The sequence below is a fragment of the Dipodomys merriami genome, unplaced genomic scaffold (assembly GCF_024711535.1).
Source record: "Dipodomys merriami isolate MVZ:Mamm:240054 unplaced genomic scaffold, mDipMer1.0.p SCAF_1, whole genome shotgun sequence".
NCBI classification, from domain to species: Eukaryota; Metazoa; Chordata; class Mammalia; order Rodentia; family Heteromyidae; genus Dipodomys; species Dipodomys merriami.
In genome coordinates, this window is record NW_027202270.1 from 83,376,806 (window position 1) to 83,437,753 (window position 60,948).

At 37.9% G+C, this 60,948-nt stretch overlaps 1 long non-coding RNA gene and 1 pseudogene across 1 annotated transcript; one reads left to right on the forward strand and one right to left on the reverse strand.

The window, feature by feature from the left end:
- Positions 1 to 17,082: 17,082 nt before the first annotated feature.
- Positions 17,083 to 60,691, reverse strand: LOC138839274 (uncharacterized). The gene is made up of 5 exons (XR_011375938.1): positions 60,568 to 60,691; positions 54,330 to 54,396; positions 52,843 to 52,904; positions 50,726 to 50,920; positions 17,083 to 18,059 (listed from the first exon to the last, which is right to left on the reverse strand). It is a non-coding gene; the product is annotated as an uncharacterized lncRNA (long non-coding RNA).
- On the forward strand, positions 40,427 to 40,993 carry LOC138839091 (large ribosomal subunit protein eL13 pseudogene; annotated as a pseudogene).
- Positions 60,692 to 60,948: the final 257 nt, after the last annotated feature.

Here is a 60,948-nt window from a genome sequence, read left to right on the forward strand (position 1 = left end):
TTAATGTACTTATTATGCACTATGTGATTCTTTCATTTCTTTTGTAAGTTCTTCCCCCACGGTATAATCCCTCTTTTCACTGTATTTGATTCCGGTGATCTGCATCTTGTATGTACATTTTTTTGTAATTTGGGGAGGAGAAGGGGTATAGCAGAATGCTTAAATGGGCATGCAGGTTGACCTATTGTGATGATGAGATATACAAGACACTATTTTGAAAAGGAACTTTACAATGTTGGGAAGGGAATGGGGGAAGTGGAGAGAAGTGATGGTGGGGAAAAATCAAAAGAAGTAACAACGCTCGATAGGAAATGTACTTATTACCCTACTCATGTAACTGTACCACCTCTGTACAGTATCTTTACAATAAAAAAATTAAAAATTTAAAAAGCCTTTGTACTTCAAAAGAAAAGGTACTCACTTAAAAGAAGTTATTTACTTGACATTGCTTTTGGAACATCTGCAAAACCTTGAATCAGTACTTTGTTATTTTAATCATCAAATAGAACTAAAATCAGCATTGACAATGTAATTAGAAGAATCCAATTCAGTTTGTTAAATAGTATTTTTAATATTACTGTGAACGAAGTCTTGAATCTGGGTTAACCAAATAAATAAGGAAGTCCATGAAGATGCCTGTCGTCAATAAAAATGTAGTGATTATGTATTTTTAAATGTTTATGTAAGGGCTGGGAAGGTGGCTCATTAGTAGAGTGCTTGCCTTCCTTGCATGCATGAGGCCCTAGGTTTGATTCCTCAGCATCACATAAACAGAAAAAGCTGGAAGTGGTGCTGTGGCTCAAGTGGTAGAGCACTAGCCTAGAGTGAAAGAGCTGAGGGACAATGTCCAGACACAGAGTACAGGTTCCATTTCTTTTTTTTTTTCAGGTAAGGGGTAGGTTTATTCATCGTTCTGGCTGACACCAGGCCATGTTGGCCCTCCACGCAGCTGGGAAAGTCCTGGGAAAGAGAAGAGAGCTGGGAAAAAGAGCTTCTAGGCCTGGGCTAGGCTTTTTCTAGGGTATGGGTGTGGCCACATCAAATTCAGATATGACTTCAGCAGATGCAGATGTGACCTCTTCCAGGTGTGCCATTTGCCTAGGTAACTCAGGTACTGGGTGGAGACTTTACTGGGAGGAGGGTGGAGTCTGCTCACCATCTAGGAGAGGGCCTTACATTCCAGCCTTTTAATAATCATGAAATAGGGTGCAGATTCTCACTGGCTACTTCCTGCTGACAAGGGGCATTGACATTAGGGGTAAAAGGCTGAAATTTGGTCCCCTCCCAGAGAAGGCAGTGAGCAGCAGCTGTTCCTTGGTGGCATGAGTCCTTAGATGAAGTCTGGAGAAGCCTTATGAGGCATTGAGGGGGCTGAAAAAAAATACTAGAGAGCAAATAAATGGCAAGAGGAAGGACTTGAGGCTGAAAATGTTGGTAGAAATGTCCCTAGCTACTTCTGACATCTGGCAACTAGGTAGAGAAGTCAGGTAACAAAGGCAAGAATATAAATTCCTGCTCAGTTAATAGGTAGATAGGTATAGACATTAGATGGGCAGGCTTCTTACTTCTACTGACCTCCCGGCTCTGGTTAATTTTGAAAGGGCAGGCACAAAGTAGCTGATGTGACATCATCTCCTCTTACTCCTCTCCATGTTCCCTTGTTCCCCAGACTGGCTGCCTAGGTGCTCGTTGCTGGGATGGCTTGTCCCAGTTGGTATTCAAGGAGGTTTGAACTCAAGGCTTGGGCACTGTCCCTGAGCACTTCTTTTTTTTTGGGGGGGGGGTCTGGTCGTGGGGTCTGAACACTGGGCCTGGGCACTGTCCCTCAGCTCTTCAGCTCAAGGCTAGCGCTCTACCACTTGAGCCACAGCACCACTTCGGCTTTTTTCTTTTTGCTTATGTGGTGCTGAGGAATCGAACCCAGGGCCTTGAGCATGCAAGGCAAGCGCTCTATCACTGAGCCACCTTCCCAGCCCTCCCTGAGCACTTCTGCTCAAGGCCAGCACTGAACCACTTGCAGTGTTTGCTGGTTAGAGATAAGAGTCTTGAGCCATGCTTCCAGCCTAGCTCTTTGCAGGTTAGTTGAGAGATGGAATCTTAGGGATTTCTCAGTCTGGGCTGGCTTTGAACTGCAATCTTTGCCACAAAAGCCCTTTATTATTTCCAATTAAAGCAACCAGGAGATCAAATAGAATAGAGCTTACCTGGTTCTTATCAAGAATTGACCAACAAATATTCTGCAATGACAAAACTCATTAGATGTGATGAGAATTTTAGCACAGATATGCCCAGTATTTTAGAACCACATAGTAAGTAGTAGAATACACAACACAAAACAAAAAAAAGGCAAAACTCAAAAACCTAAAATTTTGACAACAATGTTTAGACATCTTTGCTAACAAAGCACATCAGATGGTTGGGCCTCAGTTACCATGGCCTGTGAAAAGAGCAACTTGTTGGCAAAGCACTTTAGAATAGATGGATGGAGTAGTAAGCTTAATGGAAGGTTAAGGGTCAGATGGGGCCAAACCCTTAACCCACCATGTGGCACCAAGATGGCAAACTCAAGATGGCGAATTTCTGAAAAAATGCAAAGAAACCCTGAACAAATAGATCAAACCTAGATTGGCTAGCCTTTGAGAGGGAACCTAGAGGAGGGTTCCCAGGACCCAGCCTGCATTGCCCTGTTCAGGGCATAAGCCAAAATGCTGTAGAAGAGAAAGGGAGAAATAGGGAAAGCTGGACATGAATGGCAGAGAGAGAGAGAGAGAACAAAGTTAACAGACTTCTGACCATTTACCATTGCATTGGCAAAAACTGTCTACATCTGCAAATGGCATAAAAATGGTGCTTTGGCTTTCCAGTGAGCACAGGAGGCATTTCAAAGGGGTTTCACCGCTCGAGCGTGATTAGCAGCACCCCATTAAAGGCGTAGGAGAGTCAGTCTGGTGAGTGAAGGAGAGCAGCGTCCCGACTTCCCCCCAAGCCCTCTAGAGAGAAATGGCCAAGCCCCCCAAACCAAGCGTCCTCGGCTTCAGAGGTGACCAGCCTTTCAGCTAAAGGTCGTAGGCGCTCTCTGGCATGGCACCACATCTGGACAGAACTAAGCAACAGAGAACCGGAGAGAGTAGTTTCACTCACCAGAGTAGAGAAGTGGTGTGGACATGGATGTGAAGGCCAGCAATGGTATCGATGCACTGTGTCCGCAGCAGACAGATGGGTTCACAAAAGGCCGTCAGAACTGTGGGTATTCCTCAGAGCACAAAGGGGGAAAAAGCAAAAAAGAAAAAAAAAAACGGAGAGGAATCCCACCTATCCTGACTTTAAGCCCTTTATCCGAGTCATGGCACCATTTATGTTAAGTTTTTAAAGAGAGGTTGCCGAGTAAGAACAGCACCACACAAATGGTATTCAGGTAAGGTGTAGGTTTACTCATCATTCTGGCTGGCACCAGGCCATGTTGGCCCTCCACACAGCTGGGAAAGGCCCGGGAAAGAGAGCTGGGAAAGAGAGAGAGCTGGGAAAGAGAAGAGAAGGAAAGAGCTGAGAAAAAGCATCTGGGAAAGAGAGCTGGGAAAGTTAAGGTTCCATTTCTGACAAAAAAAAAGAAAAAAGAAAAAAAATGTTTATATATCTTTACAAAAAGGAAGATAGCTTCCAGGTTATACAAGGAGAAAAAAGGGGAAAAAATGATAATTAAAGATAATTAAGTCATTCTTACAAGCCCGGGAAAAAAATGTATTTGAGTGATTGTCATGTATCAAAAACAGCTTGCCTACAACCCCATAGCAGGGCAAGGACCTGGATACCACCATCAATTCTACAAAACTGAACCTCAGAGAGCTTCAAGGTTGTCCTTGTCTCACAGCCAAGGCATTTCAGAACCTGTGCTCACCCTACACCATGAGCTCTTATCATGAGAGGCATTAAAGAGGTTTTATATGATCAAGCTAGATATATAAGGTTATATCCTAGAAATTGTCATTCTGTAATTTGTATTCAATGAATATTTATATTCTATAAACATTGTTAAAGTCAACAAACATATTTGATAGCAAGCAACATATTAGAAATTATTTATATTATGGTATTGCTATGGAGTTTTAGCTACACTAAATTAATTTAAATATGATGATTTTAAGTTGACTCTGTTAAATCTAATATAGACTTGAAGACTTGATTTTATGAATGAGCACCTCTATACATGCAAAAATGTACATAGACATGATTACACACTGTGTTGACTATTTAATGTGGAAGTTAGAAAATTAATTATAGGCCAGCTACAGTAGTGAGGCCTATAATACTATCTACGTGGGGGACAGAAGTAGGAGGATCATATTCTGAGGTTAGCCTTAGACAAAATAAAAATAAAAGTGAAAAAAACCCTATCTAAAAAAATTAATTGAAACTAAGCAAGTGTTGAGGGCCTGGCTCAAGTACTAGCGTGCCTGCCTGTCCTGAGTCCAAACACCAGTACTGTAAAAGTAAATGAAGAAGAAGAGGAGGAGGAGGAGGAGGAGGAGGAGGAGGAGGAGAAGAAGAAGAAGAAATTAATTATAATTATAATGTAGGCATATTAAGTTAATTGCTATTGTAAGGATATAAACATTTTATCTTTATGGGAGAGTTGGGGTAATGGTATTTAGAAAATTACTTAAGTAAAAATAGTTGAAAATGACAGAAATAAAGGTCATGATTTATATGTTGGGTGATTTTGATTACTCTGGAATAAGGATATAACCTAGGCTGCAAAGAGCATCCAAGACTCCAAGGAGTATATTATCTTCAGACATGAGAACCTCAGTAAGCATTCTATCATCTTTGAGGTCAAAGATATCACTTTGTTTTCACTGTGATAAGAAATTTTTGATAGGAGCAAGGACTTTGATGTATACACATAAGTTCGGAATGTGGGACATAATTATTAGTAGAATAATCATTCAATTCTTTTCATTTTGTAAAGTGTTTCCAAGTATGTTATTTTCTACCTTTCTTCTCCAATGCTTCTAAGCAAAATGAGAATTATGTTTTTTTCTTTTTTTAAATAGATAAGTGAATTGAATATAAAAGAATCAGCTACTCGCCAGAGTTGATGTGGTTAGTACATAAGGAGGTCAAGGCTTAACTTCATATCATTCCATTTAGATGGAGGGAAACAGGTGGAAACATAGAATTTCAGTGTTAAACAATTTTAGACAGTCTTCAAGAGAAAAGGTTTGAACAGAGTGGGCTCATTTGTAATAGTCTTATAAATAGTATTTAAACTCCTTTTTCTCCTTATAAGTCCTAGAGTATGTATATGCTTATGTTTGTGTATTTACCTTCTCAATTCCATAATTTATAGACATGCATAAATCTGAAAGTATTCAGGATGGGCTCAGGAGGCTCACGTCTGTAATTCTAGCTCATTAGGAAGTTGACATATGGAAAATCATGGTTTGAAACTAGCCCATTCAAGAAATTTCAAGAGATTTTATGCCAGCATAAAATAATTTGGGGAGGGGAAAGGAAAAAAACAAATTGTTTAAATAGGGATACAGGTGGACCCATTGCAACAATGAGATGTACCAGTCATTATGTCAAAAAATGAACTTTACAACTTTGGCAGGGAAAGGGGGGAGTGTGTTCATGGAGATGGGAGGGCAGGGATGGTAGGGGAAAAACAAAGGAGGAGGCAACAATGCTTAATAAGAAATGTACTCATTACCTTGCTCATGTAATTGTAACCCCTCTGTACGGTATTTTCACATAAAAAAAACTTACTAAAAAAAAAAGCTGGGCTTCACTCTAGTTTGGCTCAAATAGTAAAGTGCCAGTGAACAAGCAGCTGAACGAGCACAAGGCCCTGAGTTTAAACCCTGATACCAACCAAGTGAAAAGAGTATTTAGTAGATTAGCCATTGTCATCTCTCAGAGTTATTTTGTCCAACTGAATTTAAGTGTATTATTCTGAGACAACCTATTCTAATCATACCATTGATGTTTTCCTGATAACAAATCTGAGTTATAAACAATCTTTGTTTTCCCAAAACATTTTTGTTTTATATTTTAGTTATTACAGTTACAAAGCAAATGTCTCCCTCAAGCTTACACATCCACAAATTCTTTAACACTTTCTATATCCTTTATTTCTTTTACACACTACCTAACTGTTCTGAGTTTGTGTCGTAGCTCAGAACTAACATTCTATTCTCAGCTTCTTCCTCTTGCTAGTGAAGACAACATTTTTAGCAAATATTTGTCATTATATAACATAGGCAACCTTGCCTCTAGCCTTTCATATCCATTTCTTTACCCTCTGCCTAATTACCTCTAGGAAAAAGGGAACTAAATTCAATTACAGTTGTTGATGAGGATTTTTTTTGTTTGTATTTGATTGGTTGAATTTGGTGGTAGTTGAATTCACTTTAAGAACTAACTTCTAAAGCAATCAGAGAAAATAGGTTATGTTCTTGTTAACAACACAATTTTAGACACTAAAAAGCATATTTCTTGCAAATACTTTTGTGTTGCTGTTGTTTGGCTATGGGCTCTGGTTCACCCTCCTAGCTGAAGCCAGGTAAGTTAAGGTGAACCTGCCTCAAGCACAGACACTTGCATTTACAGACAAAAAATAAATACAAATGAGAAAGTAGCAAACTATGAATTTACTCTCAACCCCTCATTGTGGATTTAATTGTTCAAAACAAACCAGATACAAATAAAACCAAAGAAGTGAAGATATAAGATCTGAAAATCTAAGTATGTTCCCAAACAGGACAAATAGATATAGTCAGTTAATAGAATGGATGACCACACCCTTCCTAAACTCAAATAAAATCACTGTTCAATTTGGATATGCTATGAGAGTTTTTAGTTCATCACTGTAGACTAGAAATACATTTTCCTTTTTAATAGACAAAACTCTTTGAAGATTTCCACAAAGGAACTTATTAAGTAAGTCTCAGAACCTAATCCTCAATAAATTACACCGAGTAGTTTGTTGTAACAGAAAGAATCTTGGGTTTACTTTCACAATAAACTGAGTTTCAGTCTCAACTAGACAACAATATTTCTGAGTTAATCAGCTTTTCTTTGTGTAAAAATACCATACAGAGGGGTTACAATTACATGGGCATGGTAATGAGTACATTTCTTATCAAGTATTGCTGCCTCCTCCTTTGTTTCCCCTTCCCATCCCTTCCCATCTCCCCCCTATCCCCTTACCCCCCACCACCTCCACTACCCCCCCAGCCAAAGTTGTAAAGTTCATTTTTCTACATGACATGCACATCTCATTGTTGCGATGGGTCCACCTGTATAGAATAACATTGCCCCATTTATTAAGAAATGGAAAGACTCGGAAAAAATTATATTAAGTGAAGTAAGCCAGGCCCAAAGAAACATAGGTCCCATGGTTTCCCTTATTTGCAATAATGAGTATATGTCTGAGTCAAGCAGAAAAGGTCAGATAAGTTGATATTAGGTGAAATGAACCCCAAGATAAATATTCAAATGTTTTTCCTTTCTTGCGATCGTTTCTTACACATTTATAAGATTATTTCTTTGTTGCTTTGTATGTCCCTCCCCCACAGTATAATCCCTGCTTTCACTGTATTTGATGTCGGTATAATTTGTGGAGGAGAAGGGAAAAAACAAATTATCAATCAGCTTTAATTAGGTTTCCATTCTGACTTTCATATTCTTTCTTTGCCAAATAGAATAATACAACTGACTTCCTACATAACTTGTAAAAACTCAAAAATTTTTATTGGCAACAATTCAACAATGCTATCATTAAACCGAGTATAGCGGCCCATGCTTGTAATCCTGTGTATTCTAAAGGTTGAGATCAGGAGGACTGTGGTTCAAGATTAGCTTGAGAAAAAGCAAGACCTTCTAGATGCAGGGCATCGGTGTCTCAGGCCTGTAATCCTAGATACTCAGTAGGCTGAGATCTGAGGATCACAGTTCAAAGCCAGTCTGAGCATGAAAGGCTGTGAGACTCTCATCACCAGAAAACTGGAAGTGGCACTGTGGTTCAAGTGGTAGAGCGCTAGCCTTGAGCCAAAGACCTGAAAGACAGTGCCCAAGCCCAGAGTTCAAGCCTCATGCCCCCCATCAAAAAGGTCTGGAAGCATGACTCAAGTGGCAGAATGTCTGCCTAGCAAGTATGAAGCACTGAGTTCAAACCCAGTACTACTCCCAAAAGATTTTATTGTTAGATTGACATTTATTGCGGGAATGTGTAACACATCCTTTAATAATTCTATTGTTGAGTTCAAACCCAGTACTACTCTCAAAAGATTTTACTGTTAGATTGACATTTATTGCTGGAATGTGTAATAATTCTATTCTTAGTTTGGAGACTATTGCTATAGTGCATTATTTTGGTAAGACAAATCTTGTCGTTAGTTGAGCTTGCAGTTTCCAGAAACTCCTAAGGAAAAGGTGACTGCTCTTGTGGTGTGTGTTTCAGAAATCTCACTAGTTAGAAGTAACAGAACTGTCTGATGAGAGGATATATTTAATTCAGTAGCCAAGCAACAATGCAGTCTTTAAGGGATCCACTGTAATGACTCAGTGTGCAATCAAACATTTGCTTGAGGAGAAAATCCAGAGAATAAGATTCTACTTGGCGAAAGAGGAGTTTACACAACCATGTTGATAATCTCTAAAAACACCTTCTCCAACACACAGCCTTGGTTGTATCTGAGGGGTATTGACCATGCTAATTCTTCAGAGTTGATAGAATACCTGGACTTGATTGGTGAAAACCAGATGCAATGATTCTGTGCCAATCCCTCTTTGATTCTCTACTCTTATGCATTTGAGCTCTTTTTATTCTATATGTGAGTATAGCATATTTCACTGTGCATAATGTCTTTCAGACTGATCTACATTCTGGCAAACAACAGAACCTCTCTTTTTAAAGACTTTTTTTAAGTAATGCTTTGTATATATGCCATATTTTTGTAAGTTCCATGTCTGTTGATAAGCATTTGGATTGTGTTGTTCTCTTGGCTATTTTGCATAATGCTTCAGTAAACATGGGAATGCAGACATCTTTATGAGGTAGGAATTAAATTTTTTCCAGTTTACATACTGAAGAAAGATTGCTATGTCTCATGATAGTCCTAGTTTAAGTCTCTTCCTTTTTCTGCTTTGAACTCAGGACCCCATGCTTGCTCTGCTTGCTAGCCACACCTCCACCCATGTTTAATTCTGGTTATACTGGAGATGGAGCCCCTTGGGCTTTTCTGCCCAGGGCTTCAAATCTTGATCCTCTGGATGTATTTCCTGAAAAACTAGGATTACAAAAAAAAAAAAAAAACTAGGATTACAGGCATGATATACCACTGTTTCCTTTCTTGTTTGATTTCCTTCAGTAGACCCAGAGAACATTCCATTACTGAAAGTCTGTCGAAGGAAACGCTCAGTTGTTTCCAAGAATATCTGCATATTTCACTTTCCTCAAATAGTTTATTTAAACATAAAATTCTAGATTGACAATGTAGCTCCTCAAGCTTTATTTTTTTCCTTGATTGCTGCTTCTGAAGTTTGCTATAATTTTGGTTATTTTTATATTATAGGTAATCAGTCATTTCCTTCTAACAGCTTTTTTTTGGTCTTTAGTTTTTTTTTTAGTTGACCAATGGATGCACAATGAATTGATTGTTGCTAACATTTCCTAAGCATAATATAACCATGCCCATTTTTTCCAAAAACTTTCAGCACTAAGCCAATGAATATATACTTGTACTTTTCATCTCATCCACATATTTTTCTTCTTATACTTTCCATCCTTTGACTCGCCACACTACAGTCTCAATTTTTACAGATTTACCCTGTAGTTTGTTGCTCTTTCCTCTAGTTATAATCTGGCCTACGAGGTTTTACTATAACTTCTATCTATGAATTTTCCAAATTTGCACATACTTGTTCCTTTCTGGTCTTTTCTCTTGTATGTTTTGTCTCTAAAACATATCTACTTAACATGCTTCATGGTTATCTATTATCTCAATTTCCTAGGCTCTAATTGTATGCTTTGCTTTACAAATTCACATGTGCAGGCATCAGCTGATGCCCAGAGAGGTGTGCATGGCAGCGCACTCCTTTTTTTTGTAGTTGGTTGTGGGTTTGAACTCTGGGCCTGGGCGCTGTCCTTCAGCTCTTCAGTTCAAGTCTAGCACTCCACCATTTGAGCCACCATGACACTTCTGGTTTTCTGGTAGTTAATTGGAGATAAGAGTCTCACAGCCTTTCCTGCATGGGCTGGCTTTGAATTGCTGCCCTTAAAACTCAGCCTCCTGAGTAGCTAGGATTACAGGCATGACCCACCAGGGCCCAGTGGTAATGACTTTTAAAATAATGGATTTTTCTTAACTTTTTTATTTAGCTCTTCTCCCAATAATCAAAACAAATTTCTAGACAATCAGTTCATTATCTAATTATTACAATTTGGAAAGTCCTTTCCTATTATGCCATGGAAAAGTATAAATGAAAATGATTCTAGGTACTAATGTGTGTGGTCAAGGTGATATCTGATAAGGGAAGGATACCAGTGGAATGATCCTGGATCTGAATATTATATTGTTTAAAAATCCCTAAAAATACATTAATTAATTTTTTCAGATGAAAACAAACACAAATATAGCAACAATTTCTAATTTCATTCAATATATACCCTTCTGTGAGCATTATTTATTTTAGGTCTCACGGTTAATTCAGTGTAGGAAAAACAGCTGAATCGATTTATCTTCTCTGTTTTTCCCTTAGCACTCCAAAGATACTTCCTATTATTCTCTAGACAAAAGCCTAGCTACTATTCTTCTCAACATACTTATCTGTCAGCTGTGAGCTTTGATTTCTATGGTGGTGATCTTCAGCACAGACCCAGGTGGAGTTTTCTTTACAAAACAGAAGTGCATGGTAGTGAACTGTAGCTGCCACGGCTTCTGCTCATTTTCTGTAAAAGCAAAAATGTGCCTACCTACTCTGACTTACTCAGACTCACTCTCAGCAAAGCCTTGTGATTTCAAGATGCATAATATCATTCTACATTACCAGAAGCCTGTTTGGAGAAAAACAGACATGTTGAACTTGCTAACTCCTTCTCAGCCCCATGCAGTTTTCTCCACTGAGCCTCTGCAGGGCTCCCAATCACCAGCCTGCCTAAGTCAGTGCCCAAGGACCTCTCTGGAAACCTGAAGCCAGCTGAGCTGGCTTTATCTCAGTGAAGCCAGCTAATAATGGTGTTTTGATAGTTAGCTTTTAGTAAGAAGTCTGAAATGCCATGGGAACTCATGTTGCCTCACAATAGGAAACCAGATGGGTGAGAGTATGTGTTCAAAGGTAAAATTCAAGAATATGGTGAAGGTGTTGAATGTTAGAACAAACCTCTCCCCCCACTCCCTCCTTCCCTCCCTCTTCTCTCTCTCCCTCACTCCTCTCTCTCTCTCTCTCCCTCTCTCTCTCTCTCTCTCTCTCTCTCTCTCTCTCTCTCTCTCTCTCTCTCTCTCTCTCTCTCTCTCTCTCTCTCTCTCTCTCTCTCTGTAACACACAGACATACACACATACTCAAATACAACTATGCCAAGAATAGATTAGAACATCCCTCAAAATTCTGGGTCTTCTTCCACGCAGAAGAGGTAAACTGGTTAAAAATATTTATCTTCTCTGCCTTAAGTGCCTCTGAATCTCTGAGCCCAGCAATTTATACAAGTTCCTCCATTTCCTCTGCCTACTCCATCTACCTAAACTTTTGATTCCTATCATTAACCAAATGTCTTCCCCATGACCAAATCAACAACAATCTCTGCTGACACCACCTTTGAGTAGTGTTATGAGTATCTGTGTGTTTGGGAATTTTGTAGGTGTGAAGTTATGTAGGATATCCCTCTTCTCATTATTATCTAAATTTACTGAGACAATTATGAGCGATGGCATGAACTAATCCTTATGACATAATCCTTAGCAAGGGACCTCTATTATGAGGAAATTGAGGCTCAACATTTTAAGGAACATATAAGCTATTTTTGGGGGGGTCCAGTTGTGAGCCTGAACTCTGGGCCTGGGCGCTGTCCCTCAGCTCTTCAGCTCAAGGCTGGCGCTCTACCACTTGAGCCACAGTGCCACTTCTGGCTTTTTTTCTGCTTATGTGGTGCTGAGGAATGGAACCCAGGGCCTCATGCATGCAAGGCAAGAGCTCTACCACTGACCCACCTTCCCAGCCCACATATAAGCTATTTAAGGCAAAATCTGAGTTGAAATTTGCTGGTTCAAAATATTTGCTTCTACAATTTACCGTACTGTTCTCAACAAATGTGTACACAAAATTAAATAATAGGGAGAGCTGAATGCCACAGTTCAAGAACAGAGTGTTGTTCTTAAGCCTTCTTGTGTATACTTGCACAGAAGAGGATTCGCTTAGGCAATGGCTTTCTCTTGCTTTCTCCCCCTCCCCTACCCCTCTCTCTCCACCCCCTTTCACACACACACACACACACACACACACACACACACACACACACACACACACACACGTTCAGTCTTTATACTGGCTGCCACTGCTTCAGCAGAGATGAGCATGGTGGACAAACAGAGTTATCTTAGAGGAAAGAAGCACAGAAAACTTTGCTTAAACAGAGGTCACTAGAACATCAGCTGCAAGTTTTTAATGTGTCATGCCCAAGTTAAATCTGCAGACTTGGTAGCATATAGGATAAGATGATTTTCCGCAAGGAGAATTGTCATTGAGGGAAAAACAGATCTTTAGATGTGTCACACATACTCTACTAGCAATTCAAAATAAGAAATATCTCTGGGTATTGGTGGCTCATGCATGTAATCCCAGCTACTCAGGAAGCTGAAATCTGAGGATTTCAGTTTGAAGCCAGGTCCAGCAGGAAAGTCTTAGAGACTCACATCCAATTGCCAGAAATAGAGCTGTAGCCCAAGTGGTAGAGCTAGACTAACCTTGAGCAAGCTCAGGGACAACACCCAGGCCCTGAGTACAAGACCCAGGATGGCACAAAAAGACATTAAAATACATTAAATAGAATTCTTAATACAAATTCAAGAACATGAGGACATTGCAATACATGTAATTTTTCTGTTCAACAGAATTGGTGAATTCGCAGATGAAGACTCAGGGATGCACTAGGATAGGGAAAACAGTACAGGGAGGAAATTGGGGAAGGACTTTGTCATGTCTAGATTAAATTTCTTGAATAATTCTCAAGGAAGTTGAATAAAACCATTTGAAACTGTATCACTTAATGATACACCAGCCAAAGCAACAGATAATGTGGAAGGATAAATATGTGTCCCAGAAAATGCCACATCTTAATCTGTTATGACTGTCATCATACATGCCAAACTGAACCTTGCAGATGTGACTAAGGTCAAGGGACTTGAAATAGGATTGCACATCAGTCTGCATGGCTCTTATAACAAGATACCACAAACTGATTGTTTCAAACAACCAACATTGATTTCTCATGCTTCTGGAAGCTGGAATTCAAGATGAATATTCTGCAGAGGCTGGGGTCTGGTAAGACTTCATTTTCTCTTTTGTACATAGCCACCTTCTCATTGCACCCTCGCATGGCTTTTCTTCAGTGAATGCCACACACACACACACACACACACACACACACACACACACACCTTTATTAAACCAAGGAAACATTATATGACCTCATTATATCTTAATTGCCTCCTTAGAAGCTTTATTTTTTTAATGTAATGACATTCAGTCTTGGGGTTCAACATACAAATATGGGGAAATCACAGTGCAGTCTCTGATGAACAGTGCCCTGAGCCATCCAGGTGGGCCCAATTTAATCATATGAGCCTTTCAAAACAGAAAACGTTCCCTGAGGGGAGACAGGAAAAATAGGAAAAGAAGCAGAACAAAAAATTAAGCATATAAGGACTGAGCTCACAACTGTCACTGGCTTTTAAATGGGGGAGGACACAAGGTAGGAAATACAAATAGCCTACAGAAGTTATAAATGACCCTGATCATCAGCCAGAAAACAAATGGGAGCTCTGTCCTCTAATAACATGGAGCAGACTTCTACCATCAACCCGAGTAACACATTTTTTCTCAAAGCACTGAAAAGGGAACCAGAACAAAGCCCTGTAAATATCTAAGTCCTGTTTTCAAGACCAAGACCAGTGGTACAGCACTTACCTAATATGTGTGAGTCACTGGAATCAATCTCAAGAAATTCTCTCTCTCTCATTCTTTGATTTTCTTTCATTCTCTCTTTCTCCTCCTCTCTCCCTCCTTCCTTCCCTCTCTTTCTCTTTCTCTCCATCCTTCTTTCCTTTCTCTTTCTCTCTCACACTCTCCCTCAAACACCCAACTCACAACAGATGAGCTAAACCCACTACTTTTTGACCTACATAACTGTGAGATAAATTTGTACTATTATAAGCTGAAACTTTTATGGCAATTCTGTATGATCCCAATAGAAAACTAATACACATATGGTCTCTTCTCTCCTGGGGCTTTACATTTTAACGGACTAACCAAGAATAGAATGAGCTGATGAATGAAAAAAATAGTTGCAAAGAATTCAAAACTGAGTGGGTGAGAAATAAGCAGAAAGAATGCAATAAGGAACCTATGTCTCAAGAGATCTTGGAAAGAGTGATATTTAAGCTGACAGAAGGAAAAAAGAAAGGGCTGGTTGCTCAAAGACACGTAAGGCAAGCATCCATGCAGAGGAAACAGACATAGAAAGTCCTTGAGTAGAGCAGAACCCCAGGGTATTGAAGAAACTGAAAGATGACCAGTGGTGTTGAGCAGAGCAAAGGGCAGAATTGAAAAGAATGGAGTTGCAAAGATAGGCTGAGCAGGGAACATGCGGTGCTTTGTAGAACATAATTAGAAATTTGAGTTTTATTCTTGAAACAGCAGGAAATCCTTGTAAGCTTTAAAGTGGAAAAGTACTATAAAATTGAGATTTGGAGACAGGAAAAAAAGATGACATTAGTAGAAAAACTTGAAGAAATTCATAAAATATCCTTAGTTAACAGTGTTTTATGTACCAGTTTTAATTTCTTACTGTTCCTAATTGTACAAGGGTCATATAAGGTGCTATTCTTTCAGGAGGGGAAGTAAATGGCTTGCATATTATTTCTGCACTCTTCTGTAAGCCAAAATTTATTTCCAAACAAAGAGTTTAAAAAAGAAAAAAAATGTGTCATGACCCAATTTTTAGTTTAAGGAAATTGTTCTTCTCAGTTGGAGAGGAACTGTAAAGGCACAAGATAGTGTAAATGACAGTTCAGAAGCTAATTCAGAGCCCCATCGACAGAGAGTGAGCAAAGAAGCTGCTAAAGAAAAGTTCAACTTCTATTTGTGAAGCAGAGTCCACAAGACTCAATGTGATGAGTGTGTCCACATGTGTATATGCACCTGCTAATTATTGGAACTGAAAAAATGGATGTAGGTGATGAATGAATGGAAAATATCAAGCTGAAAACTTAGAGCCAGAGAAATTTAAGTTGAAGTCAGACAGAAAAGAATATATGTTTTAAAATGATATCAAGTATATAAAAATGCAGAGAAGAGATCTGAGCTAGAAATGTGGTATTTAAATGCTGCTCTCCTGTGGTAGAAGTTAATAAGCAGCTACTTCTTACATATTAATTAAGTTGTTAATTAATACCCTTGCAACATCTACTTTTTAAAAAGTCTTTGTAAGGAAAGAGCCTGCAGATTAGTCCCCTAAAGGGTCCCTTGGAGATAGAATGAGTTTACATTTCCATTGCTTATTTTTGTCTTGGTAAAGTTCTCATTAATGGCATGAGAACTTGAGGCGTCTCATTTCAGTGATTATTTTTAAACATATTCATAGGTGGATAACTTGTACTCCTATTTGTCATTCATGCTCATTTGTACCTTAATCTACCTTTGTATAAAACAAGCCAGCCAGCTCTTGACACAGATGTTCTGGAACACAAAGGTAGCTTCTGAATATCATTGCTGAATTTCTTTAGGAGTAAATCCATAAAGGAGGAGGTAAATTTGTTCTAAGTATACTGTGTGCATGTATGGAATTATCACAATGGAACCTCTTCATAATATAATTTGTACTAATTCAAAAACAAATTTTTATTCAATAAAGAAACATCTGAGTAGCATATTTGAATTTAAAGTATAAGGAACTTTATTGGTTGGGAATGTATCTTAGTGGTAGAGTGCTTTCCTAGCATGCATGAAGCCCTGGATTCTATTATTCAGTACCTCCATACTCAGAAAAAGCTGGAAGTGGTGCGGTGGCTCAAGTAGTAGTCTTAAGTAGTAGCTAGTCTTAAGCAAATGAGGCTTAGGGGCACCCAAGCCCTGAGTTCAAGCCCCAGAACTGGCCAAAAGAAAGAAAGAAAGAAAGAAACTTTATATTATTTCCCCAGATTGAGGTAATAAATGGAATGCCTCCTGATGAGATATGAACACATGTAGTAGCCACAGGAGGAAACAGGTCAATGCTCTTACTTAATAGATTTGTAGAGTATCTAAGCCCAGAGTGAAAGCAAATTACCCTCCCTATCCCCTTGTTTTTTATGCTTACATAAAACATCATCTGTCTCTTCTTCAAGGTTAGAGTTCAGTTTCTACCTCTCTCTTTCTATACACTTTGAGAACTGAGGTTTTATCCAGAACCAAATACAAATTTCAAAAACAAAACATGGGCCACAGTCTCATTTGGATTGGATGATCTAGCCTTCCTGGTAAGTTTGTTGGACTGATATAGCTGAAACACACAATAACATCTATTAACTAATTAAAATACTCTTAAGCTGAGGATAAAGTGCTGGCCTACCATATGTGAAGCCATGGAGTAGATTCCCCAGCATGGTGAAAACAAAATCTATCTGGATTTTAGACATCCTACCATAAAATGCAATACTAAGATACATTTAAATATAAGAAATAAGTATCTACTATTATAAAAGAATAATTTTATTTCATTAAAATGAATTCAATCTTTCAAATGAATTTTTTCCAAATTAATAGGTATTTATTTTGATTGATCCAGAATTAGAAGACAGAATGACAATTGTTATACACATTCCCTAGTTTTCATTTAAATCTTCTGAAGAAATAAGAACCAAGGGATATTAAATTTATAACCACCCAACCCTTGACTTTTCTCTGCCCATAGAACACTGTGGCGTGTTGGTGAGAAAACTAGATGTGCTTGCCTTGTTTAGTGCACTCCTCACCTCCACTATTGTGCTCTCCTGTAGACTACTACCATTGCCCCCTAAACATGGTAGAGTTTCCTCTGTTGGAAGTTAGGGAGTTCTGCCCAACGCCAACCATCTACTACTCTAGGTATTGATATCTTTGCTGTTGACTTCAGCTGCATGTGCAGATAATCACGCCTAGACATAGACTGCCTTTCCTAGAGTACTTACTTCAGTGTTGCAGTCCACATGGAAAAAAATGAAACAGAAAAGTCTCTTTTTAGCTAGGGAGTTGTTGGCACTTCCTACTGAGTCCATTGAGAAGAGCTCCAGACCAAGTTGACCCTTCAAGGAGAGTGCAAAGTTATCCCATGAAGCAATTGTTCAAACTGTTTAGGAGGATTCCATTTTTAAGGGAATCAATCTGGCGTTTGACATCACTTCCTTGCTTAAAAGCACTAGGGTTCTCTGTGTTTTAACTTGGTTATCTTTTTGTAGGCTGAACCCCCTGCTGAATTCTTCAGACATACGCTACTCACCCCAGCATACCCTCACTGGCAGTAGGTAAATGGCAAATAAAAAGGTTCTCTCCACCAAGTCAATTGATGAGGGCAGGTGGCAGGGTACCCAAAGTTGCTTTCGCTCCCCATGCTGCTTAATGTCGCCAAGATCAAACGCAGAGATCATGGGAGGAACAGGTGATCAGCGGGCAGCAATAGATGACTGTACTAGATTCTCGATGAGTTGTACAACTCAGACAAAATGGATGGCTCCATTTAAAAATGACTTCAGAAGTATCAAAGGAGGTCTCTGTAGTTGCCGTACTTGCCTTCAGACTCGAACATTATTTGCCATTCCTGCTGGTGTTACTATTGAGAGTGAGAAGGAAATGTGAAAAGGGCTTTCTCATCATATAGACTTCTTCCCCATATGCTTTTCCCAAAGAGAAATAGAGAGACTTCAAATGTGGGTTTTAGAATGCGGCTGTGATAATATACTTCCATATAAAAGGTTTATAGGACGCAAGAAAGTAGGTATGTTGTGCCCCATAGGTTTTCAGCAAGAAAGATTATCAGATCATTTTTCCATTTCTCATTTTATGACTACACCACCACACTTAGGGAAGTGGTCATCTCCAATCTGGGATGTTTGTCAACCCATTTTCTTCTATGGCAAGGCATAGTTCACTCCACAAATATTTGACCTTTATGATAGCCAATGAGACAAATTTCTCCCAAAAATTTAATGTGAAACTTTGAGTCTTTTGAATATCATAATCATAACATAAATATTATGTTTTGAATTCATAACAAGGGACACCAAGTGACAACTTTATCTCCTTCTAATCCTAAACCCCCAGCTTCACGATTTCTTTCCAAAACACTCACACTCCTCTTTCAAAGTAGTGTTCCAGACAAAGCCTAGACATTTATTATTTATGAAGGATTTTCCCATCTTCATTCTCTTTTTTTATGCACATGATAGGCTACCACTTGTTCTGTCTTATTCCTTACTTTTTCCCTTACCTATTTCTACTTCTTCCTTTTTATTCTGGTCCTGTTAGACTTGAACTCAAAACCTTGTACCCTCACATGGTTTTGTTTTGTATTTTTTTAACTCTACCATTGTGCCATACCTCTACTTCTGGCTTTTTACTAGTTACTGACAGATAAGAATCTCTTGGATATATCTGCCTGGGCTGGCTTCAAACTGTGATTCTCAGATTTCAACCTTCTGAGAGGTAGGATTATAGGCATAATCTATAGGCACCCACCTTCCACTATTTCTTATATAAAAGCATACATATTTTGTTTCATTCTTTTCAACAGGTATGTCTCACTCCAGAGTTTACTTGTCTCCTATTGGTTGATACTTAGATGGCTTTCTATTTTTGTCATTATGAATAAAAGTTAGTACTCCTGTGGAGAACTTTTACACATATGTTCAACTGTATATGGGATTACAATCCTTTTGTTTAAGACAAGGAGTTAAACTTAGTATCTAATAATTTTACTAATTGGCTGCAATCTACCACTTGAACCATGTTTCCAACCCCAAGTGATATAAATATTTTCAACTAGATATATTTAGGAAAAAATCTGTGCCTCTTTTCACAGATATTGCTAAATTGTTTTCCCAGCACTTGCTACTAATCTAAAATTCATCAATAATGTGTGATATTGTTTGGACAGTTGTCAAAGCATGTATATTTAAATTTAATTTTTGTTTTAGAGTCCTAAATACATATTAAATCATTATGCATATCTTACACTTATTATAGATGAAGGATAATTGACTTTCATGTCTTTTTGTAATTTGATATGTTTTACCCGTAGATTTAGACCAACACCTACATTGTGTGTTGAGTCATATGAAAATGACCATTTTCAGTCATGATGAGTTGAAAATCAGCAATTTTATGAGACAGATGATAGAATATTGATAAATGATAGGCACATAGATAATAGATACTGTAACAAGAGTCTAATATTATTAAATCTAAAAATATACCTTCTAAATCTAAAAAGATACCTTCATGTTCATTTTCAGAAATCTATTGGTTCTTCTATATCTTGTTTTTCTATATGAACATATAAAATGCTTTTTTGCAAACAAATTAATATTGCTATTACAAAAATATAGATTATTTTATTTGTGACATCATTTTCAGATTACTCATATCTTTACATGATTGAGTTTTTCTATCTTTCTCCTCTGAGATGCAAAATTTCAGTCCTATGAACACATGGAATCCTTGACGTCTCAGAGAACATTTACATTCCTTTCTTTATGTTTTTTATTAACTTTGTTCCTAGGTGGTATACAGATCATTGACTATTTTCTTCTATTTTATTTTTTAATTTGGGGGGTCTTTAGAGAAAAATATTAATTATTGAATATTGATTTCATAATCCAGTATATTTAAATTATGTTATATTAATAACTTCATTTCATTAAGTTCCTGAATAACCATAGGCTTGAATATGAATGAAAATATTATGTCTAATGACAATAGCTGTATTTGCAGAGATCATTGTCTTTTCAAAGCAAATTCTGGTTGATGGTTTGAGAAAGAAATAAGTCCTCTTCAATGAATACTAAATTTGATCAATAGTTTTCCTGAAACATGTTTGTTAAATGTGTATCAAACACAATTTAGAATGTCATTTACAATCATTACAAATATGTAATGACTTAGGTCCTTTACTCTCTACTAATATTTAATTTTAATAGATTTACTAAACTCTGAATAGTTGAAATTAAGCCATCCTTGCATTCTTAAATTCATACTATTGAAGAGAATAGCCTTCCTTCATATGTTGCTAGATTCAATTTCTTAATGTTTTATTTCAAGATTTTATATTGCTATTCATAAGTAAAATTGAGTTTTACCTTTATGGCATAAATTATCAGGACTATACTGATCATAGAGAAAGAAAATTAAAAGCTTTCTCTCTCTCAATGTCGTGAGATGCTCTAAAATAATTAGGTAACATGAGTCATTTGATATTTGGATATAGAAAAATCATTCTTCTGAAGTTTTCTGAGTGTAATGTTGGGGAATGGGGTCAGTAGGTCTTTGGAAAAACTTTTTCTAAGATCATATGTACACATATGTGCACACACACACACATACACACACACACACACACAGAGGCAAAGTTAGAGTCAGTTACCAGTTATTCACAAACACTCCTGTGTTTGTGGTATGTAGCTTTTCTAATTATTAATGAGTAGAATCAGAAGACCCAGGAAGGTAATAACTGTACTCCTGTGTTTTTGTAAAACAGGTTTCTAAGGCGGTTTCTGACTATACAGTCAATGATTTCAATAATGAAATATCAGTCTATAGGAGGAGGTCATACTTGAACATTTTTTTGGTTGTGTATTGTTCACTACTTTTACTTTATTCAAATTTCTACCTAAATAATATTATTCCCAAAGATTGTCATTTACTTAACTATGTCAAGCTCAAATACTGTCTGATAAACAGAGCAATCTATCTTCCCATTTTTCTGCACTACAATTCAGTATATGAGAAGGGTTATAAAGCATGAACAACCAGTGAAGACACTATCTCCACCTAGGTCTTTGTCTCACCACCTGTGAAAATGGAAGTTGCTAGGTTAACTGCCAGTGGCTGAACTTCTCCTGAAACTCTAGAGCTTGATTGTTACCTTTCATCTTTTCTAAGGTTAGGGTTTCCTCAGGTAATACAAGTTTTAAGTAGGAAGCAGATGACAATAACCTTTCTAAAGACAAATAAAGTCTTCCCTACTTGATCTTGTTTTCAGCTTTGAACTGTACAGCAAGAATATTATCTTGAGCACAAACATAAACACTCACCATTTCATAGTCATATTCCCTGAAAACAGGGCACATTTACCCCTTTTATTATAGGACAGGGGCTGAGACTAAATTCTATTCAGACAAGATGAGTTTACGTTCTCTCTAGACATCCAAATGTAAGTATATATGGTAGGAAAAATACTGATTTCTAACTGTTGGACACTGTCCTTAAGTTATCAAATCCAAAATTCAATACTAATTAAAAATTTACTCTGCAGGTAAAAAATTAACAGGAAAAGTCCAGTTACCTAAATAAGAAGTACTCTATACTATGGTAGGTAGAACTGTGAATGCACCTGTCACTTGTTCTGTGTATTAACTGTTATCTCCAATTAACTACTCAATGAATGCTAATAATAAGAATGGGAAAAGGTGTGTTGATATCCATGATGCTGCAGGAAATGTGTGTGTGTGTGTGTTGATTTTTGATTCCTAACATGGGGAGCTAAGGAAAACTGTGCACTAGACAGTGACAGATTGTTCATGAAAACAAGCAAATACACAATCTGTGAGAAGACCAATTTCCCAGAAATTTATGACCCTTAGATATTCCAGCCCTCACTTCCTGCTGTATCTTGGCTTTGAGTGCTAAGAGCATAGCTTGTCTCTGTCAGAATATTAGGAAGAGCGTGGAAAGGCACATGGACTACTGTCTACTACTGAAAATCACTCAACAGCATATTAGGCAACAAATACAGCTGGACCCTCAGTCAACTGTTTGGATAACATTGTTGTTCTTCGAATTAAATGTCTACTTCTTCATTCAGCAAGCAACTCATTGTCATGTCAGCACATCCTATAGTTATGAATACATTCTAATAGAAAGCCTGCTGTGGTTAGGGGAGAATGATGAGAGGGATGACCTTGACCTTGATCATGATTCATTGTATTCATGTACTGCTTTGTAGCGTGACAACTCCTTTGTACATCTACTTAAAGGTGAAAATGAAATAAGAGAAGAAAGCAGGAAAGAAAGAAAGAAAAGGTAAAGATGAAATAAGAAAAAGAAAGCAGGAGGGCTGGGAAGGTGGCTCAGCGGTAGAATGCTTGCCTTGCATGCATGAGGCCCTGGGTTCCATTCCTCAGCACCATATAAGCAGAAAAGGCCAGAAGTAGCTCTGTGGCTCAAGTGGTAGAGCACTAGCCTTGAGCTGAAAAGCTGAGGGGCAGCACCCAGGCCCAGAGTTCAAGCCCCACTCCTGATGAAAAAAAGCAAGCAGGAAAAGAGAGGAGAGAGAGAGAGAGAGAGAGAGAGAGAGAGAGAGAGAGAGAGAGAGAGAGAGAGAGAGAGAGAGAGAGAGAGAGAGAGAGAGAGAGAGAGAGAGAGAAGGGAGGAAGGAGGAAGGGAGGAAGGAAGGAAGGAAGGAAGGAAGGAAAGAAGGAAGGAAGGAAGGAAGGAGGGAGGGAGGGAGGAAAATCTATGGAAACTAGCAGTATGATGTGACTAAAGGGCATCAAATTAAAGAAAAGATTTTAGAAGTGTCATGAACTACATTCATTGTAGGATCCATATGCAAGCAAACAATAGAGAACAATATTTTTGCAAGCTAAATCTCCATGGTAGAAGAAACAAGGGTCTGAAGTAGAGACCATGTTTTAGAAGACAAGGGATTCTTTTTTTTTTTACTTTTCAAGTTTTTTATTGTAAAGATACTGTACAGAGGGTGTACAGTTAGGTAATGAGTACATTTTCTATCAAGCATTGGATTCTTTATTATACTCAAAATGTTCTTTGGTATCTTTATGAATATGTGACTGCTTTTAACAATAGCAACATTACTCCCACCTTTCTTTTCTAATGGGAATTATGTATTTTAATGAGAAATCTTTAAATATTAAAAGAAATAGCAGAAGTGGAGTGATATAGTGTTTTTAATGCATACTAGCATTTGAAGACATTTTTCCTGTAAGGTAACTTGAAGCTACTCATTAAAACCCAGCCTGTATTTATGCCTTGCTCTGACTGGCAAGGGTGGGAACTAAAGACAGGTGAGTAGACTTCTGCAGCCAGTTCTGTGGTCCTGGGTATTTCTGACACATTTATATCCTGAGACAGTTTTCATTACCCAAAGAACGATACAATCAATGAGGTAAGGAGAAGGGCATATACTTGCAAGTGGGTTGAGTAGGATATAGCAGGGAATGACTGCCAGATCATTTTGTTTAAACTTAAGCCACAGTAAGTAGAATGTTAATCATGCATGGTCATTCCACAAACATTTGACCAAGTAGCCAATATGTAATAAGCTACAGTGGAAGTGCAAGGAATGAAATGATGAATTCAGTGTTGCTTGTCCTTATGTTCATATATCTCATGGAAAAGAAAATATAATCAAATGTCTAGTATCAAGTATGGATAAATGATAAAAACAAACCACATGGAATATTATCATTTTCTGCAGCCTGCTATGTAATAGGACAACATAAATTCTCAGTCCTCTCTGTCTATCACTTGGTCTCCACTAAGCAACCTTACCACATCCCTCCCCTTCCTCCTACTCTCTAGCCTCTAATGATCACCATTCTATGAACAGCAAACTTAGTAATGGTGATACAAGACATGAAAATCAGAGCCAGAGGATTTAGTAGGAGCAACAAGTACAAAAATCTGACCTGTAATATTCTCCTAGGTTTGAACAGTAGCAAAACATTTGTGGGGCTGAAGGTGAGTGAGAAGAGGAGTGGACGAGGGAAACAGTCAGAAAAATTATGTCAATTAAGAGGAGTTGGAGACATGTCTCAGTTGGTAAATCACTAGCCAATGAGTGAAAACAGCAGGTACTGAGTTCAAATACCACTCTTGGACATAAAAAAAAAAAGAAGAAAAAGCTGGCAGGGGAAAAATACATTCAACCATCATGGTATTGGATACTATCACAAGGGCAATAGGAAACAACCGGAATATTGTGAGCAGCAGAGACCCTTGTTTCCTTACTTTTGCTCTAAATGTATTGTCTTGGCTGCCATGTTAAAAATAGTAAAGATCCATGGGTGGGTTGGTCCCCCACATAAAAAGTATGAAAAGTAAATAAACCACTCTGTTTCTAGGTTCCTGTGATCAGGTAGATATGTCATCTCTACTGGTTATTTTGGACTAAACTTAAGGAAACTCTTCAAAGAACAAGAGAAAAGATGGATAACTAGTCACCTGTAATCTTGACCTTGACCTTCTAGATGATTTGTCTGCTGATTGCTAATAAACCAAAGTGAAATCAACCTGATCTCTAATTCAGTTCAGATATCTAATATAAAACATTTTCTTGGTGAAATATTAATAAAGCAATTAATTGAGAGTAATTTGCTTGAACATCAAGCTGTGGAGGGATATAAGATAGTTATGATGAGTGGAAAAGTAAAGTGACCAGAGAAATGTAATAGGACTAATAAGTGTGATAATGATCAACTCTACATTAGTAATGGTTATTTAACATTAGATCAGTTAGCAAAGGAGAGCACTTTTCACACTCATGCACACAACACAGTAATTACAGGGTTGTATTTAGTCATGTGGGAGACTTTTCCAGAGTTGTATTATAATAGAAAGGGAGTTGAAGAGCATGGATAAGGAAACTTCATAAAAACAGAGCAGGACAATGGAAAGGTGGTTGTGTCAGTACATCAACGGACTTTTAGTGTGCACAAACCAAAGGGAGTGCTCTGCAAACCTAAGAAATGTTCTTTGACATTGTTACTGCCTTAACTGGTCATTCACCAGCTTCTGTATAGGGCGGCCAAAAATGGTACAGCCAAATAAGATTTGTAAGCATTTTGTAGAGATTTGTAGAGACTTGTAAGCATTTTGGGGTTGATGTGTGATTCCAATAGAGAATGCCATATAAAATTTTAGATTTTGAATTCTTTCTATTTAATCTGTGAACTATTTTCAATTTATTCAAATTAAGAAAAAAATATATAAATCTTTATTTTTTTAAGAAATGCTTTCTTCTTTGAAGATTGCTTTTAATGTGAGTTGTCTTTAACTTACAGGGAAAAGGATTGCTTACACCCTCTCTAACACTCACACACACACACACACACACACACACACACACACACACACACACACACACACACACGTCCCATGGCTTCCCTTATTTGCAACAACTAGTATATGTCTGAGACAAGCAGAAATGGTCAGATACATTGATGTTAGGCAAAATGAACCTCAAGATAAATCTTTATTTTTAAAATTTTTATTATCTTTCAAGTAGCTGTACAAAAGGGGGGTCATTTAACAAAATGTTTTATGAATACAATGCATCCTGATCAGCCTCACCCCTCACCAGTCTCACTCTCCTTTTGATTCTGAATACTTGTAAAGTATTTCTATTTGTAATTTTGGTTCCTCTATAACTCATATGTTAAACTTAAATATCTAGAATATTTTCTCCAAGATGGTAAATGTGGCAAATATCTTTTTGGTAAGATTCATATACACTATAAGGAATTCTTTCTGAATATGCTCAAATTTTCATGTTCTAAGAAGAAATGTTCCTTGCAGAATTTAAATTAATTCATTTATTTCTTCCTTCTCATTCATGTGTTTCCCTCTTTTCTTCCTACCGGCTCCTGTTATAAGAGAGAGATGTGAGTGTGTGCATATGTGTAAATATAATGTGAATAGAATAAAGATGAATAGAATAAAAATGTCTTTGGAATAGAAATAATGTATCTTTGTATACTCAAATTTACCTAAAGTCCACTAAGAATGAAACTCCATCACTTCTGAATTGTCAACATCTAAACAAGTGATACTCTTATGAAACAGACACAATTCTAAGGATTATGAGATATCAGGCTGTGAAGTTTGTAACTCTGAGAAATTTAAGAAATACATGTGGAAGACAATATAAAATAATAAAAAGCCTTGTGTTTTAGATAAAATGCATGGTAATATGATTTAATACCCTTCAGCCAAACACACCAGAATTCACCCACTAACAATGAGTTTTCTCCTTCAAAATACCCATCTTGGCAGGTTATATATTACACATTTATTCTAGTAATGTTGACATTGCTTTATATTGTGAGATGTTCTTGGGAATTATTTTAAAGAACTTTTGAGTATATTTTAAATGGTGCAAGGAAGATTTAACCACTGGTTCCAACCTAAAGCAATTTGGACCTAGGGTCAGAGGTGATCATTTTAAGATATTTAAACTATAAATGAGGAAATGAAAGGCTTTCAAAAAGACAAACTAGTTTACTTGTGTGTGTTGTAAACTGACTCTGAAGGCAGTTTGCAAGGCAAGACATCTATTTTGAGTCATGGTCTTACATTTGACTGAAATACTGGTCCAGTAAATGATCACTTTTCAGTGAAGAGTCTCTTTTGAGGTGTTTGCTCCCTGATCCAAAGCCAGGTGTGTGTGTGTGTGTGTGTGTGTGTGTGTGTGTGTGTGTGTGTGTGTGTGTGTGTGTGTGTGTGTGTGTGTGTGTGTGTGTGTGTGTGTGTGTGTGTGTGTGTGTGTTATCCTGGGGCTTGAACTCAGAGACTGGGTGCGGTTCCTAAGTAGCTAGGAGCCACCAGCGCCCAGCAGGAAGCCAGATTTTTAAACACAGTTTCCCTATTTCACATTCCTACAATCCAATCCACAGAGCTACAGTTTTAAAGCTTTTTATACTTCAGTAGAATTAAAATACTTGACACCAGCATGAAGCCATGGTCAAATTCCTAAAGAATGACCTGTGAGCTGCCCAGTGTCATACCAAAAGCAGCGGAGAAATGCCTGGGCATTAACAGCAGCAATCCAGGTCCTTTCTCTCATAGAATGAATGCATTTCAAGGATGCCTCCCATAGATAATGGCTGGTCATTCCATCGCTGTCTGTTCTTAAAAACACAGAAGCTCAAAGGACCGCCACCTTGGTTGCTTGGAAAGCAGGAACATTGGATTTGTTAGTGATCAAAACTTGCACTGAGAGCTCTAATGTTATTTTTAACGTCCCTAAGCTCCTTTTGCTTGTGACACCCAGGTAAGCCATTATCCCAAATGATGTTAGAAGTTGATTTGCTGCAAGTTTGGCCTCCAAAACATAAGGCGTTCTTGCTCTCTGGTCTCCTGTGGGTCAGAAAGCAAATGTCCCTTTGCAACACCCCTTATGTCTAATTTCTATCAGGTGGGTGAGGCTGTTTTCCTCCTCAGTTTCCCTGCTTCTGTCCTGCTGCTCTTTGAACAATATAAAAGTGTGTCAAATGTACTATCTCTACCAATTCAGTTGTTAATATAAAAATCATATACACTTTTGTCAAGAGTTTTCTCATCTTTTTTCCTATTATTTTGTATCTATATTCCTAGAATTTGAAGAATCCATTTTTATATAATTGGGAGTGTTTAAGAAGTCTTGGAGCAATTTTTTTTGAGTTATACTTTATTTGGGGCTTTGGGGCATCATAACCAGGATCTACGAGGAGCGTGACAATGGCACTAGGTACAGCCTGCTTAGATCACAATGGAAGTCCCCAGAGAAAGAAGAAATATGTTAACATAAAATTTTTCCAATGAACTGGGAATTGTATGTGTGTTCCTGGGTGTGGTGGTAATAGGAGCAATAAGAGCAAAAGCAATGGATACTGAGTCTAGTGGGGATTTGAGTCCCACTATTTATTTATTTGGCATGTTACGGTTTGTGAGTTTGCATTTGTCTTGTCTCTTGATGCCTATTATCCAGCAATATTTTACAGACAAGGAGAGCAAAGCTCAGAGAAGTTAAGTGATCATCACCACTGTGAACATGTTCAATCCTACTCCACAGCTCCAAGCTCTCCTGCTACTGCCTCTATAGTTTGCCTAACTCCCTAATATTCACACATATTCTCGAAGGATGCAGAAACATTCTCCTGAAGTTGGTAGTGAAGGATGGGTCAGACAGATATAGAGTGCAATGGAGAAGGAACAACCTGTCCTAGATGGACTTTCTGACCCACAAGCCTGGATCCACTGCATACCAGTTCCTATACTGTCCTCCACATTCCATGATAGGCCCAGACATTGCATTATGATTCCTGTGTACCAGACTCCAGATTCTTTGAAAATAAAGACTATGCTTTATGCAAATCCAGATCTGTAATATCTAGCAAAATAATCAGAATATCATTGGTAATAATAAGCATTGATTGTTTTGAATGATAACAAATGGAATACACACATATAATACACAGACACATTATTTAAAATCCTAATTACGGGACACTGGTTGGCACCTTGAATTGTTTGTGCCCTATTTGCCAGAAAACTGATATAGTTTTACTTCTCTGCTCTACTCCAACCCAGGCCAGCAGAACCAAATGTAGGGCTAGTATCTAGTATCCATATCTATAAATAGAAGATAGATGATAGATACACATGTATGTATTATGTGTGTGTATATATAGGTGCATATCTAGATAGACTTTTTGTAATATATACAGAAGTCTATGACCTCAATATTTTTAAAAGCAATGTGGTTTGGCTCTTTCAAATAACCATGCTCTAGCTATTCCAGTTAATAAAATAACAGAATTTAGAATGCTTGATCATTGCTGAAACAATTGACTCTGAGTTAAAATAATCAAGACACCAGGATGTTAATTTTTCCAGCCTCTCTTGTGGCAGCACTAACAGAGGCACTGGAGTAGGCAAGCTACACCTCATGCATCCAGATGAGAACTGCTTAACCCTGGTGTCCACTAACTCAGTGTTCAAAATCTAGCGAGCATATTAATTCCATTTCTGGTTCCTGAAAAACTCTCCTTTCCCTCCCTTGCCAGATTTTTGAGCCCTGTGACAGCTTATTCCATGGCTTCCTGTCTGTGTCTCTTGCTACCCTGAGAATCCTTTGGATTGAAGCCACCTGCCAACCCCTTTGAACCTTTGATCTGAGCATTCTGGACTTTTTCTGTGAGCCTTGGGTCTGACCTACTTCTTGGCCTGATTCCAGCTATAGGTAAGTGGGTCTGAATTTACTGTCACAGTACATAGCTGGATCCACTCTAGTCACCTACAGTCAAATCAGGCACACCAAGTGCACCAGTGCTGAGCTCCAGTGGTGTCCATCCTTAACCCCATGCTGGTACTGCTGTGTTCTGGCACAGATTTGCACTTGACCAATACATCTTGACATATAAACTTCATGCTGTTGGACAAAACTTTGTGTCTTTTTGAATTATAATTCTGTTTAGCAATCCTATTTTTCACATTTCATTAGCAGAAATAAATTGCACAATGATGTTTTATTGTGATATTTATAAATTTGTCATTAATGTATTTTGATCAAAATTCATCTGTTACCCTTCCTTAACTGCTTTACTTCTTTTTCATCCTTTCTTTGGCAGCTTTTATGGGTGTTATTGTTCTTTTATATATATATATATATATATATATATATATATATGAATAAAAATATATACATATATATTTACATATAGTATACATAAATATACATACATATAGTATTGATACATATCACATATACATATACATATGTCTATGCATAGTTATATAGATAGGTAACATATATGTGTATACATATATATACATAGATATGTGTGTATATGTATATATGTGTGTGTGATATATAACATCAATACTATATATATATATGTAGTACTTCTATAATATTCTAACAGTCTGCACACTGTGTTCTCCTGTTCATTCACTTTCACTCTTTTATGATCATGTCATGTTATTATTATTATTACTATCTTGGTGTAGATTCTGTGAGTGAAAACATACACTATTTGTCTTTCTAAGCTTGGTTACTATTATTATCTTCAATTTCATTCATTTGCCTGTGAATGACTTAATTTCATTCTTTTCAATGGCTGAGTGATATTCCATTTTATATATGTGCTATATTTTTTTATTTAATCTTCAGTTAATAGGCACCTGGGCTGGCCCCATAGCTTGTCTGTTATAAATGGTGCTGCTATAAGCATGAAGGCAAACACTTCTCTTGTATGATCATTTTTCCTTCAGCTAGAGTAGCAACTTAGAATTCACCTCTTTATTCCTACCCCTCTGCTTGAGCATTATCAGCCCTGAGCTAAGCTTGAGGTCCCTGAACTTAGGAAACATACCACTCCCCAAAATAATTAGTGTTTCACATGTAGCTTTTTGCGAATGATTTAAAAAAAAAAACCCTAGAGCAGTGAATCTTAAAATGTGGTCCTGAGTCCAGCAGCAGATGCACTGCCTGAGAACTTGTTAGAAATGTAATTTCTCATGCCCTGCTTCAGACCCATTGAACCAGAAACTTTGGAGATGGGGCGCTGAAATAAATGCATTTACAACAAGCCTGCAGATTCTGAAGTCCCTTCAGGATGGTTGCCCTAGAAATGTCCCCTGTACCCTGCCCTTATCTGCCTACTCTTTCTGTCACCTCTTGAGATTCAGGTAGACAGACCTAACCTCCAGTTACTTTCTTTTTCAGAATCTCTCATTTGTTCTTGCATAGTTACCTAAATTACTGATCCTTCATGATATACCTCTGCCTGGAGAGACCCAACTTGTTTCTCACAACAGTACATGAGACACATTCTGCCAAGTCACAATGCTGCTATGTACCTGCATAAAGTCTTCTTGCAATGCAGAAGTTTACCTCCTGCAGAAACGTATGCCTTGTCATGCTCTGAGCAACAGCAGCTAGGACAATGGCATTGTAAGAAGTACAACAATACTTTTTGAAGCTTTGCTTATTATTACTTTAATCATCCCTATTTCCTCCCCAAAGAATCTTAAGCAATTGAGAACCAAGTTCAGGAATAAATCAGAGCATTTTCCTAGTAAAATCAATACACAGAGAATTTTGAAACCTGGTGTCCTTTTGAATATAAACTACCTCATCACACTAGTGGTAGATGCTTATTTGAAGCCAGTGAGAGGTACATAAAACCTAATAGCATCCCTAATGTAAACAGACAATATAACCACAGTCATTCTGCATTTATGATCGGACATCTCAAAAGCCCAGGCAAACTATGTTCTAGGGCCTGAAGGAAGTGATTGTCGATAACAGAGAAAACACAAAGCACTTTGGACATATATCAGGTTAACTCCAGACACTGGGGAAATGAGTATTTCAAAGCCAAAGTTAACAGTTAGTTTTGATAGGAAAACTACATCATAGGTCAATGTATGTCTTCATATGTTTATTTTTGCTCATATTTCTTCCAAGTATCCTTATTTTCCTTTGGTGAATCCAGTTCCAAATCAACTACACAGAATTGATGAATCTGTCATTTGATAAAACATTCATTTGAGAAATGACTGAAAGGGGAACTCTATTATACTGTTGATGGGAATGTAAACTTCTTCAACTACTCTGAAAAGCAGCACGGAGCTTCCTCAAAAGGCTAAACATAGAGCTTCCCTACAAACCAGCAATTCCACTCCTGAGCATAATTATCCAGGAGGCAATAAACAAGGACACACTAAAACTACCAGCACAGCTATGTTCAATGCAGCATTGTTTACCACAGCCAAGATATGGAATTAGCCCAGATACCCCTCTGTGGATGAATAAGTATATATATATATATATATATATATATATATATATATATATATATATATATAGAGAGAGAGAGAGAGAGAGAGAGAGAGAGAGAGAGAGAGAGAGAGAGAGAGAAAATCATAAGGAAATGGAAAGAATTGGGAAAATGTTATTAAGTGAAATAAGCCAGACCCAAATGAATATACACACATATATGTATATGTGTGTATATATATATATAAAGAGAGAGAGAGAGAGAGAGAGAGAGAGAGAGAGAGAGAGAGATTCATAAGGAAATAGAAAGAATTGGGAAAAAATGTTATTAAGTATAGTAAGCCAGACCCAGAGAAATGTAGGTTACATGTTTTTCTTCATTTGTGGTAGCTAGAATGTACCTATAAATCTGTGAGTAAACACATTAGATGGTAAAAATAATTAAAACATACACTGGCACATGATAAATTATACAGGCATTCACACAGAGTGAAACCAAAGGAAAATATTCTTAGGAGAGGATCACAAAGGCGCAATACTTATGTGCATCTGATCATATAAAATATTTATCAAAATGAACTCCAGAAAAAGGAAACGAGTTTTTTCTTTGTTACTGTTTTTGTTTTCTTTTCCTTTTGTCTTGTTTGTTCATTTATCTGTCTTGGGGATGGGAGGGGCTCAGAAATGGAGAAAGAAAGGGTGAACAACTGCAGCAGTGATACTCACTAGAAACTATGTTGAAAATGAACTATACAACTGGTGAGTGGAGATGGGAGAGGAAAACTGGGAGGGAGCTCAAAAAGAAATTTACTCCTTATCTGACTTATAACTCTAACCCCTCTGTACATTACCAATACAATGATGATAAAAAATACATTTAAAAAGGATAGACCTGAGAGTATTTACCTGGCCTGCATTTGGCCATATATCTGAGGGTAAAGGAAGAGAATCTGAAAGTCTTCAGTGAGGAATGGAGTTCAGGTGAGTAGATTCAGTGGTATAGGTGGCTTCTCACCCACATCTGGTAGTGTTTGGGAAATGGTAAGGATGACAGTAATCATACAACTTCTTGCCTCAATGGAATAACATCTACATCCCAAATATCTATATCACCACCGTAACTGGGTAGCAGAGGAACTAATTACATGTTTCCCTTCCTTAGCCACCAATCATCAAGGCAAAAAAATGAAAAGACAGAGAAAATCACCAGGAACCCAACACATCAGAATATTACAAAGCAATGAGATTCTATGGGAGGATACTAGTCAATTTGCAGAAATTAATCCTATATTTTCTCAAATACTGGTAAAAACTTAATGGAAATGGAGTCATCAATCAAATGATAGTCAACCTTAAGCAAAAAAGCCAAGCAAGAGCATGAGGTCTGAGTTGAAAACTCCAGTACTATATTACACACACACGCACACACACACACACACACACACACACACACACACACACACACACACACACACACACACACACACACACACACACACAACTTGAGTTACTTATAAGAACCCAGGTCTATGAAGTTATCAAAAAATCAGTCTTGCCTCTCTTTTCTTAAGCCACCCCTTTGCTCATAATCATCTGGAAATTTTACTCTTCTAAAATAAACTCCCTCATTCTTATACCTTAGATCATCCCACCTTCTCTCTCTTATTCACTAATTTTCTAGTCTACTCTCTAACTAGTACTTTGGCCATGTTTTGATATATACCATGTCCTTTAATATCTACTCTCTACTTCTCTGAGCATTCTTTATTTAGGAAGGCCAAATCAAAATTTCCCATTTCTTTTTATTATTATCTTTAAGTAGTTGTACAAAGGAGTTGCCTTAACAAAGCAGTTTATGAATATAAAATATCTTGATTAGTGTCACCCCCTTCAAAATTCTCATCCATCCTCCCTTACCTACCTCTTTCCTCACTCTTCTTTTTTATGTTTTTTTATTGTAAAATAAAAGGGGTTACAGTTACATGAGTAGGGTAATGAGTACATTTCTTATCGAGTATTGTTACCTCCTCCTTTGTTTTCCCCTACCATCCCTTCCTTCCCCACCTCCCCCTCCCAAGTTGTGAAGTTCATTTTCTACATAGTGTCTTGTACATCTAATTGTTACAATGGGTCATCCTATATCCTTGTTTCAGCATTTTGTTATTTCCCTTCCCCTCCCCTAATCAGAAAAATGTATATACAAGATGCAGGGCACTGACATCAAATACAGTGAAAACAGGGGTTATATAATGGGGGAAAAACATACAAGAGAAATAAAAAAACCCACAGTACATTTTAGATACATTATAAACAATAGCAAGAAAGAAAAAAAACAAGTTGTGTCCCTATCTTGGGGTTCATTTCACTCAACATCATCTTATATGGTCATATGTACATAGCTTTTGACCCTTTCTTCTTGTTCTCAACTTACACTAGTAGTTAAACACCTCAACCCCACAGTGATATTTTTCCATTCAAGTTCTTCCTTGGTCTCTTATTTCCTTCCTTCATTATTCACATAGTTTTATTTTAACCATTTATTACCTTATTTGATCACCATCTTTTCATGAACATATTTGATATATTGTGTTCATCTGCATTCCCATGCCCATTTATTCCCCATGCCCATTTATTTCCCCTCAGCCTCCTGCAGGGGCAAGCCCACTCTTGGGGCTGAAAAGTTGTAAGGGTTTCTGCATGACTGGATTACTAATGATCTGACATTGGTATCTTGATGTGATCTCCTCAAATCTCATTTTTGTGAAGATGTGAGAGCAAAGCATAAGGTCTTGGGAAACTATTTCTTAAATGAGCATATTCATTCATCCTTTGTCTCTTACTGTTTCTTGCCCCTCTGGGCCCACCCCTGTGGATGCAAAGTTTTTAGACCTTCACAAACAGTGGATGAGGGAAACTGTTTGTTGACTTTCTAAATGTGGTGTCCTGAGTTAAGATTGAAATCAACAGACCCATTTACATTTCTGAAAATAAATTTCCAGAAGCCTAGATGTGTTTTTTTTTCTTTGTCGGTCCTGGGACTTGAACCCTGGGCTTGGGAGCTGTCCCTGCACTCTTCAGCTCAAGACGAACGCTCTACCACTTGAGCCATAGTGCCACTTCTGGTTTTCTAGTGGTTTATTGGAGATAAGAGTCTCATGGACTTTCCTGCCCTGGGCTGGCTTTGAACTGTGATCCTCAGATCTCAGCCTCCTGAGTAGCTAGGATTACAGTCGTGAGCCACCAGCTCCCAGCTGTGATTTTTTGGAATAAAGTCATGTAACATGGCATCTCAGAACAATTATGTCACATCATTGGCAAAATCATCTTTTTCAATGAACTAGATGGATCAGAACTTGAAGTCACAGTGTTATATTTATGCGAGCTATAACTTTGTAGAAGTTGGTAACTTTGCAAAGACTATACACTTACTGGAAAATTGATGGCAACAACTCTTTCTTGGTAAATTATAGGTAGAGATTAGTTGAGTAAATATCTTGGATTATTGGAAATCATTAGTGGTATACAGTGAGTGCTTAGGAAATGTTAAAGCTCCAACAGCAATTATTATTATCATCAGCTGTGGGAGGTTATCTTGACTGTCAGCCTCACTGGAATGAGAAGTATGCAGGTTAGTAAAGCACGTCTCTGGGCAAGTGAATGAGAGCATTCTCAGAGAAATGTAACTAAGGGGGAAGACTCTCCCTGAATTTGGGTAGTGCCATCAAGTATGTGGGTTAGTTGGATAAAATACAAAAGAAGAAGGAAGAAACCCCCACATGCTTCTGTTTCCTGTCTATGATGAGGTCAACTGCTCTGTTTATCTACATCCTTTGTGCCATGATAGACTGAAACTATGAGCCAAAATAAATCCTCCCTCCCTAAATTGTTTCTTTCAGGAATTTGGTCAAAGGAACAGAGACAGACAGACAGACACACAGACAGACACACAGACAGACACACAGACAGATGGAGAGACAGAGACAGAGACTGAGAGAGAACTAATTACACATCAACCAACTTGCATTGTTTTCTTTCCATTAGGTATGCATTCTCATACATTATCTTTTTCTCAAGTGCTATCTGATTCTGTTGGAGAAATAGAATATATAACATAATTCCATTTCAGTTTGACCAATGTTTATCAAATCCCTCTTATGTGTCATATACAGGACTGGTTGAAGCTACACAATCATGATGCATATGCTGCTTCTCTCAAGGGGTTGGCTTGGCAGCAATACCAGGGAGCCATGTGCAAGTTGCAATGACAAATAGGAGAAATATGGATATTTACATTCTGTGAATATCAGAGTCTCTTTGTTTGCAAGTAATAACTTTGAAATCAAAGTTCAAACTGCCTCAATCACTAAAGGTTATGTATTGTTTTTAATATTAGCAAATTCAGACTAAGAACCTCAAGGCTTTCTTGAGTTTATGTAGATCCAGTCAAAAATATACTACCTACAGAGCTGTGTGCAGTGAATCTCTATAGTAGGATTCATGGCTGGTGGGTTAATGGTTTAATAGTGTTGTTTATGGCAATACCACCCTGAACGTGCCAGATCTTGTTTGATCTCAGAAGCTTAGGGTTGGTACTTGGATAGGATTCTGCCTGGCAATACTGGGCGCTGAAGTAACTGTAACACCTTCTGTCCATCACCTTCACAATAAATTTAAGAAAACAAAAACTGTCAAACAAAAACAGTGTCATCATGAAACTGTAGATTTTCCTATTTGTTTTCTGCATACAGTTTTCTCAAATTCCATTGTGCATCAGAGTCTCCTAGAGAGTTTGTTAAAACCAACCTGCTGGGCTCATACTTAAATTTCTGATTCAGCAGGTAAAGAGAGAGAGCTAGGAGTTTGCAGGTCTAACAAGTTCCAAGTTGATACTGTATTTTAAGTAAAATAGATTTAAACTAAATTATTAAAGGGCTAGTTTTCAAACCTCTGTAATATATGATATCTTTTATAAAATGAAATGAAATTAATGAAATACATAATTGAAATAACCAAAATCTATCCTCTATTTTTAATAGTGCCTTAAAACATACAGATATAAACTTAAGTGTAAACTCTTTATGCTTCTAGCTCACATACACTGGGACAAAACATATACTACATTCAAAGTTAATACATACAACATCGTGAAATTAATAAAATTTAAATTAGCATTAACTTTAATGTGGCAGATTGTATTTGTTTTTTGAAATTAAATGATTATTGTTGCATTTAAGAGAAAAAATACGACCTCTAAATCAATTCTATTTCTAATCTGTTTTTGAACTACTTGCACAAGCAATGACTATTTGTATAAGTGTATTCTACAAAATGGTATTAATAGCTTCCAGGCTATATTTCCAGCCTAACATTTAATCAAAACTCTGCCAGGGTACACTTTTCAAATGGTAGTTTTAATAATATGTTTCCTATTATCTCTGTGAAGCTACTTTGTTATGCATCCTAAGAAAATTATGACAGTGGGATCTGGATGAAGTGGTTCCTTAATGCAGTTATTGCTGAACTTGGGAACAGAGCCTCCATTAGAAGGTTCTCCATTTTCACATATTCATATACATACAGTGAATATTATGACTGTTGTAGGGTGGGAGAGATGGGGGAGGATGAAAGGGGCAACATTGATTAGGATGCATTCTGCTCAAAAACTGACATATTAAATAAAAGCCCCTTTGTACCACTATTTAAAGATAAATAGTGAATAAAAGTAGAAGATTCTCCAACCACTCAGCACAGTGCTCAGGTGGACCAGCTCACACTACTTTTTCAGCCATTCTGGGTCATTCCTACAACCCAGCACCAGTCCATGCCTCTGGCAAGTTTCCTTGTTCCCAGCAGGCTCCATGTCTCTGTGGCAGCCACACTACCTACAGTGAAATCAAAATCTCAGCTCTAGCTGCGTTTTCTCAGACTTAGCTCCTTTCTTGTTTACTTGCTCTCACTTCTAGAGGTCACAGCCTTTTTTCTCATTTGCTATTTCTGCAACCTTTAGAAGGCTCTGCTGCTCCTTCCAGATAAACATATCTGAGTAGCTAACATTTCCTTATTTGTTTTTCCCTCTTCAAATTATCTGTGTGATTTTTGTCTTCTGATTGGACCCTGACTAATAAAATAAAGGGCATTGACATTTTGAGATGCTTGGTCATAAAGCTGCATCAAGCTCTAAAAGGCAATGCTTCAAACTGCAGGGATTTGTGTGAATCCCCAGTGATATGGGATCACAGGACTGCAAGGACATTTTTCCTGACAAAATTGGAAATGAAGTAAAAGTTAACCAAATGAACATAGTGCTTTGTTGGTATTTGGTGATTTTTGTCAGGTGGATATTCCAAGCAAATGATGAGGCAGAGTCTGAAGGATAAGGAATGTAGAAGAAAGGAGAAAGAAGAGAAGGCAGAGAAAGGCTGCAGATACAACTTTGACACTTGACAAAGAAGAAAGAAAGAGAAGAGAATACTGAGAGAGCCTTAGAATGTCCATCAATGAGTTCTGGCCAAATACTTAACTATCCAGGCCCCTGCTGCTAAGCACCTACCCATGTCCTCTTATCCAATGCAAACGAAAGCTATCAGAAGCCTTACTATGGCCTAAAGACCACACACAAATGGACCATAGGAACCATCCTCTTGTCATCTCCTATTGCTCTTCCTCTGATTCACTCCTCTGAGCCATACTAGTTTCCTTATGGATCCTAGATCACCTAAGCACTCTTGTCTCAGAGCCTCTGTACTTGCTATTCTCTAGCCTATAATATTCTCTCATATTTTAGCACTGTTCAGTCATTTTCTTCAGTTCCTGGCTCATATGTCACCTTCCCAGTAAGGTTCTCCTGAGCAACCTTATTAAAAATAAACACCTCTCAACTAATTCATGGTCTGCTTACCCTGATACATTTGCCTATTCTTACTCTTTACCACATGGAATCCCATTCACAGGCATATGTGTTTTATATCAATAGATTCCCATTAAAATCTCCATGAAAACAAAAATGTCATTTCCCAGTACACACAAAGCAAATGGAATAGTTTCTGAAGTGTGATAGTTACTCAGTAAATACAGAATGATACATGAATAAGTTCATTGGTTCAGCTGGAAAGAAAGGCCTAGACCATATATCAGGCAAGTTCCCTGGTCCAAGACAAGGATTGTTCCAAGATTCATGGTCTAAGATAAGGATTATTACAAAAGTAAATCATGTTTAAGAGGGCAGACTGACATGATCAGTTTGCTCTGTTAAGGAGCTCATTTCTTCTTTGAGGAGAAATGTGGGATATAAGGAGATGACTATGAAATCCTGGTGAAAGATGATGTTGGCTTTGCTGAGGATTGTGACAGGACATAAAGAAATGTAGATGCACTTGAGAGATATTTAAGAGGTGAAATCAATTGTGAAATATTAGATATTGAAAGATGAGGAAGTAGGCTACGAGATAGGATCACAGAACTGAAGAACCATGTAGAATTTAAAATTGAGACATCAAGAAGGAAGATGGGTCTTAATGTCTGTAACTCAGAGGAGAAATCAGAACTGATGATATAAGTTTATAAGCTATCTGCATATAGAAAGTTATATATATCAATTTGATACAAACCAAATTGATTGGAAAAAGAGTAGTGAATAAAAGAATGACTACTAATCAACCCTGAAGTATTCCAATATTTAATATCTAAGCAAACGATTTTGATTCTTCCAAGAGAGTAAGTAGGGCCTATCACATAAGTAGAAAAAGAACTAAGATTAGCGTACAATAAAAATCAAGTGTTTCAAGAGTCAGAATACTCAATTCTACTGGAAGATTAAATAAAAGCTAGTTGTACTTATCAATGAAAAGCCTTTAGAGATTCTGGTGAGATATCTGATGGAGTAATGAAACTGAACATGACTTGCAGTGGAGTGATGAATAGAAAAAAGGTAGTTAACAAGCATGAACAATCCTGTCAGGAAGTTCAGGATGCTTGGATATAGACAAAAACTGGCAGAACACTCAATTTCCCACTATAAATAACTAGAAACACATCAAATGCCAGGTGCTAGTGACTCACACCTGTAATCCCAGCTACTCAGGAGGCTACAATCGCAGGATCACAGTTCAAAATCAGCTCAGGCAGGAAAATTTGTAAAACTCTTGTCTCCAATTAAACACCAAAAGAAAAACCAAAAGTAGGACTATCACTCAAGTGGTAAAGCACTGATCCTAAGCCAAAAAAGCTCAGTGACAGCTCCCAGGCCTTGAGTTCAAGCTCCAGAACCAGAAGGAAAAAACCAACAAGCACACACCAAAAAGACTATCAAGGTTCTGATAAAAGTAGATAAACTAGGTAAGGATTTCAAGACTTGAGGAATGATCAGGAAATATAAAAATGGAACAGATAGCTTTTCCGCTCGGCTGTTCCCCAGCACGGGAGGCAGCCATGGCGCCCAGCCAGAATGGCATGATCCTGAAGCCCCACTTCCACAAGGACTGGCAGCCGCGCGCGTGGCCACCTGATTTAACCAGACGGCCCCGAAGATCCACAGACGCAAGGCCTGGCAGGCCAAAGCAGGCCGCATTGCCCCGCGCCCTGCGTCCGGCCCCACCCCATCTGGCCCATCATCCGGTGCCCCACGGTGAAGGACCACACCAAGGTCCGAGCAGGCGGAATAAGTCCACCGAGTCCCTGCAGGCCAATGTGCAGCGGCTTGAAGGAGTACCGCTCCAAGCTTCTCCTCTTCCCCAAGAAGCCCTTGGCCCCCAAGAAGGGAAAGAGCTCTGCTGAAGAACTCAAATTGGCCACACAGCTGACAGGACTTGTGATGCCCATCCGGAACGTCTACAAGTCTACAAAAAGGAGAAGCCTAGAGCTATCCCAGAGGAGAAGAACTTCAAGGCTTTGCCAGTCTTTGAATGGCCCGTGCCAATGCCCGGCTCTTCAGTATCTGAGCTAAAAGAGCCAAGGAAGCTGCAGAATAAGATGTTGAGAAGAAAAAATAAAGCTATGTTTGAGTATGGTAATAAACCCTCAGGAAAACTACAAAACAAATGGAACAGATATATAGATAAGCAATAAGATTTTACATATTCAAATAGGAATCTTTAGAGAAGCTTAAAATTATTAGTCATTAGTCATTATTGAAATTCAAAACAAAGCAGGATTATACATTTATTAGAAAGCTAAAATTAAAAATATCAGCAATATTGGCTGGAAAGGTGGCTTAGTAGTAGAGTGCTTGCCTTGCATGCATGAGGCCCTGGGTTCGATTCTTTAGCACCACAGAAGCAGAAAAAGCCAGAAGTGTTGCTATGGTTCAAGTGGTAGAGCACTAGCCTTGAGCTGAAGAGATGAGGGACAGTTGCTAGGCCCAGAGTTCAGGCCCCAGGACTGACAAAAAAAAAAAAAAAAGAAAGAAATCTGCAATATCAAGTGAGGCAAGATCAATCCAACAGGACTTCGAGCATAGAAATGTAAAAACATTTTGACAGTTTCCTAGAGTTAAACGCATATTGACCCACATTACCCAGCAATCTCACTTCTTAGGCACTTACTGTAAGAAACAAACTTTTCTTCATTCAAAAACATATTCACACTACATACAGCAGTGTTATTCTGGTTTGTTGCCAGAAACCAGAAACAATCCAAATGCCTTCACAGATAAACAGGTAAACATCCACACAATGGGATACGAATGAGCTGATTTCCCCACATAATATGTACCCCAAAAGATAAGTTACCCCCAGAATAATTGATGGTGCTGGTCAATTCCTGGCCAACAGAACTCTAAACAGAGACCAAAATACAGTTGTTCTAATTCTATCCATTGAAACAACCATGCAAAATCCCTTGTAACAACAAATGCCCTTGTAGTTTTTCCATTTTTCATTTACCAGCTTGATTTTGTTGTCTTTTTCATTCAAGCAAACTATGTTACTACAAATTATTATTTTAATACACTTTAATTAGAGCCACTGAGTTCATATATAGAGATATAGAAAGAGATATGTAGAAAGATCATGAGAAAAAATGGAAACATGACAATATGACCAGAACAAACTGACATATAGATACATTATATATTATAATGTATATATGTATACATTATATATTATAATGTATATAGGCAATACTGGAGTTTGAACTCAGATCCTCATGCTTACTAGGCAGATTCTATTTCATTTGAGCCACATACTCAGCTCTTTTCTTCTTTATTGTTTAGATAAGATCTTATGTTTGTGGCTGAAATGAGAATTTTCCTACCTATGTCTCCTATGTAATTGAAATTACAGGTGTATGACCCCACACATAACTCACTTGTTGAAATGATATGTCACTAACATTTTGCCCTTGCTAGCCTCAAACCACAGCCTCTACCTCCCAAGCGCAGGATTGTAGGTGTGAGCTACTGTGCCTGACTTGTGAAACAGAACATTTCTTTACTTGTTAAAATAGAATAGCACAAGCTTAATCCTAATATAAAATAAGACTTGGTATGTAGATGAATAGTAATACAAATCTCACTCCTGGACTCCAGGCTCAAATCAGGGTATGTGGCCAGTCCCAACAGCTGAGATCACTTTGCACTGAACTTGACCTATCTCACTCTTTTCCAGCCTGAGATTTTGTAGCAGTCCAGATCTGTGTAACTTAGTGAGCTGCCTATTGGTTCTGGATTCCATAAGAGGGAACAAGACTACCTATCTGGAAGGATCCACCTTGGCATATTTCTTAAAGCAAGGAAACAATAGGTCATCTGCACACAAAAATGAAATCATTCTAAGAAATTCTGATAGAATGTGAGATGACTTAGGATACAAGAGAGAGAAGGCAAAAATCCTACTAAATCTTAGTGTAACCCCATATATAGAAATATACCACACAGAAAAAAAAAGAAAAGTGAACATTCAGACATGCTACCTCCTCAGCTTCAGTCAGAATATCAGCGACTTCAAAGTTCAGCCTTCTCATGCAGAGATATCAGTTAAATAATGAACTTTCAATAACAGCACAAAATGTCATCAGGTTAACAGACACTTGTGCCATTTTCTCTAGCACATGCTAAATAAATCCATTTGGTATTGATCTCTCCAGCTAAGTTTCAGCCTTAATGTAATTCTTGCCACCAAAGCAGAGTAAACAGATAGCTCCTGGAAGAACCTAAACATGTTATTTTTTCCTCATCAGATGAGTCCTATATGGATTACTCAGCAACCTGATCCATTGGGTGTTTCATTACAAAAGTACCAGCTTAGAGGCTTACCGTGACCAGCTGCAGCTGAGCTGCAGGAGCAGGATAACAATGACAATCTAGGAAACTATGGGAAAGAAAGGGTACATTGAATGTAGTCGTGGTTCTGGCAGAATTCAGCTTTGTGATCATTGCTGCTATGCAACAATAACAAGAAAAGGTCCCTCACCTCACGGATCTGACATTTGACATCAGAAGCATGGACAGGTGTCATTTTATTGGAAATATTACCTTGGAGACACTTATGGCCAACTAGCTGCAAATACTGGTCTGTGCCAGGGTGACTTCCTTATGGTCAGAGATTGAGAAAATACTAGTCCATGTATATGTCTGTCTCTAGGTTATCCCTGTACCAAAAATGCTCCTAGAGTCAGTGTGCACCTGCCCCTTTGACTTTAACACAGAGATCTCTTTCCTGGTCTCCTGATTAGAGCAATGAGTTCTAAATAGCTCCCAGAATTGGCAGTATCAGCATAAACTAGGGACTTAAGAGTTTAAAGGTCTTAGCTCACAGCCACTTCTTTCTGAATCCATAGTTTAATAAACCCTCCAGATAATTTGGATTCACCTCAGAGTCTGACAAGATTGCTTTGAGGGCCCTTTGTTTAGTCTTCTTCTAACAATGCTTCCCCAAGGAGTGAGAAGCTCAAGAAAGATCAGGACCTCTCTGCTCCAGACACACTTGAGGCTTAAACCCTGGAGTCCCAAAACTTCCTATTCATGTGACTTCAAGCTCTCTTGCCAAGCCCCTTTTCTCCAGAGCTGTCCATAAAACTAGTCTTGCCACAGATCTAAGAACTAGCCAAGAGCCTGCTGTATGGGAAGGAACATAGAAGTAGCCATTGATCTATACCTGTACTCACAAACCCCACCTGGTGCTGCGGGAGCTAAGAGTGGCTGGCTGCAATAGCTTGTCTGTAACAGGAAGGGGACAGGGATCAGCCACTTCTGTGCCGCTGAACTGGAACACAGAAACCAGAGGAGATGAGCCTTCCAGATGGTTGTAAAGATATATTTATCTGCCCACCCCCCACCACCTTGGTGGTTTAGCATCTGTTAAGAAAGCAAGAGCAGGGTATCGAGCTAGATCAATGACTGACAGACTGCAGGTAAATGAGGGCTTGAGACCAGAAGCCGAGAGGGCATTTAAGGGAAGAAATGGTGAAAGGCGGTTGGCATGTGGCGGTGTGTGGGGTTCACAGTTTGTCTTAGGTCTTTCATTCCCTACACTGCTTTCTTTACTTGCTCCTGAAGAGCCTCAATACATACTTGGAAGTTTGAATTTGTTTTTATATTCAGAAACTATGAAATGAATGTCTTGATTTTTTGTCCAAGGAATGTCAAGAATTTAATAAAAGGGAATTAGAGGGAAAAAAGATATATTTTTAAGTCAATTGTTCATGATTACATGCTATTTTCTACACAAGATTTCAGTATGATAAAGTGCAAAAGATAGGAACCAATTAATTTTTAACCTATATTGTTAATCTCAGGCTGTTTGAGAGGCAATATTTATAAGCTACTCAGAAATGTACTTTCCAATACATTAGATCAATACAAATAAGTTCTTTAAATTCAATATTACAAAAAAAATTGCTTAGGATAAAAATAAGGTTAATAAGTTTTTTGTTTTTGTTTTTGTTTTTGTTTCTGTTTTTGGTCGTGGGCCTGAACTCTGGGCCTGGGCACTGTCCCTCAGTTCTATAGCTCAAGGCTAGGCTCGACCACTTGAGCCTCACCCCCACTTCTGAATTTTTCTGCTTATGTGGTGCTGAGGAATCAAACGCAGGGCCTCATGCATGCAAGGCAAGCACTACCATGGAGCCATGTTCCCAGCCCCCTAATAAGCATTTTTGAATTCTGATTTCACTTCAGTCAAGGATATATGTCTTTTTTCTGATCTGCACCTTGTTTGATATTATTTTATTACATTTGTCATTAAAGTTATTTATTAAGTAAAATGCAATTTAAAATAATAAAGATATATTGTTCAATGTAAGAAAGCTAAAACTCAATTGATTAATAGTTTATTATTTTGATCTCGAAGATGTGGCTCAGGTGGTAAAGCTCCATTTCTGGTTCAACAAGCCAAATAAGCCTGAGGCCTTGCAAATTCCAGCAGTAACAAAAAATAAGAAGGTAAGCTTCTACACAATTAATCCATGTTACCACTATTTGAACAAAGGGTGATCCACAAACTGAGAAGTACCAAGCCAAAAGATATGCAGAGTCTGATGAAACAGAATAAATAATACACAAGCTTTTTTTTTAAAGTACTCAATAATGATTTCATTATGACCTCATCATACTTACATACTATTTACTTTAAACACATTCACCCTCTCTCTCCTGTCTCCTCTCACTGGTCCCTTACTTCCTGGCAAGTAATCCTTCCTCTATTTTCATTCTGTAACCTAGATTCCACATTTATGAGAAAGCATACATTATTTTTGTCCTTCTGACTCTTGCCTTATTTCACTTACCATGATTATTTTGAGTTGCATCTATCTCCTGCAAATGGTGTGATTCCATTCTGAATAACAGTCCAGTGACTACATCCACTCACCTGCTGGTGGCACCTAAGCTAATTGGCTAGTATGAATAGTGTCACTGTAAACATAGTGTAGGCCCAAGCTTTTTAAGAATGAGTTCAGAAGTGCGGCAGAGACAATGGTATTCTGGTTGCAATTATACAATTTCTTATTTGGCCCCTACCACAGGAAAGTCATTAGTTGGACAATTATAAGTTACATGGCCATTTCTGTTTGGCTAAGCTTAAATTTCAATTTGTTCAATTAGAAGCACTTAGAAGAAATGGCCCACATTTTACTTATGTTTGCAATTCAAGCAAGGTTAGAGGGACTTTTAAAGCCTGACTTTGCTCAGGGATGTCTTCGACTGGGCTTCCATTTGAATTCATTTCAACATACTCAGAACAATTGGTGCATTTCTCCTGGGTTCTGTAAAAGTAAAGGGTGAACCTATTCACTCCACACATTTGCTTATCTTTTTGCTTAATTTGAAGGCTTGCAAGTCTTTTCTTTGCAGGAGGCTTGTTTTAAACCCCTAATTTATAGTTGGCTTACAGGCCTCTGGTTTATGCTTCTACCTCTTCTTGCCTTAACTCATAAATTGAACCATCATCTCTTATTTAATTATATCTATTTCCTTTAATGAACCATAAATTCCAAGAAGATATGTGTTTTTTCAGGTAGCATGTTACCTAGCATACAGTGCACCCTACAAATGAATAATGTGCTGGTGCATTATGGTAAGAATAGCAAACAGACCCCACACTTTTTGATAAGCAGTACAAGAATGTTTTATATATTAACTCATTTGGTTTTAACAATAACTTTATCAGATAGCTATTGTCTTTATTTCTGTCTTTAAACTAAAGACGTAAATCTGAAGATTAAGAAACTTTGTGGTCATACAAATGGCAAGGCTAACATTCAAATCATGGTAACTTGGATTTTCTAGCCTCTTGGTCAATGAGTAAATGAACAAAAAAATAAATGCATAGAGAAATATAGTATACCAAGGGATACTGTATATGAAAAACAGATAAGGCAGCTCATCCACAATGTTTACTAGTCTCTATCATCTTGACAGAACCAGAGTATACCAGGATGTTTGATTGAATGCTATTTCCCAATGCACCTGTGAGGTTGTGTCTGAATGAAATGAATATTTGAATCAGTAAAGCTGTTAGTCTATACAATTGGGTGGAGCTCACTGAATCCAGTAAAGTCCTAAACATAATACAAGTATGGGTGTCTGGATGAGAAATAATATTCTCTCTTCCCTATCTCTCTTTCCTCTCTCTCTCCCCTTGCCCTCTTTATCTCTCTCTCTCTCTTCCTACTTTGGGACTGAGACACTGATTTCCTCATTTCTTCATGTCCTTGGACTTGGTTATGCTCAAGCTTTTGGACTTGGTTCTGTTTCTCTAGAGAACACAGACAAATACATCACTGAGAAGACTAAACATAAAAAAGCTTTATCAATTTCCTGATAAGGCCAAGAAAGAGCTATGGATAGAGTCAAGGGCACTGTAAGAAACACGGCTTTCAGTCTTAGTGGATGTTTTCATTCCAGCCACTTAAAAGAAGTAGATCCAGCCCTGTTCAGAAATACAAAGTGAGTGAGACTGTTCAAATATTTCAAGTTAAGGCCTCACATATAAATTTTATATTTTAATCTAGGACCTTCTAATGGTATGGTTAATCCTAATTTCATGTTTATACCCTATGAATGGAGCTTTATGTTGCATATTTGCTACATGGTGACAAAATAATCCCCAGTGAATGTAATGCCATCATGAACAGACTTTAGCAGGTACCAGCAGAATAAGAGGTAGAAAACTACACAGCTTCACTGGCAGCAGAGTAGCTCGATCCTTGCACAGAGTGATGTAAGGCAGACTAAATTTCAGCTCTGCCTGTTTGTTTCTGGATCCACAGATCAAAGGCATCAGAAGACCCATATTGGTAGGTATACATAACAATAGAATCCAGTTCCATGTTTAGTTTTAACCACAACCATTGTCTTAGTTCATGTTGCATTGCTATAACAAAATACATGAGTCTGGGCTAAGTATAAACAACAGACATATAGTCATCTTTTGTCTCTCATTTCTGGTTGCTGATTAAACCTAAGCCCTGACATCTGGAAGTGCCTTCTTCCTACATTATAACATGTCTGTGGGCATCACAGTGAGACAGATCAAAGATGCTAGCTCTAGTTTTTTGTATTTATTCCCATATGCTAAGAATAGAATATAGGTCCTTTGACATGCCAGGTAAGCCCTCTACCATTGAGCTCTATCACCAGTTACCCTCCCCCTCTTATTCTTCTCATAATGCATCCAATAGCATGTAGACACTCTACCTATGTATGACCCATCTACTCCCAATTATCATCAAAAGGCTCCATTCCCAAATTCCACTAGCAAAATGGTTTACATATTACATACATATTATATATTACATACATATTACACTTTTGAGAGACACATTCAAATGGTAACAGCCATATCTGACTTTTAGAAGGCACCCAATTTCCCAGAGACACCCTAAAGCTTGTTGGCATAATGACTGAGTGGAAAGTCACTGGAACAATCTCTTTATATTGGAATTTTGACTCATCTTTTGAGCCACTACCAGGTGGTGCTGGGCACATTAATTAATTATTATAAATTTCAGTTTACACATTTTTAGTGTGAATAATCAGACCTATCTCTTCAAGAAGTTGTGAAGTTGAAGTTGAAAAACTGATCCATTCAATTATTTGCTAAGTGTCAAATATGTTCCAAGTTCTTATTTTTTTTGGTCGGTGGTGGGGCTTGAACTCTGGGCCTGGGCGCTGTCCCTTAGCTCTTCAGCTCAAGGCTAGCACTCTACCACTTGAGCTACAATGCCACTTCCAGTTTTCTAGTGGTTAATTAGAGATAAGAGGCTCATGGACTTTTCTGCCTGGGCTGACTTTGAACTGCAATCCTCAGATCTCAGCCTCCTGAGTAGCTAGGATTACAGGTGTGAGCCACCGGCCGCTGGCTCAAATATGCTCCAAGTTCTCCCAGAAACTCTAGGTGGTGTTTCATTAAACAGATTTAAACCATTACCCATAAGGCAATATTATACACAGTATGTACCCACTATTCCAAAATCTAACAGGTTTTACTCAGAAGGTACAGCCTTCTTTTGTCTATCTTGTCTCAATTATGGGGAAATTGAAGGAAGCAGTAAAAGAGTGGCATGAGGAAGAATAGTGGGTTACAGCCTGGGTTATAGCAACGTGCTCCATATAGCAACCTAAGGTAGCAGAACCTGAAAAGGAGCCAAAATTCCTACCGAGAGAGAGCCAAATGCTCAGTCATGACAAGAGCTTGCATCAGGCCCAAAGAAAATGAGACTGAAATTGGTAGTAATTAGGCTAGCAACTGGTAGAGGCAAAAAGAAGACTAGTAATTTGGAACTAAAGTCACTAGTACCTTTTAGTTCTGTTCATCAGCCATGATGGTACATTAAAGGAAAAGTCATAGAATAGCCTGATTTCAATGCCTTGAAATCAAAGAGACCTTTACTTTTCATAAAACCACCAACATTAAAAATACCATTAATAATAATAATAATAGTAAAAAATATAATAAAAGCTGGCTTTTGTTGAGCATTTATGTTCTACTGACTCCTTTATTAAGTACTCATATTCTCCTTTGGTCTTTACTATACCTGTTGTAGAAGATGCATTTTCACATTTTGTGTTTCATTGCAAAGAAGAAACTGAGTCTCATACATGTTAAACGCACACACTGTCATTAATGTTTTTAGTACTTGATAATATGACAGAGAGGACATTAAAACAAGACCCCTGTTTTTAGTTGAACAAAATAAATAGCAGAAAGCTAAAACATTTGTTGTCATGGGAAGTGAGATCAAGAGAAGAGGGAGGGAAAGAGAATGGTGAATGCAGTCATAATCTTCGATAAATAGATAGATAGATAGATAGATAGATAGATAGATAGATAGATAGATAGATAGATAGATAGATTATATATGGAAATGGTGCTAGGTAAATTGAGAGGTACATAGGATTGAGGGAGAATGATAGAAGGGGTGACACTGAACAAGATACATTATATTCATAAAATGACAGCTTGAATTGTAATTCCTTTGTAAAACTAGTTAAGTATACTTTTAAACAAGACCCCAGATTGAAGAGCTTGTTTAAAATAAATTATCCTTTGGGTTTTCCTTTAGCTTTTTGAACAATGAAGGTTAGATTCAAAATCAAATCCTACATAATCTTTGGTCCTACATGAAACTGAACTACCCTTGGTTAAGAATGAACCTAACCTCTTATAGTTCTTAAGCTGTTCTTGGACATAATTGCTCTAACTTGAATCTGCATCATCCTGCAAAGTCAAAGAATTAATATGTTATAGCGTTTGATACTTGATACACATAATCATTATATTACTTATTCTATAGTTAACCATATTATCTTGGTGTCTAAGTGTTTTGTATTTACATATATACACACAAGTAGGGCCATAAAATGTGATACTATCTTGATTAAATAACAAAGTATAATAAAAAGGAAGGAATTATAACTCAGTCATGGTAGTATAAACTCTGTTCACTGTTCAGACAGTGTTTTCTGATAAATACAAAAACTAATACTGGATAATCTGACAAAAATAAATACTTAAAAAATTAGCACTCGCTGGGCTCCAGTGGCTCACACCTGTAATCCTAGCTACTAAGAAGGCTGAGATCTGGAGATCACAGTTCAAAGCCAGCCTGGGCAGGAAAGTCTGTGAAACTCTTATCTCCAATAAACCAACAGAAAACTGGAAGTGGCTCTGTGGCTCAAGTGGTAGAGCACTTGCCTTGAGCTGAAGAGCTGAGGGAGAGTGCAGGCTCAGAGTTCAAGCTCCATGGCCAACAAAAAAAAAATTGAACTCAATTCTGTCTAGTACCTTATACTTTGGAAGGATATTCAGAGGCATCACCACACTTGAGGCTGGCCAGCATCCTGGTCAAGCAAGTTCTATTCCATTTTTCACAAAGAAATCTGAGCCTTCAGGAGGAGACGATGCTTGCTGTAGACAGTATGTCAAATAGATGATCTGGGATGAACTCCCGTCACCTACTCTCCAAAGTAGACCATAGCTCTATTAAAGAGAAGATTAATATCCTATTTGTAATCAATAACCAAAAATGGCATCAGCTCTCATCTGAGTAAAATTAAAAGTGGTCAAATTTATCAGCATAGTTCCAATGTGCAAATATTCTAGGAAACTTTTATACCCATTCTCTAGTGGCTTGCTTCCCATGGTAGCTACTGTCCAGGTTACTCATGTCAGAACCACAAATAGTATAATGCAATACAGGAGAATTCATGATTCTATGCTTAATATTACAGGGCACAACCAGAGAGAATTTCCTTTTCTTAGAGATTGATTCTTGCCTTTTATAATAATAGTGGCAACCCCTACCAGTTTCCATTTACTCTTACTCAGCACTTACTTATTAGTCATGAATAGTTGGGCACTCAGCTTAGATAGACTAAAATTAAGCCTTGTGTTCTCTAGACAATTGCTGGGGGTAAAGGGGAAGACATACAAGAAAGCAGATAATTAATAAGAGTTCACATTTTTCCACATTTAGAGGAAAGGCCTACTTATGCTCAGAATAACAATAATTTTGCTGAGGGATGTGGTAACCTCAATTATTATAATCATATTAAGATTGTGTCAGTGGGCTTATTCATAATGAGCACAATAACTAAAAGAGAAAATTTCAATTGAAACTTATTATTTTGAAGAATCCAATTCAATCAACATCATTTCTTAGACTTTCATTACAAGTCATGTTTTATTAACAATCACAAAAATGTTCCATAATCCTAAAGTCAAATATCTTCTGTTTTCCCACATTCTTCTCTAGTCCTGGCTTTTAGTGTGCATAATTTTACAGAGCTGTAAAACTACTTTTACTTATCATTGGATTACTTGGTCTTGGCTTTCCACCAGCTGCCCTCTCTGTACAGCACATTTCATCTTCTCTCCATCTGTCATGATTCTTTTGCTCCTTCAAGATGATACAACTTTTTGTGAAACTTCTCCTGACTCCTCCTTTAAAAAATATATTAAGTCCTTCTGGAGTTCCATAATTTTGCATATACATTCAAGGAATCCCAGCTGTCTAGCTCAGAGCTGTCTTTTCCAATGCAAGTTATATATTGCCACTCATGGTGCTGTCCACCAAAGCCCATTGGAAGTGTGCCTGCCATTCCTGTGTCCTGTGCTGTCAGTCACATTACAGGACTTAGTGGCTTCAAATGTTTCCTTTGACTACCATTATTCTCAGGATGTGTCTCACATCTGTATTTGTGTTCCCAAATGTCTACTATAGCCACAAGTGCAAGCTCAGGAATTGAAAATAGTCATAAGCATGCATGCCCAGAATTTGAAAGAGCCAGAGTGGGAAGAAATAAAACGGCCACTGAGAACAGCAAGCATCATGTATGCGCAGGACAGCCTCACTCAATATATGAATTAACAAAGGGATGAATGAGTTTAAAATAATATCAGAGAAGTCAGCCCAGGCTCAAATAACCAGCTCAAGTACTAGAATGCCAGACTTGAGCATAAAAGCTACAAGACAGTGACTTCAAGCCCCAGTACCAGAAATTAAATAAAGAAATAGCATGAGATATCTAGGCTGACTAGAATCAGAAGAAATTATTTAAATTCCATTCAAGGTGGCTTGCCAAAACTAAGATTTAGAAAATTAATATGAACACTATATATCTATGCATGAAAATAAAAAGTAGAGGCTAGTTAGAAGCAGAAGCCACAGATATGAAGCAAAACAATATACCCACAGGGCACAGAGAGGAGGGTTAATGCCCCTGATATGCAGGGGCCAGTGGGGTAACAGAAGAGAGATTAGAAATGTGGGTGAAAGGCAGGCTAATTCTGCAACTCAAGCTATATAGAAGGCAGAGTCATTTGAGCCAGCCTGAGCAAATTGGTGATTCTTATTTTGTGACCTTGTCTCAGAATCAAGCAAAATATATGGTAGCACTCACCTGTGGTCGCAGCTACACACTTAAAGAAAACACACTTAAAGGAAGCTTAGTCTGATGTTGGCCTAGACCAAAACAAAAACAAAACAATGAGACCCTGTTGGAAAAATAACAAGCATAAAAGGGCTGAGAATTTGGCTCGGGTAGTAGCTGAAAGCTCAAAATCCAAGTCCCAGGATGACTGAAAAATAAATAAATAATGTGACTGCCAGGGTACACAGAACAAAGGAAATTTATTTCCTACCCTAGTCCTTCCATGTTTCCTGTACAAAGACTTCCTATATATCTTTCCACTCAATATTTAATGTTTTAATCATTGAGGTTATATGAGGTCATGATAGCCAGCAGTGGAAAAGTGCAGTAAACTAAGCGCTCTCTGGACTGAGATGTGCTGCCAAGTTCAGATGATGGTCAGAGTGCTAAGTATGTAGGCTTAGCATTTAGTGCTTCTTTTCACTGAAATGTTGACAGAGCCTGCCCATCCATTTCAGTTTATGCAGGTAATCCTGGTGTGTGCCTCTTGCCTCAGTGTCTCCTCACAACTAGATTTCCTTTTTTTCTCAGATGTGTCATAATTAAACTGTTAGGACATGGCAGGAGGGGATTGTTGGGCCTCCATGCTATGGTATCAACTCTGCCTTGGGCCCATCCAGTATTAACGTGCATGGACGACTTGAGCACATGGTAAAATCTAAGAGGACCTATCATAATTCTTGTTTCTTTCTGACCTTTTTTCATGCGCACTATAACTATTTTCTCCCTTTGAAACACATTATCCAAGATACTCAATAATTATAGCAAAATGTGCTCAGATACTAGCAACTGAAGCTTGGTATCCAAGCTGTCATCCTGCCTTCCACTTAGTACAAAGCTAGTTATGTCATGATCTAGGACACAGCTTGAAAAAAATGCATGAAACCCCTATGTCTCCAGTCAGCTGGGACACTGCAAGGAAATTTTAAGTTGTCAGATGATGCACTCTAAGATATGAAGTATGTGAAGGAATGGAATTTGAGGGATTCTTCAGAATGCATAGAATAGATGGCTCCAAAGGTTTTGCCATTTCTTACAAGTCTGCACTCTACTATGTTTACATATTTGGTTTTACTTTTTATTTAGCAATAAATGTTGTGCTCAGGGGTAAATAAAAAATGTGCACTTTAAATTTCTACACTGAATTTCAAAAAATTGACCCACTTCATAATTTTTTTCATAAGTCAGCAAAGAAGGAATAACTCTCATATTACTTCCTTACATCTCTGCAGTAGAAGAGATGTGCTAATATCTGAGCACAAGACAATTAGAGACATACATCCATTAATAAAATAGTTTCTTGATATACTAAAGGTGAATGTTAATGCAGAATTCATGTAAGCATGTATCATTTCGAAGCTAGTCAGTCACTAGGCGGGAGAGAGAAACATAAGAACAAAACCAGCCGACTTCCTTCCACATTTTCTTTGTTCCTTATGTTAGATTCAACTACTTACCCTGAATCCAGGAAACACCCTCTTAAATATTTCAGCAGAGGATCTTGAAAAGAAATCACATCACCACCTGCTCAGAAATAAAGAAATAATTCTAAGCATTGCTTCCCCACTCCAGAGGTTCGTTGGTTGCTTTTTTTAAGGTATCTCAAACTCCAACAACCACCTCTGAACTGTGACATTTTGAAGGTAATTCTATTGGAAAGCCGCTAGACAGACTGTTTCCATACCTAAGGATCTACTAGCTAGTGGAATATGGGGTTTGGATATGCAGCATGCAAAAGAGGATTCTATAAGAACATGTCCCCACTGTTCCCGTAACAAAAGGCTTGAATGCTGCCATCTGGAGTTTGCCTTTGCAAATAAAAGAAGTGTCACATCAGTCACAGAACACTGCTGTGTATAGGACACCAGCACACACATTATGTATATGCATTAAAAAGGAACCTACTGAGTCACTTTAATAATATGCTGCTGTTGAAATTACAGATGATATTTGAGCGAGGAAAAAAATGCAGAGATTCAGAGCCTCAGCCCTGAACTTTCATTTTCATTGAGCAGACTTTGTGTAATATACTGGGATAAAGATCAGCATGGAAGGAAAACTCCAAGCAAGAATTAATTAATGGTTTAATCAAGGTGCTCATATCTATTGAGTCCCTGCTAAGTGCTCATCACTGAGACTACAGAGATGATGACATGCAGTTTCTAAATCTTTGCACTTAAGGAATACATAGTAGAGGGAGGGTGACCCATAATACATAGCTAATTATATCAAGGAAGAGAACAGGGCAACAATGCTAAGACTTCACAGGGTGCTCGCTATTGGAGTAAAAGAGGTTTGCAATCTAGACAAGGAAGAAGTCAGTGACTCTTCCCATAGGGAAAAGCACTTGAACTGATTCCTACAGGCAGAGCAGGTTATCTGGGTGAACACAGTGCTAAACCATCCTGAGGAGCTGAGGCAAAATGCTTCAAGCTGGAGGCACCAAACTTCCTGACTGCAAAATCTAGTACAAAACTATAACAAGAAAGACACAGCACTGGTATAAAAGAAGATGTGTGTGTGTGTGTGTGTGTGTGTGTGTGTGTGTGTGTGTGTGTGTGTGTGTGTGAATGAATTAGATAGATCAGAAGTAAATACCTGCATTTGTCATTTTCTAATCTTTGACACAGATGCCATGATCACAAAATGTGCCAAGAATAGTCTTATCAATAAACAGCAATGGGGAAACTGGATATCTAAATAAAGAATGGAATTGGACTATTATCCATCCATATTATCAACATATGCAAAAGTCAACTCCAAATGGATTCAAAGTTTAAACATAAAACCCTACATAGTAAAACAGCTAGAAGAAAGCGGGTTAAAAAAAAAAGAAAAGCTTTCTTGGGACAGTGATTTTTGGAATGATTCTAAAAGTATAAGGAATGAGAGAAAAATAAATGGAATTAGGTTAACTTAAAAATCTTTCACACAGAAACCTAGTTACAGATTTAGCTTATAAATAATAAGTAAATACTTTGGGTGGTATGCAAATGTATAGAATGGAGAGCTCAAATAGTGTAATTCTGTAGAAAGGCAAAATCAAAGTTCAGCAAAATAAAACACCTGGAAGCAAGTTCTTGAAATGGATGAGATGGGTCAAAGGGAAAGGAGTAGACAAATGAAGAGGAGAAGAGAAGGAAAATGCAGATAAGAATCCAATGTATGTATAGCCCACAAAAATAAGAATAGTGAGGGAAGGAGTGAGTAGGAGAAGAATGGGTGAGAATGTTAAAAGAGGTGATATTGATCAAGACATATTGTATTCTTAAACTGCTTTGTTAAATGGCAAAAAGAAAATATCAGCCACACTGGAAAGAAAAAAATAGTAAAGAGATGACCTGTAGACTTGGAGAGAATATTTGCTAACATCTTATACAACTGATAAGACATCAATATCAAAAATATATAAGGAATTCAATTCAATAGAAAAAAAGAGGCCAGATATGTATTAACCTAAGGGTTTGTCATTCTTTGGAGTAAGAACAAATAAAAGGGAGTACATATATACAATGGAGAACTATTAAGACTTACAGTGGCGTGGGGGGATAATGTTGTTTGAAACAACATGAATGAACCTACAAGACTTCATCATAACAGAAATAAGCCAGGCACATAGTGATAAACACCACATGAAATCACTTATGTGTGAAACTTTAAAAAGTTGAGCTCCTGTGGCATGAATGGTAGTTGCAGGGTTTAGGGAGAGGAGGTACAAAGGACGATGCCAGTCAGAGGATACAAACTTTCAATTAGAATGAATGAGTTGCAGAGAAATATTTTATATCATGAAGACTACAATTAAAAGCAATGTAGTGTGTACTTGAGAATTGCTAGGAGACTGGAAATGTCCTTATTACAGAATAAAATGAAGGTATATGATGAAAAATATATTAACTAGTTTTATTTGAATTACTACATCACATATACATATCAAGACATATTATATATCATTATGTACTTTCTATATATTGTATATATACAATGTATGTATATATATATATATGTATATGTATACACATAGTATTCATTATACACCCACTACTGGCTGGGTGCGAGTAGCTCACATGTGTAATCCTAGCTACTCAAGAGACTGAGATCTGAGGATCAAGATTTGAAGTGAGCCCAACAGAAAGGTATGTGACAGGCTTCTCTCTGACTAACCAATAAAATGCCAGACAGTAGAGTAGGTTCAAGTGGTAGAGTAACAGCTGTGAGCAAAAAATCTCACTGAGAGTGCAAGAATCCAAACCCCAACACACACAAAAATTACAATGGTTATTTGTCAGTTATACCTTATTAAATCTGGAGAGAACATTTTTACAATAATTCAGAATGTGTGTTTGCATATGTGTGTGTTAACAGTGAAGAAGGTTGAAAATTCCAAGTAGCAGAAATAGCATAAAGAAAATTGAAGAGGAAGAAGGGCTGCGGTATATGACATACTTTGTAAGACTTAAAAAAATTAAGGGTTTATGTAACAAGCTGAGGAAACTAGACTTTTATTAAAAATTAAGAGGAAACCATTAAAGATTAAGTAGAAGACTAACATTAGTAGCAAGAAACTACCTTCACAGTCGCTTCATACAAATATCATGACCCTAAAAATATCCATCAGCTCCTTTTAGTTTCAAGAAATACCCAGACACAGAAAGCTCCCACATACACTACTAAACAATCCTTTTAAAATGTCTCCCTGCTTGTAACAGTTCCCAACTTAATATAAAGATAGAATTTCCACCACTCCCACTTTTATTTTTGTCTGTCATGGGGCTTGAACTCTGGGCCTGGGTGCTGCCCCTCAGCTCTTCAGCCCTAGGCTAGCATTGTACCACTTGAGCCACAGTGCCACTTCCAGATTTTTCTGCTTATGTGGTGCTGAGGAATCAAACCTAGGGCCTCATGAATGCGAGGCAAGCACTCTACCACAGAGCCACCTTCCCAGAATTTCCCTTTTTATATCATAACATTGATTCTTCCTCTCTGTGCCTTTGAAATTCATTAAAAAGCATGGGAGATGACTGCAAGCTTGCAAATAAATAAATTTTTGTATCAGACCTAGTTTTGTGTGTGACATTGAAGAAATCACAGCAACAATGGTGGACTCAAGAGTGAGTGGCTAGATTGAAGAGGAGAGTAGTGTGAGCATTGATCGCCCAATTCAAGAGAGGAGGAGAAGGGCATGAGGAAGGAGACTTCAACAAATGATATTGATAGATATCAATGGAATGGGTAGGGAGAGAGGGATAGAATTAAATGAACCAGGTTTCTTAATAGAAAAATTAGCATTCTGTGAATTGATGCAGTAATCGGGACATAGCCAAACCCTAAATAACCAGTCAAATTAGGTTTTAAAGCAATAGTTGAGGAAAGTATTGTATCCCAACTATCAGGAATAAATAATAAGGGGCTGGGAAGGTGGCTCAGTGGTAGAGCGCTTGCCTTGCATGCCTGAGGCCCTGGGTTCAATTCCTCAGCACCACATAAAAGAAAAAAAAAGCTGGAAGTGGCGCTGTGGCTCAAGTGGTAGAGCGCTAGCCTTGAGCTGAAGAGCTGAGGGACAGCGCCCAGGCCCAGAGTTCAGCCCCCACGACCGGACCCAAAAAAAAAAAAGAAAGAAAGAAATAATAATATGAAGTAGAGCTGCGCTGTGGTGGCTCGTACCTGTAATCCTAGTTACTCAGGAGGCCAATATCAGAGAATCACTCTCAAAGCCAGCCTGAGCAGAACAGTCCATGAGACTTCATTTAAGCACCATAAAAGCTAGAAGAGGAGCTGTGTGTCAAGTGGTATAGTACTAGCATTGAGCAAGATGTTCAGGCCCTGAGTTCAAGCTCCAGGAAAAATATATACATACATACATACATAATCTGAACTAGGGCTATACAAAATGAACACAACATTTTTCTAGTACACCATCCAATATTAAAGCATAAGAAAGTAAAAGTTTCTGGGTACCAGTTGCTCATGAATGTAATCCTAGCTACTCAGAAATCACCGGTCCAAGCTAGCCCAGGTAGGAAAATACAAGATTCTTACCACCAATTAACTACCAAAAAGCTTTCAAAAGTGGAGCTCCAAGACAGTTCCTAGGCCCAGAAAAAGGGAAAAGAAAAGAAAAGGAAGGAAAGGAAGGGAAGGGAAGGGAAGGGAAGGGAAGAGAAGGGAAGGAGAAAGGGAAAGGGAAAGGAAAAGGAAAAGGAAAGAAGAGAAAAGAAAAAGAAAAGAAAAGAGAAAAATGTGTCAGCTGGAACTGAGCCCCAGAGCTAGATCTAAAGCTCTGGTCGCCACCCCTCCCCCCTACTCCTCCTACCCCCCACCCCCTGCTGCCCTCATGCAGACTGTGGTCAGGTCAGGTCATCCAGAAAGGGAGGCTCAGAACCATTTACATCCACAGACATGAAGCTTCAGCAACATAAGGTTACATAAGCAAAAGCCTTCAGAGCCAGCTTGCTGGCCAGGACTTGTCCTCTTTCAGGGTTCCTTTTACAAATGGGCTCATGTTACAATGCTGCTTGTCTATTTTCTGCTCAACTAGTTTCTTTTTTATTCTCCTTAAAAAATGGGAAACTTTCAGTGGGAAGAACTAGGTCTGTTATTGTCACACTTTCTACATCTCTCCCTCCATCTGTCTGTCTCTCCTCTCTCTCTCTCTCTCTCTCTCACTCTCTCTCTCTCTCATTTCCTGTCTCCCTTCTTGTCTCTAGTTCTCATCCCTCTTACTGCACCTTCACCAGCTCTCCTGGGAGATGGAGAATAGCACTATGACTGGAAAGTTTTCTTTCTGCTTTTCTTTGCTTGAACTGCACCATCTAGGTTAAGCTCTTTGACATTCCAGAAACATAGAAATGTTTCTGCAAATTATGGCCCTCATTTACTCATTTAGCTCTTTAAAGAAAAGAGGACAAGATCTGGCGGACAAAAATTGTATGTATTCCTAAGCATCTAGCACCTAGTAACTAAGAGATAATTGCTGAATGAATGCTCAATCAATGTTCCAGAACATTCTTTTTTTGTTGTTTGTTTGCTGATCCTGGGGCTTAAACTCAGGGCCTGGGCATGATATCTGAGCTTCTTTGTGCTGAAGGCTTAACCCTCTGCCACTTGAATCACAGCACCACTTCCAGCTTTTTCTGAGTAGTTTATCAGAGATAAATAGTCTTAGAGAGTTTTCTGCTTGGGCTGGCTCCTAACTATGATCCTCAATCTCCTAAGTAGCTAGGAATATGGTCATGAGCCACAGGCGCCAGCTTCTTCCAGAAAATTTTAAGGCGACAATGAATATGAAACCAACAGGCATCCCTGAAACACGGGGAGTAGTTAAGTATTACCCTGTAAAAATGATGACGAAGTATAGACCGTAAATCAGTGCATCATAAATTGCACAGCACACCAAACCTGTGTAGTCAGGAAACTTTCATGCTAGAGTAGGAGAGAGTTAACATGGATAATTTGCTTCCTGTATGTGAAATATAACTTTCTCAAAAAAAAAAAAAAACATGTCAGCTCCCTCAAAAATATTTAGCCCAGGGCCGTGTACTCAGTGACTAGGATAGATGAAGCCTACATTCGCTACCATTTATCCTTGCTGCCTTAGTGTTCTGAATTGAAAGAAAGAAGCTGTTATCCATAGGTTCAGTCGTTAAAAACCCAGTACATGTACAGACCTCTGTAAGATTCAAGGTTCTTACTTACCTAGAAATGAACAGCTTCTCATATCCAAAACATATGCAAGTTTTCCCCAACCACTTCCATCTGGGAAAAACAATCCAACAGATACATTGTAGAATCTCTTTCACAATGCACTCCCTGAAGTCATGAATTCTTCGAAAAGTTTGAGAACACAGCACCAACTGGAAACAGACTGATGGATGGAAATGTAAATATGAAACTTTCATGAGGGCTCTTCCTTCTCACCTAAAAGGAGATGGTAAATATTTCATGCTCTGCTCAGCAGGATTTCCAGTGTCTGGTACTGGCTTGAACACTCCAACTTCCAGGGTCTAAACCACCACTGAATCACCTGAAAAATGTTATACTTTGTCCTTATCTTGAACCCAGTATGTTAAAGAAAGA